A 72,089-nucleotide genomic window follows, 5' to 3' on the forward strand; every position below is an offset into this window, starting at 1 on the left:
GAAATCTTTCAATATGAACATGCATGGATAAAATAAGAAGAAAAAGGGGATAACACAAGTTTATATGGGATTTTATAATGGGAATTGAGGGCGATCAACGAGATTATTATTGTTTTGGAGCGTAGCATTTATGAATTTTTAGACGTTGGCGGGAGACAATTTAATGGCCAACGACTATATCATTGTTGGAAGGAGATTTGAATGCCAACTGTTACATGAATTGGAGGATGGGTGATGTGGAAAAAGCAATGGATGATAGGTGGTGAGGATGGAGCAGGAGAAAACAAGCGAAAGGAGTGTTTAATGGTGGTTTTCAGGGGGGTAGGAGTGGTAGGCGATAAAGGGAAGGGACCCCCGAAATAAATATGGAGCCGCCACGTTATCTTGGGTGGTTTTATCTTAAACCAAATTTTGGACTTCCTATCCCCCCTTGTTAAGTCCTGAAAGGTCGCCCAGGGGGGGGTATGAACATCATCCCCCAGTGTTGATCTGGGTGGGGACGATCTTAGCCCTTCAAAAGTGAAAGCGCTTTATGGAAGGCAACAAAACAATCAAATCACCTTTATTCCAAACTTTAAAATAAAAATTAATATAATTTGACAAATTGATGACATTTGAACTAGTGCTCCCTTTTGGGCTTTTATTATTTTATTTATTTATTTTTCTTTTCCCCTTTAATTTTTATTTCTTTTTCTTTCTATTTTTCTATTTCTTCTTTTCCCTTTTTTTTTTTTTTTTTTTTTTTTTTTTTTTCTATTTTTCTTTTTAAAGACTAAACAATCTAAAAATTAAAAATAATATACAATATCCTAGTGGGATAAATGGTTAGATAACCATACCTTCATTACTATATTTATAGGAACCTAACAATTCCCAAACCCTTGATTTAGCTTCCTGGATTAGTTTCTCCCACTGTGCCATATGGTTCACATTCGTTAACCCATCAAATTCTAGCTTGTCGACCTGGTCCACCAAACATCTAAAAAATAAAGCTCATCGGCATAAAACCACAAATATCCTATTCAGAATTATGATGATCCAAATAATACCAATATTAAGTAGAAAATCACCTCCAACTGTGGCAAAAGACAATACATATTCCATCCCTTGTCACATTTATACCCCCCCCCCCACAAGTGTCTAACACGTCTGCCCTAGATAACAAATGGATCATGAATTGCGCCTAGAGACTTTCATCCTTGGCCACACTCTTTTCAATGCAACCACAACAGTGACCGCTCATCTCCGACCTTCCAAGCTCCCGATGGTGTTCTTATCATGACCAACATGGATCTATTTCACTTTCCTATCCATTACCAAGCTTCAGTCAATTGCAAACTGTCAATGTGACTTCCTAGGATGGTAGACCATTCACACACATCACATTCCAGCTCGACATTTTGGTTTCCCCATGGCTTCTCTACCACTTTCAGCCCTTAGTAAAAGCCTTCCTCAACCACCAACTAGATGAGCATTTCCAAATAAACCATTTCCATTCATCACTTTAAAAATAACCCATGTTAGAGTTATAGCCAACACAAAGGCCTCCTATGCTGAAACTTTGCTTAGAGACCTCCCCTACGAGTAGTTGTCCTCAACCTTGCCAACCAAAGCGTAGATACATTTGATCATGTATGATTGATAAATAATTGTGAATTCCTCCACTGTATTTTTCTGAAAGCTTGGGACCTTCCACACAAGCTTTGATCTCGTGGGGGCCTTTCTCTTCTGTACCAGATTCACATTGAACCCTTCTGATGCCTTCAACTCCAACCATGTACATCTTAGCCTAGATCTAATCTTCGGTTAAATTATGCATCAATATCTCAAATCCCCAGGCTAATTAAACCTTTGGTAACAGAGGCATCTCCCTGAAGCCGACTTTGGCTATAATAGCACATGAACAAAATTTATCAGAGAGATAATTAAAAATTTTCGAAGAGGAATAATAACCAACCAACAACAATCACATATAAAAATATGCACACAATATTTTCTCCAAGAAAAACCCAACCCAATGAAATTTCATTAGCCTTGGCCAAAACCCTAGCCAACCCAACCAAGTGAGCCTTCACCACTCATCTCCCTAGCCTTAATTACAATGAATTCCTCCCAACCTTTTAAAGGATACATTAAATGAAATACCATGGGCAGAACAACCATGGGTACACAATACCTCATGCCCAAAAACCATTACTGTTAGACTTGGTCAATTTTGAATCTATTCTGAAGTCAAGTTTACCTAACATTAATCTCAGGTGTTGGTGCAACTGTGATCTTCAAATGTAATTCGTAGACATAACTGATCAAGATGCTAGTGGTTGGTTGGGATATCAGAGATACCACATCCGTTATAGAACATTTCTCCAACCACTTTATAATAATCTTCATATATGGAAATCCCACATGCACAAGTAGTTCAACTAACAAGCTCGTGATTTTTGTTGTTGATGCACACCTTTGCCTTGTCCAAGCGTCACCATGACCTTGGTCCTCGTGGCTATAGAATGGGTACATCTCACTTTTATGCTTGGATGCAAAAATATCTTTGGACCTTGCAAAAATATTTTGAGTTTGATCAAAATGGTAAACCCCTTGTAATGTAAAAGAATCTTCAGCCTAGTGATTAAGGTTTCCTTGTTGATACTTGGTCAAGGTAACTATGGTCACCAAAAACTAACTTGTATGTACAAGAAATTCTTTTGACACTAATTAGTTCACCAATTATTATATTATTGCAAACAATATGTGTGTGTGTGTGTGTGTAATATCCTTAATTTTCCATGTCTAACCGCTTTATATATTTCATTGCTTATGATTACAAGTATACATATATACAAAGTTCTTTATTTATTTCGTTTTGATTAAAATTAAGAGTTGTTATAGAGGTATTTTGGTTTACGTGTGTGTGGCTCAATAGATATATAGCAATGAAAGATATAAAGTAGTTAGAGATGGAAAATGAGGGATACTTAGGCAAATATGGGTATTTTAGGAAGAAAAGGTATACCAAATAAGTGACTTGTCATATATTATGAGAAAATTGATCAATTGATTGCATTAAGTTTGTGTTGCATGATAATCTTCCTTCTACATAAGCAAAACTCATCCTTGTATGTTTGTGCTTATGTTAGGAGCTTAGATATAGGATTTGGAGGAGGATCTTCGGACAGGAGCGGGTCTTCCAACTGTGAAATTGGTTTGCAAACTACATCATCATGTGATGGTTCAAGGTATGGTTATGTTGCTATGTCTCTTTGTCATTATCTGTTGGCTATAACATTGCAACTAGGGCTTTAGTTTTGTTGTTTCACACACTATCTGATAGAACTTGAAGTGAGATATGTAGAGAAACAACTTCTTAGCCTTTGTGTGATTTTTGGGCTAATCGTGGACACTGTGTATTATATTGTAAATAGATCACCCTTAACAACATTGGATAGAAAGAATCCACATGATATATGGACTGGTAAGAAACCCTCTCTTAAACATCTTAGGGTATTTGTAGAAAATATGTTGGTAGGTTAACCCGATAATGCAATATAAATCAAAGCAGAATACTATAACCTACTTCTACTATCAATTTGCGGAAGCTTAAATATTGAGCTTAACAATATAACCAGAAGAAGAAGAATCAATGCACAATACACATGGAAATACTTTGGGGAAAGCCTCAGCTAAAAACCCCACTATCTGTATTATCATACAAGGTGGAAATACATAGGAATTATACAAAGCCTTGGTTCTCACAGCTAGCCAGCTCTCAGTACAATCCTCACAGATGCTCAGAGGCAATCTTGGCTTCTCTTTAGCCTTCCTCTTTGCCCTCCAAGCTCTTATTTCCTTGCGTTATTCCTAGTGGATTATTCCCCTGCTACCAAGTGGATGATCTCCTACCTAGTGGATGATAATCCTTTCAAAACTGCACAATCCTCAAGGCTTATATCCTTGACTGCATGCATGAGTTTTCTCTTTGAGAAAACACATGAAATTGATAGTACATTGTCCTTGACTTTAATCTCAACTGAGTCTTTCTTAGAATAGACATGCATGAGTTTCATATGAGCGAATCTTCAGTTAACTGGAGTACACTAGTTGAGTGCATGCATGCATCAACTGACTGTTAACTCTCTATTAGTTACTCAAACAGTTTGGAACTAATTTAACTGGACTTAACTCAGTAAACTGAGTTAACTAATTATAACTCAAATATAACTCAATCTTATCTCCTTAATTTAAGGGATAACTCTTGCATGACTTCAAAAAGACTTCTAACTTGAATTTCTCCAACTAATTAATTCAAAATGAATTAATTAATTATTTCCAAGTAGCTGTTAAGACTAAATTCGATTTTAATTTACAATTTAATTCAAGGGAAAATTAAATTGGAATATTCTTGTTGCCATATTTCAACAGTATTTGACTATGATGCTTATGTAGACATTCCAAAAGAGATTAGTAGTATCTTGGATAAGAAAGCTAAAAAGTATATCTTTGTTGGACATAAATATGGTCGTCTGAAAGGTTATAATATTTTGAACCATGAAATAAGAAGCTTTAGTATAGTTGAGATGTGGTATTTAGAGAAGTCAAATATGAAGTTTTTCCAAGGGAGAAAGAAACAGAAAAAACAAAGTTTGAATTCAAGGATGATGAATTAGACTCTACATACGAACATGAATAAGAAGAAGAAGAACTAAAAACTTTGGCATTGAGGAGATCAGTTTGGGAAAGAAGGCAACTAAAAAGGTATACTACACTTGATTTCTATTTAAATTTTTCTTTGTTTATTACTAATGATGATCCTAGAACTATTAGGGGGGCAGTGGATTCAAAGGATGGAAAACTCTGAAAAAAGGACATGGATGAAGAAACATAAGCCTTGGACAATAAAGAGGCTTGGGATCTAATGGAGTTGCTAGCTAGAAAAAATCCCATTGGCAACAAATGGGTGTTTAACAATAATATGAATGCAAAAGGCTAAGTGGAAAAATACAAATCTCGATAATTAGCAAAGGGTTATTCCCAGATAGAGGGAACTTCCTTTGCTGATATCTTTTCTCTTGCTTCCAAGTTAACTTCTATTATATTTCTTTTATATGTTTATGTTTCTTTTGATCTTGAAGTAGAATAGGTGGACATGAAGACAACATTCCTACATGGGGATCTAGAAGAAGGAATCTACATGAAGCAACAAGAAGAATTTGTGGTGAAAGGAAATAAAGAGCTAGTATGCAGGCTGAAAAAGTCCCTACATGGGTTAAAGGAATCACCAAGTACGTGGTATCAAAAACTTGATACTTATATATTAGGACTTGGATTCTTGGGAGCAATTCAGATCACTACGAAGATTTCAAATTAGTTGGTGACCGTGTTATTTATTTTTTCTTGTATGTGGATGATGTGTTGTTGATTAGCAATGATAGGGAGATCATATAGGAAGTGAAAAATTAGTTGTCCTTGAAATTTTACATGAAGGATCTCAGTGCTGTAAATTTGATCTTGGGCATGGAAATTAAATTAATATTGGGCAAATAGTAAATTCTATTTAAGTAAGAGGAAGTATGTAAAGACAACATTGCAGAGGCTTAATATGTAGGGATGTAAATCGGTCATGTTTCTATTCCTGTAGGTGTACATTTTTCTGTAGATTAGTGTCCCAAGGCACAAAAAAAGGAAGAGGACATGTCCTGTGTTCCATATGCCAATGTGGTTGGAAGCTTGATGTACGCAATGGTTTATACCTAAACTGAAAAGTGCACATGCATTCAAAGTATTGAGAAGGTATATGTCAAAGCTAGGGAAGAATCATTGGATGACATTAAACATGGTTTTCAAGTATTTTCATGGCACTACTAGCAGTGGATTGTGCTACCAAGGAAGACCAATATTGGATAGAGTATTGGACATACATGCTTTGATGGTGTAAATTAAGATGGAGATCAAGATCGTAAAAGATAACCAAGTGCATATGTGTTTAACATATTTGGAAGAGTAATCAGTTGGATGAAAAAAACACTATTTTTAGTGGCACTCTCAACTACAGAAGTTGAATACATGGCAGCCACTCATGCAAGCAAGGACGTAGTATGGTTCAAGATATTGTGTTCAAGTATTGGATTGGTACAAAAAGTTGTAAGGAGAGATTGTGACACTTAGAGTGAAATCTTTCTAGTAGAGAACCCAACATATCATTTGAAGACAAAACATATTGATGTTCAATATCACTTCATGAGAGATGTGATTGAAGACAAGAAGGTGCTACTGGAAAAAGTGGACACTTTGAAGAATGTTTAGATTCATTAACAAAATCTATGAGCACTAAGAAGTTCTCCTAGTGTAGAGAAACAATGGACATTATGGTCTTATATTGTTGATCATGAACTCTTGTGACCACATGTGTAAAGAAAACAACAAGTGGGAATATTCGGTGAATGGCTACTCTCATGCATTGTACAATGTGTGATGTGCAAGGAGGGCGGAGGGGGTGGGGGGACAACAAAGCCCCCAAAATATATTTTTCGGGTTTTTTTTTCGCATATGTTTTTCGTGGTTTTCAACACACAATTTTGTTAAAATTGGAGCATGGTGGTTTTTCCCATGGTTTTGTAGTTTTGGTTAATGAACTATGATTTTATTAGAATCCAAGTTAAATGGATTATAATTCATGGATGTTGCAAGATATATATGTTGTATTGTAACAATGTACAAAATTCTAATATATATTGAAAATATTGTTGATTTTCCTTATTTAGGGTTTCCAAGATAAAATCTTTGTGTTAATATGTGTAATTTCCATTGCATTTTTTTGTTTTATTAAGAATTTGCCTGCAATAATCAATTGTATAAGGTTAAAACCTACGTAGTTGGGAATTGTGACATGAATATAGGTGATCCTAATACCAATTTGTTAATTGTTATTTCACATAAATTTAACTAACGCACTTGGGTCATCTTGTAGTTATTGAGTGATCTTATATATATTCCAATCTTGCTTCCAATTTATCCTTGCTTCGTCCACCCAATCAGATTATGGAATGGAAATAGTACAAAGTAAGCCCTATGTGTCTGGGTCTTTTTTTTGTAGATAGTTTCAAAGTCATACCAAGCATCTTTGTAGCGCATGTTTGTTACTCTTCTAATGATAATCATTGTCCCAATAAGTACTTCAAACTATTATGTTTTGTTTTTATGTTAAAGTGTCTTCCTATTAGTAGGGGTATCATTTCTTAATTGCATGCAATATGCCCAAGATTTCTTTTTCATAAATGAGTTTGAGAATTTCTTTCCTTTAAGTTGATGATTTTCAAGGCAAAGTAGCCTTCCTTCTTACATCAAAACTATGTCAATTACATTCCTTGAGGCATCATACTCCACAATAAAGTTTTTTGCGAGGTTAGGGATCGTCAGGAATAGAGTTGTACATAGTGTCCTTAATTTTTTCAAATGTTTTGGTTGCTTCTTGAGTTGAAGAAAATACCTCTATTTTAATAACAATATTAGAGTTGTTGCTATTTGACCATAATTGTTGACAAACTTGGGGTAAGAATCCCAAGAATCTTAAGAATCCTTGTGGTAATCACCTGTCAATTCTAAGAATCCTCTAATATTCTTTAAGGTTTTGAGAATTTCTATTTCAATCATAGCTTTAATTGTGTTAAGGTCCACTTTGACATTTTCATGAGATAAAAAATTACCTAAACATTCCACTTTCCGAACCCCAAAGGCACACTTAGGAGGCCTTGCATATATTTGTTGCTCTTCCAATAGTTTTAAGACCGTGTTAAAGCATGTTGTACATGCTCTTCCCAAGATCTGTTATACATTAATATATCATAAAAAAATACTAACACAATTTTTGAGGAAGGGTTTGAAAATAAGATTCATTAATCTTTGAAATGTTGAGGGTGCATTAGTGAGGCCAAGTGACATCACCAAAAAATTACAATGACCTTTATCTATTCTAAAGGTTTCTTTAGGGATGTCTTCCTTCCTCGTTCTAATTTGCTAATATCTAGAATGAAGATCCAACTTGATAAAGAAAAATTATCCTTGCAATTAATATAATAGTTCATTAATGATAGTATTGTGAAACTTATCTTTAATGGTCACTTTGTTGAACTCTCTATAATATGGAAACACATGCCATGAAGCTTCCTCTTTTTGAACCATCATTGTTGTTGAAGAGAAAGCATGTCGGCTATGCTAAATTATGCTAGCCTCTAATATTTCTTGAACCATATGCTCAATCTCACTCCTTTTGAGCTTATGGATACCTATAAGGTGTGATGTTAGGTGCTACACTTCCCAACTACAAATGAATAACATAAGCATGATCTCTAGCAAGTGAAATACCTTTAGGCATCTCTCCAAATACCTTGGAATAATTGTTGATAAGTTTTTCATGATCCTTTCGAGCAAGGATCTAGATGTTTGAACATCTACTGAGCACAATTGTGCAATCACACCATGTTTCCATTTTTTAGCAATTTTGTTATGCAACTAGAGCTTATCATTTCATAGGGTTTTTCTTTGGATACCTATAAGTTTAATTTCCTTGCCTTATGAGGAAAACACATGGAAAGTTCTTGAAAATTAAGGGCCATTGTCCCTAATTATTATAACCATTGGTCCCCTAATACAATATCAATACCACCCATTTGGATTGCAATCATGGGACTATTCAATAAATACTCCCCCATTGTGAGCTTAATAATATAGAACTTCCCTAAACAATTTATGATAACTCTATTTGGAATTATTACTTGAAACTCTATTGTTGGATATATAAAGCAATTGAGAAGTTTGGCTAATTTGAAATTAATGAAGTTATGGGTACTACAAGGATAAAACAATATTGTTAACTTTTTCATTTTGATATCTTCTTCTATCTTGAGAGTTTGACAAGTGTTGATGCCAACCTATGCATGACGATATATGGTTGGAGTAGTCTCTTATGGTTTTAAATCTTGCAATGGTTCTAGTTCTTGATCTTCTTCCTCTTCACAATCCATGTATAATAATTTCTTCCAACTGCATTTTATGCCCCTTATTGTACTTATTGTACCTATTGAAGCATAATCTATTTTCTCTTCTTTCATCTATTTGCTAAGGTGGCATAGTTTGAATGAGGTTACGAGAGAGAACATGGTGCTCTCTATAGTTGTCACTAGTTACCCTTATAGTAGCTATATTTTTACTTTCAAATTTTCTTTCCACACTAAAAGCATGCTCAAGGGATTCAGGTTCAAAGGAACATGCCTCATATTGAATGTGCTCCTTCAAAGTGCCCATAAATAGATCTAACAAATTTCCCTCTAGAATTTTCTTTACTTTGAGACTCAACTTTTGAAATTGATCAACACACTTATAATTGGACCTCTTTTCTTAATATTTATCAAATAACCAAAGAATGTGTTGCTCTTAATATCCTCACGGTGTGTTATCAATTCATTCGTAGAATAGACTAATATACAATATAGTCTTTTTTTCATTCACAAAGCCAATGATGCTGCCAAGAAGTGGACAACACCACCAAGAAGGTTCTGGTTGGGCATGTCTGAGGGAAGAATTACTCTGTAGATAAGCTAAAACTTTAGACTGAGGAAATTTGGGGCTCCCTCCTCAAAGAGCTCCCCATCATCCATGTTCTGGCAAGGGGCTAGTTCACCCTTTGTTTCCACCAGGAGGAATACACATACTGGATTCTCTCCAGATTTTTTCATATAGAGTTAGCGCCAGTTTTGTTGAAGCGTTGGGATCCGTTGTTTGATCCTGAGCGCGAACAACTTGGGTTTGGTCCTATATGGGTTCGGCTACTGGGCCTACCTCTGCAATACTGGACCCCCTCAATCTTCAAGAGAATTGGGGATGCCTTGGAAACCTACTTGGATCATGACCAATCCTTCGAATCATTTGGGATCATGACCATGGCCTGAATTCAGGTACATCTGGATACTAGAGCTAGGCCAAAGGAGAATATTACCCTGCTCTAGCGACATTACGCACGCAGGAAAAACCTGGACTATGAGGGGGTGCCTTTCCGAGGTCGTTACTGTCATAAGGTTGGACACCTATACAAGGACTGCCCCTTGTTCTCGAAATAAGTATCGGCTGCAATGGGTCCGTCGCATAGGCATTCAGAAGAGCCGATGGTGGATGTGAAACCCCCGGATCCAGATCTTACAAAGGAAGATGCTGGGAACACTGTCCAAACCTCTAGTGCCTCCCAGATGCCGCCTCCATCTCCTCCCAAGACCAAATCTAGATCTGTGGCGGAAGCAACTCCGTCTTCGGGTACTATCTCTACTCCCTTCTCCTCTGTCTTTCAATTTGATCATTTATCTGTCTCTATGGTATCACTTCCTCCTTCCACTTGCTTTAATTTAGTGCCCATTACTTGCTCCTTGATTCAACCTCTGCCTATTTACTCCACTACCCCACCACCGATATCAGGCATGGTCGATCCCCTTTCATCTGAACAATCTCCTAAGGGCATTCATGCCTATAACCTTCGGCCCCACAGGGCATCCACACCTGATTCACTAGGACTGGGTATCATCCACATCCCCTCCGATCATAAGCCTGCTAGAGGGCGTCCCTCCAAACTCGCCAAAGCTATCAAAATTTCTGAGGTTGACATTTCCCAGGGCCATCAAAACAAAATTTATTGGGTGCTTAGAGAAGTAGACTTCCCCTCCATGGTTTCCCGATGAAATGGCTCTCCTTCAACTGCAGGGGCCTGACCAGCCCTCAAAAGAAACTAGCTATCAAGAGACTCATAACCTGCGATCCCTGTGACATTATATTCCTACAAGAAACTTTGGGGTCCTCTGACCAGACTATTAAAATACTCTTGAGTATTCTGCCTAGATGGCATTTTCAAGCCATGGATGTAGCTGGTAGATCTGGGGGTCTTGCCCTCAGGATAAATCCCAGGACCATTAGAGTGATCGCTTCTTGGGAAGGCCTTGGCTTCCTGGGCATGGATCTCTTCACTACAGCTCTGAGAAAACAGATCCGTACCATTAATATTTATTCTCCTTATCAAAATAGACTGGATTTCTAGAATCATCTTCTAGATGGGCCACTGACAAACTCCACCACTATTTTGGGAGGTGACCTTAACTTCTCCATTGGCCATGAAGAATCATGGGGTCATCACTCTCAACTTGATCCTCTTTCGGATCAGCTGAGTTCCATATTTGATCAGAAAGGCCTCATTGACGTCCCTATGAATAAGAAGTTGCCAACTTGGCATAACAAAAGAACTGGAGAGGCTGCATTAGGGAGAAGACTGGATCGCTTCCTGATCCATGAAGAGCTGCTGATGACTTTAAACAACTATAGACAATGGGTGGGCTCGGGTGGCATATCGGATCACTCACCTATTTACCTGGAATTGGCTGATGCCTCAGCCAAGCCTTGGGGCCCTTATAAGTTCAACTCGTCCTGACTAATGGACCCTGACTATCTCAAGATGGTCATAGACTTCTGGAATTCACACCCCCTCCCAGCCGAGAGATGGAAGGTTGTCGGTTTTGCGATAACCTATACCATCTCAAGCATCTTTCGATTGACTAGGCCAAGCAAAAGAAAGACAAGGAGGATCGGGTCATCTCTGAATTAGAATCCTTGATAGCCAATCTCACAGACGAATAGGGCAGGGTTTATAACACCATTGAATCCAAATTGCAGCTAGTGGAGATAGAAGCTCAGAGAGCTAAGATACTTCTGGCTCGGGAGGAGACTTGGAGACTCAGGAGTAGGGCCATTTGGCTACAAGCGGGGGATGGCAACACAAAATTTTTCCATAAATTTGCAAATGGAAGGAAGGCCAACAACATGATTTGGTAGCTCCCATCGGAGGATGGTAGGTTGGCCAACACTCGTGCTCAGATCTCTAACTTGAGCATACTGCATTTCAAAAAGCTGTTCAAATCCCCTTCTGGTGCTACGCTACCTGATATCATCTGTCTTGCTAGGAATTTCCCTAGGTTCATAGATCCAGATAGCATGGAGGACCTCACTAAACTTGTGACTTTTGGGGAGTTGGAAAGCACCCTCAAATGGTTCAAAAGAGATAAAAGTTCGGGTCCAGATGGCTGGCTGGTGGAGTTTTACCTTACTTTTTTTTACACTCTTGGACATGACCTTCTAGCTGTGGTAGAAGAATGCTGAGTCCAGGGCAGATTACATGATCCCATCAACTCCACATTCATTGCCCTTATTCCCAAATCGGACTCCCCCTTATCATTTAACGATTTCAGGCCTATATCCCTCTGCAATTGCCTCTACAAGATCATATCCAACCACATTAAACCTATCCTATTGGAGCATATCTCCCCGGAATAGTTTGCCTTCCTACAAAACCGACAAATCCATGAGGCCATTGGAACTACACAAGAGGCTCTTCACTCCATCAAGATGAAAAACCTAAAAGGAATGATGCTCAAAATCGACCTCTCCAAGGCATTTGATAAGGTTAGCTGGCTATATATCAAAATGTTACTTACCCACCTGGGTTTCCCTCCGACCTTCATCCGATGGATCATGTGCTGCATTAATTCAGTCTCCTTTGCCATCCTTATCAACGGTTCTGCCTCCCACTCCTTCCAGGCTGAGAGGGGACTCAGACAAGGATGCCCTCTTTCCCCCCTCCTTTTCCTCTTGGTTATGGAAGGTCTCAACGGAAGGATTGTTGTGGAGAAGGATGATGGGAGCCTCAAAGGACTAAAAATTACAGATCAATGCTCTCTGACCCACCTTATCTTTGTAGACGACATCCTTATATTCTTGGATGGTGGGATTCAGGACATCATCACCTTCTCTGGGATTCTTAGTCTCTTTAGCTCTGCCACTGGGATGGAATGCAATCAGACTAAATCTACCTTATCTTATTCTAGATGTTCTCAACAAAAAATCAAGCTCACTCTGCAAAATTTCCCCTTCCAAATTCAAGCCCTTAAGGATGGGTTGAAGTATCTGGGATTCATGATAAACCAGATGGATACAAAATAGCGGACTGGGTCTGGTTGATCACTAAGATCGAAAGAAGACTCAAATTCTAGAGCCATTGGCTACTTTCCAGAGCTGGTCGGTTGGTGCTTATTAAATCGGCCCTAGAAGCAACTTCAATTTATTGGATGTCCCTGGCCAGGATCCCGCAAGGAATCATTCATAGGATTCAAAGAATCTGTTGCAACTTCTTATGGAAAGGAAACAAAGAGGGGAGGCTATATGCTTGGGTAAAATGGAGCAGCATCGCCCTGCCCAAAAAGTGGGGCGGGTGGGGATTAAAAAATTTATCTGCCTTCGCCTAGGCTCTTGCAGCTAAACTGGGTTGGATGCTCATGAAACATAGGAGCTTGTGGACTGATGTGATCTTCTTCAAATACATCTGGCTGACTCCACTGTCGGACTGGATTCGACTACCTATCTGGAATCGAAAGAACATTTCAGTCATATGGAGGGCTATTCTGAATACCCTCCACACAATCAGAGAGGGACTCACTTGGCAGATAGGTAATGGTGAGGAGGCCCGCATCGGTGTTGATCCTTGGATTGGATGTGGGAATGCACATCTCCTTCCACAGGCCTTGATAGAATTTCTAAATCATAGAGAAATCTTCTTCATTACATAGATTGGTGACCCAAAAAACATCACTATTTTCAAGCAAGCTTGGTTATCAAGGGCGATTATAGACATCACGGATAGATGGCTCGAGGACTAGGGGACATACTTGCGAGCATTATCTGAATCTCATGTCAGATTAAGGGATGAGCTTGATGAGCTGATTTGGGGGCTAGCATAGAATGGGAAATATTCCCCAAAGGCGAGGTACATAATTATACATGCAAGGCACAAACCACACGTTCTAGAAAACTGGTGGAGGGACCTATGGAAACTTTAGAGCCCTCCCCGCACCAGACTGCTAATGTGGAACATTATTGCAGACAAAATTCTGACAAGCAATAACCTCAGAAAGTGGGCTTTCTCTGGACCAACTTGGTGCGTTCTCTGTAAGAATGAGGAGGAATCCTCCAATCACCTCTTTCTTCCCTATCTATCAACTCAGAATGTTTGGACTCATGTCCTACATATCCTAAAGTTAACGTATACATGGTCTGGGGAAAACATATTCATAGCCTGGAACAATGGTTCGTCCCTGAAAACAAGGAACTTGCTACTGATTGTGTCCTGGCACATTTGGATATGCAGGAACAACAATATTTTCCATGGGAAATACATCAACTGGGACCTGATCATCCAAAAAATCTGCACGAGCTACCTTGAGATCCCGGAGGAGCCATCAAACATCAGGACTCGGAACATTACACTGGAAATCATTGATTGAAGGATCCCCTGGGCGTACTTCGATGATGTTGCATAAGATCTGGGGTGTGGTGGTGGCATCATCCTACGCAAATCGGATTCTCACTACTTCCATGTCAGTTTGGGGCAGGGAAACGGCACGAACAGCTATGCGGAGCTTATCACCTCGTGCCATTTACTATACTTCACCATTACCAAAAACTGTCGACAACTACAAATTTTTGGGGACTCAAAGATGGTCATAAATTGGTTCAATTGCACATACACATGCCATGCTTACTCTCTCAGAACAATATTGGATGATGTATTATATTTAAAATCACTTTTTGACATGGTTTCTTGCTCTCATATATACAGGGAACACAATGCAGCCGCGGACAGGTTGTTGAAAGAGGCAATGAATCATCCTCAAGGAGAATGGTTAATCAGAGAACACACTCAAGCATAGGTCTACCAGTACTACCACAAACTGTATATAGACCAAGTTTTGCAAAGGGCAGATGAGCCCTAGTTATAGTCATTTTGTTAATATTTTGCACAACTATCTGAATATGTAATTATATAAGTATTTGAACATCTATCAGACTACCCAAAAGGGGTTTTTGTAAATTTTGTTATAGGTTTCTACAACTCTATACTGTTGACTATGATCATCTTACTGCATATGCCATGGGCATTTACAACATGTAATTTTCTTGATAATGGAAATTACAATTTTTCTTTCCGGGAAAAAAAATAGCTATTGCTTATTTGCTTTTTTTAGATTATAATATTTTATTATTTAAAATATTCTTTTTAAATATATACACATACATGTATATATTAATTACATGTAAATATTAAATTCATCATATTTAATTTTATCAAATTAAATACGAAATTGATATATTATATAATTTTTTTAAGAATAAACTCAAAATACATATTTACAAATGTTAAACACAAATATAAATGGAGATAAGATATGAAAGAATAATCGTTCATTCTATTTATTATTCACAATGATATACATGTATATATTGTACATGACCAATTGGATTCATCTTCCAAGGTCTCTTAAACTTCAGTGATTGTTCAACTTCCACACCATAACACTTAGCAAATTAGGTGTCCAACATTCCCCCTTAATCGGAAGGGGTATATACAAGTCCAAGAAGAGAGTTGTAATACAAAATGTGCAAAAATGCATGGCAACAATAGGCTAAATGTGCTCTCTGAAATATGGCATAATGTGGGAGAACTTGAGGTCTCAACCAACGGTGGTTTAAGGATGAGCACCAACATTGGAACACTTAGTGTAGTTCCCATAACTCTTCCAAATCTGGCAAGAAACTGAAGTCTTCTTCTAGAGGAAGCGTTCCCAATTTTTTTGAAAAGGGAGACCATTTGGGTCTCATCTTGGAACACTTAGTGTTGTTCCTGGAACTATTCCAAATCTAACAAGAAGCTGAAATCTTCTGCTAGAGGAAGTGTCCCTAATTCTTTGAAGAGGGAGACCTTCAACCTAGAAAAAAGGAGGTCTAAAACCTGTGATGATTTAAGGAAGACCACCAACCAAAGGCATGCTTAGGGGCTTCTATGTCTCTGGCTACAACTCTGAATCTGGGTACGGTTGTCTCTGTCTATAGGCTCAGCCAACAGGTTCAGGTTGTGGATTAGGCTCATTTGATTTATATTTGAAACTTGTAGATGACCATCAATCCCTCCTTGCTAGATACAAGGTGAGAAGATGAAGATATCTCATCTGCAATACTTTTTAATATTCGAGAACAAATCTTGTTGTATGAGCGAAATATATTCTTGGCTATTGGAGCCTATTTCCAATACGTGATCCATCCAAGGTGAATATGTGTTCTTGCAGGAAGCTTTTTTTTGAAACATTTCTTTGAAGAATGAGTGTGTTGACCACAATGCTTGCATGAGTGAATATCAAAATAGTGATCTTTCACATGTCAAACTCGATCACAATGTTGACATTTCACAATCTATTGTGGATGTGGAAGAGGAGCAGAAACAAGTGAGGAGTTGTCCTGAAGAAATCCAACACTCTGAAATTGATGGGCTTTGAGTAGTCTGGAGTATGAAAGGATGCCTCCTTATCATATCAAGACTTGTTTTGTGCTTGTTGCTGACAAGCTCTTCCCAAGGTCCGATGATTGGCTTAGGAAGTGTAGGTTGAATTTCCACACCTGCATGCAAATATGCTCTTTCAATGTCTTGATTAGTTTCTAGAAGTTGATGAGATTTTGTCTCAAACTCAAAAAGAGCATTGTTCTGAACAAAAACAAGTTTAGAATATTGTCTTTTTTGTTGTAATTCATCTTGATGTGGTTGTGATTCAAGCTACAAAAATTCAGTGTTTTCTTGTGCATTTTGCAAACATATTCTAATGATAGAAAGGGAATCTTTGCTTTTTTTTTTACTGTGTCATCAACCATAAATAGAATTACAGTGTTCAATAACTCTAATAAATTGCTAATTTTATCTATTAAAAACTTCAAAAAGTATGTTGCAACTCCACCTTACTTTTGAGACAGTACTAGTTAATCCACTCTTCTTTGAGCATAAGTATTTAAGCACAAACTAAGGGCGGAAATGGGTGTAGGCAGGCCTATTTACACCATCATTGTAACCCTTTGAGTAAATACTTTAGAATTATCAAAATTTAGTAACAATGAGAATAAGAAACAAGCAGATCATGGTTGCCAAGCACTATTCATGCTAAGAGGTAAAAATATTCTTTTCACCAGTGTCGCTCACTCACAATGGTATATTAAATTATTAATGCTTAGATTTTCATTATTTTAGTCTATATTCATGCCCATTGTTGCAATCAATAAAGTTAAAAATAATACCTTATTAACACATCAACCTTTGTCCCTCACATAATAGGTCGAAGTTTCATACTCTCAAATGAGATTGAGCCACTAAAAATTGTGCAGGAAGGAGTTTGTTCTTTCAGATCTCCAAAGATGTGTTTGATGGAAGTATAAAATAAAGTATAGTGCTCAGATTTTGTTGATTTTCCAAAGATCTGTGATCAATATCATGGAGCGCATTAACCCCCTCTGTTGCTAGTTTGATGAACATTATTTCCATGAACAAAATAATTTCCGCGAATAAAATTTTCTAGAGTGCCTATGGGAAAAACTTGTTGAGCGCTTATGGAGACAAAATTTTTGAGTAATAATCAACTATTTCGTTGAACGCCAATGGAAAGAAAATCGTTGAGTGATGATGGAAACAAAATTGTCGATGACGAATTTCTAGCCGAACACCTAAGGCCTAGTTCTTGTTTGAATGTTGATGGTGAGGTGTCGATAGGAATAATTCATATGGTACCCGGATACATGAGCTACCTTGTGTTCACTGTGGATTTTTTTTATAATTCAGTGATAATGGGAAAGGACTAGATGGTGATGTCAAGAACCATCCATTCGTCAAGAGCAAGGGAATATCTAGGGATTCCAAGGCTTCTTCTACTATGGGCCAAGAAATTTGACAACCAATTGTTTGTATTCAAGCACGCATAATGTGTGTTATTTGTGATTCAATGCCTTCAATGATAACCATGCTTCAATGCATAAATAATAAAATATGAATGGACACACAAACTTCAAGAGTCAAACCAAGACACAAGCCTTAATAAATTAACATGCAGAGATCATAAATGAACCCACGAACCAAAGATTCAATGGCTTTCACGAGAACGTTCAACCAATTCACAACCAGTGTACACACTTGTATTCTTGGACCAATGTACACACAAATGATGAAGGGCCAACACAAACTTCAACACATTGCATATAGTATGATACCATATGCTCTAGTCATTGCACATAAACTATGCATGGAGAAACCGAGCTTCAATGTTTTGTATTCCACGGAATTTAAGCTCAATGTATCAAGTTTCGCAGAAGTGCAGAGCAGGAATAACTACGAGGGGAGTTATGAAATTGACAGAGAAGCATGCACAAAGTAGAAAAATGGTTGAGAATAGGGCTAATAGGGAACACAGATGGTCAGGCTAGCGCATTTTAGGATATGGCTGACACTGAGCGTTAATAAAATTAATGCCAAGATAATGTAGCATTAGGCAGCGTAACTTACCCTCGTGAGATCAAATTTATTCGTTGCTCAAACAAATTGTCAATGTCTGCTCTATAGAAATTCCTTATAGATTAAAACTGCTTATGTAATTTGCTAAAACAAAATACTTGAATCTACTCTACTCATGAGCGAAAACAATTGAACCTTTGTGAAATCACAACATAAACATGAGACAAGATTCAATCACATATGCTCAGAGATATATCTAAGGGGTAAGCAACTGCTCAAAATCCCTTCCTATGTGTATTTCATTACTCAGAAAATAGAGAAGAATATAATGCTTGCTCAGACTCGAGCAACCTCTGTACTAGTATAATCTATCTCACAACTTCCTATACAAGCTCTGGTCAATACTTAACCAAATCCAAGCATGCCCAAGTCCCTATTTCCTTGCGTTGTTCCTCAAGGAATTAGCCCCCTATTAATTAGGGAAATTCCCAATTAGAATTGCACAATCCCTGTAGGCCCCTTCTCTGACTGCATGCACCACCTGTACAACTTGGATAATTATACAATTGATAGTACATTGCCCTTGAACTCCAATCTCAACTGGGTAACTCGAATTTCATGCATGCATGAGTTAATTAAGATTGATTGATTAGATAATTGGTTGAACATTGAAGTTGCACCCCATTGCTAGACCTCCTACTAGTTCCTCCAACAGTTGGAACTAGTTTAATTGACCTTAACTCAATTTAACTGAGTTAAATTGTTACAACTGAAATTAACTTAACCTAGGCTCCTAAATTTTAGGAATAATTATACACAACTCAAGTTAGTCTCTCAACTCGAATTAACTAAGCTAACTGAGTGATTCATTCAAGATGTCTTGTGATGTGAATTTCGATTTTCCCCTAATTTAATTCAAGGGAAAATTAAATTAGGAATTTCTTGTTGCATTTTCAATACTCCCTCTCAGCAAGAAAGGGATTATCTATTACCCTGATCCTACCCCTATGGAACTCAATTTTTCATCTTGACAATGCCTTTTTCAAAATATCTGCATCATTTTCCTCTGTGGAATGTACTCCAACAACACGATTCTCCTCTACACACAATCTCATAGATGGTGATATCAGCTGTCGATATTCTTGGACCAATAATGAAAAATGGGATTCTCATAGAATTTGATACAACTCTAGTTGTCATAGTAAATCATTGTAGAATCCATCATCTATCCAAATAACCCAACAAGGATCTTTCTCATCCAGATAGCCTCACATGCTGCTTAGATAGAAGCCATGTACTTTGTCTTTGCTGAGTTGAGTGCAACAAATCACTACTTCTTGCTATACCAATAAACCGCTACTGATCCAACACTGAAAATCCTTCCTGATGTGCTCTTCTTGTCTGATGGACTACCCGCCCAATATACATGTGAAGCCTTGCATATTCACTCCCTCTATCCACCTGTACCAAAGACCAAGCTGAGTGGTGCCTTTGAGGTATCTCAACACATGCTTTGTTGCCTTCCAATATAGTTTGGTTGGTGTTGCAGTGGCTGCAACACCCTCCAAAATTTTGGCCTACATCTAAATTTCAGAGCCTTCCCTGGTTTTTCCACTGATGGTTGTAAACAATCGAGCTCATTTCATGAGCTCTTATAGAGTCTTTATACCCTTTTGCTTGTCTAACCAACAATCGTCTTTTGGCATGTTGATTTCTTTTTCATGCTTGTGATCTTGTTCTGGCGATTTTGAAGGTTGGTCTTTGTGTGCATGAGTTGTTTTCACTCTGTGAACATCAGTAGTACACCTTCTGCTGCCTCGCTCTGCATTATTTCCAAAATATGCGTAGTCATGAAGGGAAGGCCCCTGTTGCCTATCCCACACTGTCCCTCAAAATAACGCAGTTGTAACTAGCAACTCCCCGCAACCCAATCATGCCTTGCTTTAGAAAAAGTGTGCAGAATTGCTTGTCAGTTCCCTCTGCTGCCCTGCTCTATCTCCCTCCAAGAAACTATGCAGATTCCCAACTAGACCCCGAGTGGCTTTCTCAATCCTCATCCTGAAAATTGTGCATAACTATCCAAGCAGTTCCCCCCAACACCCTACCTTGTCTTCCTCCCACGAACTACATAGTTCTTCCCAGCTGGGTTCCAACTTACAACTGTCACTGTTGTCCTTGATTGTGAAATTCTACCTCCTAGTGACCTCTGCGTAATTTTTCCCGACAGTACTCTGGATCCCCTCATCCCGGCTTGAGTTGTGCTCTGTGCAGTTTCAATGTCTTGTCCTCCCTCCCGGTCACCTAGACTAGGAGATTTTTGGATTTGATGTTGTCCCGTCCTAAGTGAATTGTAAGAACAGGTACATTGATGGAACATGGTGTGACAACAAATGGGATGAAGAAGGAGTGCATGTTAGGAGACTTGCTTGTAACTGAATGAACATATAAATCAAATCGAACAACAAGCGAAAGGGATACATGCATTGAACCATCAAGTAAAGACCAAGACCATTGAATACCCCACAACACTTTGCCATGTAGAAGTGAAGAAACAACACACCGAGAGCACATCCATCACTCAACAACATAGCAACTTGACATGGACACCACAGTCAACCAATACATGTGAGCATTGTCATGTCGAGTTGTGTCACGAGTTGTCTGGGCCACATCACTAATATGGGCCATACTTGTTGTAATAAAATGTAATGTAAAGTGAAAGTCCAACGGACGTACATATGAAGTTGAAGAGTCACGTTAGTTGAACATTCATAGGAAGTTGAACGGTCATGGGGAAAGTCCAAGAGTCACAAAGGTCAAGCATCACCCTTGATTATATATACCCCCTCATTATATGAGCAAAGGACTTTTCACCTTGGCTCCTCCCACATAGCCTTGAGAGTCCATAGTCTTATCTTTGAGGAGCAAGGAGTGGCTTTAATGTCCCACTACTGGGGCTAGTGATGTATGGTGTACATATGTGTCTTAGAAATTTTGCTTAATTCAGAAGGTTGTCTCAGGCCAACATGTTTTCACGCATGTTTTGTATCTGTTTATAAGACTATTCTTTAAACGTTTGTACTGCATGTTTGCTTAACCTATACTAAGATAGTTGACCTATTTCAGTTATTTTAGTACTTACATTGTTGAAGATGTTTTGTATTGTTTATCACTGTTGTCTCGTCTGTGTGGATTACTTTGCAGGACATTACACAAACCATTCTTGTTTTCCTTGGTTGTAATGACCGTCACCCCCGTGTGGACTACTCCACTGGACAGTGTACGTGTTTTTCCTTGCACTTTGGTTTTAACAACTATTGCATCTGCTGTGGACTAATCTGTTAGGTGCTAGATAGACCTTTGTTTGTTTGTGTGTGTTTCTCCCTGGCTAGTACTACGACCTCTCACCTAGAGGTTCACTTTTTCTCTCTCTCCTTACAACAAGAGAACCCAGACACAAAGTTACATTACACACTCACTAGGTATACTAACCTCGCTTTCTTGAAGTTACAAGCATAACACTCTCGTGTTCTAAACAACAAGAGCGAAGGCAAATCTCTAAGATAATGGCAACCGGGCCATCATACCAGATGGGACTCCTACACCAAACAGTGTGAGGTATAGTTGGGACTTCATACCAGGGAGATCTCCTGAATGTTGGCAGGTCCGACATTGTCAACAGTTGGCTTAACCATATCTTGACTAAGCTGGTTAATTACATAACACATGTTTGGTTGTGTGTTCACCAAATACATAAGTGAATCCGCAAGCTGCCTGTAGATGGTAGCCTCCACCACTTCACTTGAAGTAGCATCTTCCTTCCTCCAATTCCCTGTTAGAGGAGTCTCCATGGATTTGTTGCTCCCCATGTGGAACTTCTTTAGTATCTCCTTGGCATACTTGCCCTAAGAGACAAACAATTACCCATCTCCTTGCCATACTTCCATATCGAGGAAATAATGCATAAGCACTAGGTCCTTCATCTCAAATTCTCTTGTAAAATCCTCTTTGCAAGACTTGATCAGATTCTCATCAACGGTTAAAATTAAATCATCGACATATAATACTATAATCAATAATTTACCTCCAACAACAATATTGTAAAGGTTTGCATCTGCTTCACTTTTGGTGAATCTCAACCCAGTGAGATAATTATCGATGTTGGTGTACCAAGCAGGAGGTTCTTGTTTCAATCCATACAACACTTGCTTGAGTCTGCACACATGCGACTCTTTGTCGAAGGTCTCAAATCCTTTTGGCTGCTCAATCTACACCTCCTCCTTAATCACTCCATTGAGGATTTTTGTCTTCACATCCATCTGATGTATCTTCCATCCCATTTGTGTTGCAAGAGCTAGAATTGATTTGAATGAAAAGTACCTTGTAACTGGAGAAAAGGTCTCCTCATAGTCGATTCCCTCCACCTGAGAGAACCCCTTAGCCACAAATATGGCCTTGTGTTCCTCGATGCTTCCATGTGTTGCTTGTTTCACCTTGTAGATCCACCTGGAACCCACCACTGACTTGTTCTCTGGTCCTGGGACCACTTCCTAGACACTGTTTCTGATAATGGAGTCATACTCCTCTACCCTGGCATCAACCCTTACTGGTTTATGCACTTGTTCCTCGAATGAGGATGGATCAGTGTTTACAAGCTCACTCATCAGAGCCATGTAGCCAGTGTACCAATCTGATGACCTTTTCTTCATGCATTGTGATGTGGGTGCTCCCACATTCTCTCTAGCATCATGAAATAATCTGTCAACTTCTCTGGTGCACTTCCTTCCATCTTTAGATGTATTTGCTTGAGTGGAAGTCTCCACTCTCTCTACCTTTACTTGTGTCTACTCCACAAATTCATGAGGTTACTCCTTTGGAGCCAAAAGCTCCTGCTCTAAATGCAACTGAAGCTCCCTCTCAAGTAAACACCTCATTGCCTTCTCCTCATCAAACTTCACATCTCTTCTCACAACTATCTTCCTGAGAGATGGCAAGTACACACGATAATTGTGAGGTATATCAATGTAACCCACAAATATGCCCAACTCAGCTGTAGGCTCTAGATTTTCCGTGCATCCTTGGAAGCTGAAGTGTGACACTTTGGCTTCTTCCCTGAAAAAGCTTCCTCTAGTGTACTCATGCCAAGAATCCTATGAGGACTCATGTTCTGCAAATAAACAATTGTGTTGCATGCTTCATCCCACAAGTGCAACAGTAGGCTTTGATCATGCAACATGGCTCGTGCAGCTCCCACAATACTTATGTTCTTCCTCTCAGCCACCCCATTTTGTTATGGGTTATGAGGTGTTGTCAACTCTCGTCGAATGCCTTCTTTTGCACAAAAGTTCTTAAATTCATTCGACACATATTCTCCACCGTTGTTGCTCCTGAGAGCCTTCACTTTCTTGCTAGTCTCTTTCTCAACAAGTGCTTTAAATTCAACAAATTTGGAGAATGTTTGGTCTTTCTTCTGCATGAAGAAGATCCAACACTTTCGTGAGAAATCATCTACAAATATCACATAATACCTGTGCTTGGCTGTGGAGGTTGTCGAGAAAGGTCCACACACATCCAAGTGAACTCTTTCAAGGACTGCTTGCGCTTTACTGTCCCACTCATTGAAGGTGGCTTTCATGTACTTCCCCAATGTACACCCTTTTCATGTATCTCTCTTCTCTAATGCACCCTTGGGAAGTCTTGTAGAAATCTGTTACATGATCTTCAAGGCTCCATGGTGAAAATGGCCCAATATTTTATGCCATAATTCACCGATGTCTCAGCTCTGCACCTTCTCTACTTTTGTACTCAATGCTACAAAATCTTCTACATCCAATTTGTAGAGGCTCTTCACCCAAACCCTAGTTTGCTTCACTTGTCTTATGGCAATGTGTCTAAGGAAATCCTTTCCTTTGCTAAATATCACATCGTAGCCATGGTCTTTGATTAAGGTGGATATTGGTGGCCACACACCTATCCCACCTAGATCTCTAGTCAATTTCTTTTGTTTCCTTGTTTATTTTGACATTTACTATTTTTAGCAGTTTTGTCGGGTCCTGAACTTTCGGAGCAATTTTGACCCCCTAAACGACATTTTTGTTGAGGTCCGCTACAAGGTTGTAGCCTATGGCTACAAGCTTGCAACAAAACTTGTAGTTCTCGGAGAGACCTTTCCAACAAGGTATCATACGCACCAAACAAAGATAATATGACCAAGTTATGACCCCGGGAAGTTGGTTGCCCAACTAACCCCAACGAGGCCCATAAACTCTTGGCGTTACATCTCTTGGGGTTAGGCTTTTGGTTGTTTAGGGTTTTCTCATGTTTTTCAATAATAAATGGGCCCTTGAGCCTCATTGTAACACAGTTCAGAGACATGTAGCCACCACATCTCTTCTCAGAGATAAGCTACCATTGCCTAAGCTAGTCTTATTTCCATTATGTTTGTAAGCATATTTCAGTATTTGATATTAATGAATGAAGTGTTATTTCTACTACATCTTTGTATTCATGGTTATATCTTTATTTTGTTGGGTTCCTATTTAAATTTGGATTGGTCTTCCAACATAACAACTGAAACGAGATTCTTCTTTAGACCTAGAACATGCATCACATCTTTTAATTTGAGAGGGGAGCCAAAATCACTCTGAAAAATAACTGTACCAATACCGGTAGCACTATACCTTCCATCATCTCCCATTTCGATGTGCATATGGAGGTCCTTCTCCTCCAAGTCATTGAAGAATTCTTGGTTTCCCATCATATGGAATGAGGCTCCACTATCCAGATACCACACACTACCCATCACAGTGCTCACCATACAAGTGATGAGGGTGAAATCAAGTTCGAATTGTGAAGCAAGAGCTTCACCTGTCGCTCCTCCTGAGGGCTTCTTACTCGCCTTCTTGTGTGGACACTTCATGGCATAGTGTCCCAGTTCATGACAGTGAAAGCACTTGATCTTCAACAAGTATTTCTTCTTGCCACCCTAACTAGAATCCCCTTTGGATTGGGATTTCTTCCCTTTCCCTTTCTTTGCCTTTCCAACCAAGGCACAATTCTCCTCATCACCATGATTGAATGAGGTACCACCTCTGGTGTTCCACCTTATTTCTTCTTGCACCATTCCTTGACTTTTTCTATTAAGTTTGAAGCCCATTTAATTATATTATATTATTGATTAACTAAATCTTAGTTTTTACTTCATATAATTAAAGAGTATAAAATAATATATATATATTATTAATGTTAAAGTTGTATAAATTAAATTAATATTATTAATATTAAAGGAAATAATAAGAAAGATTAAAAAGTTAACCTAATAAGGGTTTAACTTAGAGGAAAAGGGCAATATCTTAAAAAATATATTATTTTAAGGTTATTAAGGTTATTAGGGGTATATTCGATTAACTTTTTATTTGTTAATATTTAATGAGAGCAAACTAAATATTATTACAGTTAAATATTAATTAAATTAAGGTTGTTTATTAAGGGCCTACTCTTCTTAACAATTAAACAATTATTATTATTTTAAGGTTATTAAAGGACTAAACAATTAAACAATTAAGTGAACCTTTTTGATTTATTTTACTCTAATAAACTATTAAATTTAATAATAAAATTAACCAAACTAATTTTTGAATGAACCACACTTGTTGGTTCAAAACGGATGGACAAATATATCTTGGTGTGATTTTGCCAAAAAATCTTCTCAACATTGATATAGATCACAAAAACCTCAACTCAATAATTAAAATTATTATCAAATTAAATATATTCATTACATACAAATATTAAATTCACCATATATCACTTATCACCTTGAAATTAAAATTATTATCAAATTAAATACTAAATAGATATATTATGTATATCCTTTACCAACTTGGAATTAAAATTAGTATCAAATTAAATACTTTAAAATTAGTATCAAATTAAATACTAAATTGATATATTATGTATATATTTAAAAAAAAACTGAAAAAATATATATATTTACAAACATTTCAAAAGAGGAGAGGTAGATGGAGAGCACACCAACTAGAATCGAACTGACGATCAACACTAAACCAATAACATAACCAAACCAGCTGACCTAACCAAACGATTTGAGAATTATAATGAAGGTTCAACTCACAAACTAGACTAACAAAGGCCCATAAATTAAGTATCGAGGTATGCGCTGTTTCACGCCTGTCATAAAAGAAAACAACATAGAGAGCTGTGTTCAGAAGCGGAACAGTATAAATATTGAAGGGATATAGATATTAAAGGGATATAGACTGTATATTGAAGGGATAAAAATCAGCCAGTCGAGCCGGTGTGATTGTCAGAGACCAAGTTTATTAAGAGCTTCTGTCTATAATTTTGCTGCCTCTTTATCATGGATAGCTTTAATTGTAAGAACGCATGCAGTAGGTTGGATACGGTGCTCACAGGACTCATAAAGGAATTTCAGCTATTGAGTTTGTCGAATTTACGAAAGCCCAAAAATGAACAGAATCCTAGCTACGAGAAGTTCCTGAAAACGCTGATGAAAGGCGTGGAATTGCTGAAAAAGTGGGAGGGTACCAGCTGTTTTAAATTTTTTCATAGCCTCAGATATGGATTTCAAATCCGTCAGCTGGAGGGGGAAATCTCCGACTTCCTCCGGTACCAGATGCCTGTCAACATCTTTCTTGAAGTGAAGAATCTCATAGCAGAGCTGACGAACCTTCGCCAACAGTACGAGTTGGGGTCAATGGATGAGAGCAAGATGAATGAAACAATCTTCAAACACGTGTCTAAGCTTACGAATGATCCACAACAAAATGCGATGATACTTCAACAAATGGGTGCAGATAATATGTTTGATGGTGCTCTTGTCGAGGTTCCTTGTAATTATGTTGGGTTGGGAATGTCTGATTTTGCAGTTGGGTTGGAAAAAAATATTTGGAATTTGAAGCGAACTCTGCTCCAGAGTGAGGTGACCGTTGTTGGCTTGCATGGTATGGGAGGTCTCGGCAAAACTACTCTGGCATTGGCCCTCAGCAACGATAAAGACATCAAAGGTCGTTGGGGGATTTCCATTTATCCTTCTTCTTTCAAATTGATTTAATTGTTATTGTTATTTGTTTCATATTTATTTTATTATTATTATTGATGATACATTTATGCACTTATTTGTTTTTCAATAAAATCTAATATGTTACCAGGGCAGCCTCGTCTAAACAAAGTTCTAAGACGCGCTTCCAGGTTGGGAAGCTCAAAGTTGTATATCTTACATTTCAATATTTGTATGTTGATAATTTGTGTTAGGCTCCATTCCTCTCTGTACCGAGACACAGGCAACAAGTCCATTTTTGGTACTATAAGCTTCGTCACTTCTTGGTAGTCTTTTGGGAGTACTTATAAGATCTTGCAGATTCCTTGGAAAAAAAAATCAGATCTGGTAGAGGTTCGGAGATCTTAGTGCATCAGTCTATTCGACGTAGATTGCTGATAAGCTAATTTCGTCAATCTCCTATGTTGTGACTTGCAGGTCTGATACCAATTGATGAGATTGTGCTCGACATCAAACATTAAATGATAGAAATGATCTGCAAAATAAAAGAAATAACACAGATTTAAGAAAAGAGGGGAGACAGAGTCTTTTGCAGCAGAAGGGGATCTGCAATTTTGTATTAGTCGCAATTGGGTCTGGAACTCTGTTAAGTTCATGAAATGGAGAAGTGGTGGCGTCTAAGACACTGTTGCTTGGACTTTTATTGGTTTTTAAGGTTGAATTTAATTAGAGTTTTTTTTGTTTTAAATAGGTTATATTCTACATAAATACTATGGGTAAGTACCATGGTTTCTCATAAACTTGGAGCTATAAAACTGCCAGTAGTTTGACTGAGTCAAGTTTACCACTACTACCTTAAGAATCCTCCAATCAATCTGTGGAGTCCATATAAAATGGTTAACATCTACTGTGGAGTCCATATAAAATGGTTACCATCTACTGGAATAGCTGGTTACCATCTTACTGGAATAGCTGGAGTTGTTCTGCCTTTAAATAGACTATATTCTACATGAATACCATGGGTTCTCATAAACTTGGCGCTCTAAAACTGCTAGTAACTTGACCAAGTGAAGTTTACCTCTACTACCTTAACAATCCCCCAATCAATCTGTCAAGTCCATATAAAATGTTTACCATCTACTGGAATACCTCTTAACTAGCAGCTATGTTTGCCAGTTATCTAGGACATCTTTTGACGGACATGGTTTATCAAACATCTCACATTTACACATTCTCCTCTGACATTCTGGCCTCAAGCTACGATATTAGTACGACTGCCACCTTGGTACCTATCCAAGTGGTCCATTCTACAATTTGGTAACTCCATATGCCACAGCACTACATGTATGCCTGATCAAAGTCTTGAGGTCTTGCAACAACCCACCCCAAGCTAACATACATCTGCCACCCTCTTACCTATCCAAATAGCTCATTCCACAACTTGAGTCATCATGTGTTCCTGTGCATCATATATGCATAAATAGCTCATTCCACAACTTGAGTCATCATGTGTTCCTGTGCATCATATATGCATAAACAACAAGTCTTACAATTTTCTCAGGAATACATTTGCTTTGCCTAGAGAAAGATTTCATAACTTGGAACAAACCACCACTGTTATTATCAGGCCACTGAGACTCTAACTACTTCATTCAACTTCAAACCATTGACTCCATTTCAGTTTTCTCCTCCATACCGTCTCTCTCTGGCTATTTTTCATCCATCCAACTCTAAAAAGTGTTCTTACTTTCTTGTTGTTGATCTCCATGCTACCCATTTAACTTTCTTTGAATTCTTCGCATATACCTGCAAAATAGACGACCCTTGTTTTCCCCTGTTAATTAATTTCTTTTTTCCTTATCAATTAATTTCTTCACAATATCTAGCATTAGCATTTTCTTTGTAAGCAAGAGAGCCTCACAGAGCATCTCTTTTTTAGTAGCAAATCCGTCTTCCGTCCCGAGCCTGCCTTCACGGTTCTTCTGCATGCAACTCTGATACCATCTGATACCAGTGGTGAGGATCACAAAACTTGATACGAGTGGTGATGATCACAAAACTCGAAAACCACTGATAACTTGATGAAATGAAATTTCCCTCAACTACCCTAACAAACTTGAATGGAAAACGTTTTTTAAATTTCAAAATATAATTGAAAGTAAATTATAAATTTTACACATCAAACAGACATAAAAGTTAGTATGGGTAATCCATACTCTTAATATATGCCTGCATAGATGCTGAATCGTGATGGCCGCCCAGGGCACTGACATAAGCATGAGAAGCGTAATATGTGTCATCATCTCTTCATGCATTAGGCATGGTGACTAAATCGTGATGGCGGCCTAGGGCACTGACATGAGCGTTAAAAACTCAATATGTGTTATCATGGATATCTTAATTAAGCACTCCAGCGACCATAGAAGTGGGTTGAACAATGTTACTCTAATTTCACCCCTTGCATCCAAAAGCTCTACCATGTACTCCGTCCTTTCAATCATTAATTTTACTCCCTTCATTTAAATCTGTAGCATGTCCTCCTTCCTTCCAATCTCTTCTCACAATCTTATCTTCTGTTCATGTTTCCTTTCGTATTGTTGGGATGGTGGTGCTGTTGGACTGTGATGGAGAAAGAGATGTAGGGTGTCTGTGCATAATAGAGTGCAATCTTATCTCATCTTCGGTTCATGCTTCCTTTCATATTGTTGGGAAACGGTGGTGCTGTTGGAATGTGGTGGAGAAGATGTAGGGTGTTTGTGCATAATAGAGTGCAAGCACAATCTTATCTTCTATTCATGTTTCCTTTCATATTGTTGAGACGGTGGTGCTGTTGGATGTTGGTGGAGAAGAAGATGTAGGGTGCTTGTGCATAATAGAGTGCAATCTTTACTGTTTTCTGTTTTTGATAAGCCTGTAAATGTGTAGTCTGCCACCCATCGTACGGAACACTGATCATAGTGGCATAGGTGTCCTAAAATGATGTCTGGACTCTGAATAGGTGTCCTAAAATGATGTCTGGACTCTGAATAGTTGATGGGGTGACATTGCACTCTATTGTATCGATGAGAGCCTTTATTACAAAGATGATAATGCAAAACTTGTTTACTGATATTTGGTGACTGTCATCATTAACTTTGCCAAGATGATAGGGATAGGGTGAGCTGTGGTAGATAGCTGAAAAAAAATCCACCATGGTTTGATTGTCAAAAATCGCAGCACCCATGTGGTCCTTTATTTGACAATTGTGGTTGAACATCAGTTCGTGAGAGGCAGCCAAAGCCTGTTGAGATAAAGGATTAAGTTTGGATTAAATTAGGGGTTGTAGACCACGATGAGTTTGGGTTCATTGCATTGTGGACGATCTAGTAGTTGCTGGTTGATGGAAAAAGTTTTGTTTTCTTGGAGGTGCAAAGGGCATGACATTCCTTGAAGGAGTGGCAGCGATTTGTATGGAAATGACAATATTGGCCAGTTAATGGGCATTCAGCATAGGAGAGGCGTGGATGCTTGAATGGCCTGTTTGATTGCGGAGGACGATCCTAAAAGGAACCTTTTGGTATGATTTTTGCTCCGCACCCAAGGTGCGATGAAAGGCTTGATTCAAAGAAGTGTTTTTAGAGGTTGCTATTTCTATGTTTAGAGGGGGTAATAAACCATAGTTAAATTCACGAACTCGTACCTATTTTGGATCAGGAATATGAAGAAGGTGCAGCTTTGAGAAGATTTTCGTAAATTGGTGAATTGGCTGGCCATGATACTATTGGAGGAGAAGATGGTGTTAAGTAATTGGCAATTGGAGGGTAGATGGTGTGTAAGTAATTGCTCTTGATGACATGGAGGGTAGATGGTGTGTAAGTAATTGCTCTTGATGACATGGAAGGTAGAAGCCAGCCCTGATTTCTTGGCAGAGTTTTTCCCATGTTGAGACTTGGTCTGGCTAGATGCTTGCATCCAGTTCCACTATGATAGAGGAATTGGGAGGATATGTTTGTTGCGACCAAGTGAGCGATAAGTCTGTCATGCTCATTCTAGCCGGTTATAATTTGTGTTCCTTGTTCATATCTTTGTTTGACGAAATAAACATTTGTAGACTTTGGATTCAATTGTCTAGCGCTTCCCCATTTATTTGGCCATCTTAAATTGGAAAAGGGATTTTGTTATACAGCTGAAAGGAGTGGAATGGTGGAGATATCTGTAGAAGCTTTGCCACAAGTTCCATAGCATTTCCACACCACTAAAAGCATTAACTCTGACTATATAGAATTTGTATGAGGGGATTTTCTTTTGGAAGTATGATTGTGAGATTGCTCTCTCTGTGGGGCCATTACAACAAAATTTAGCACTAGCAAAGGTAAAGTCCCAAGTATAAAGAGGCTAGTTTTATGCATTTCAGAAAAGCTATTTACTGCCACCTCAATAGCTTTTCTTCTCTTTAATTGCCACTCATCAATCAAATTATAAGAGTGCCGTTTTATAGCTGAAATGTGTTCTAAATATGCAACTTAACTGACATAAGAAAAGAAAACAAAAGCAAAAGTAAAACAACAAATAAAGCAAAAGGGAGGGCCTTCTTAAATTTCTTTACTCTTAGATGAATGAATTCATTACTAGGCCTTTATAAGGGATTGACAACAAGAACAAGAAGCATCGACAATGATATGAACATGAAGAACATAAATAATCCATACATCAAAGTTGATCAATACCTCGAACTTCCATCGATAGCTCCATCAAGCTTCAGTTTTAACCTTGATACTTTGTCACTTTTCAAACTCCATAATCTCCAATTGCCAATATCCAAACAACATGCAGAGAGAGTTACGCTTTTTAGAGTGAGTCTATTCTCTCGTAGTAAAATACTGGAGTAGCTAGATCTCTTCTCAGTCCATAGTTGACCAAATCAAGGCATGCGAAATCTAGCTCTATTTATTGGGATATTGAACATCATCAATAGATTTGGTTGTTGTGGGATTCACACATCTGGACTGATTGCATGCATCATCTAGAATTCTTCTTATTTTTGTAAGAGGTTGCTATGGAACATTCTCCTAGGAGGATTGTTACATGCATTTTCGAGAGTGTGCTTAGTAAGATTTCCTTAGTGGACCTTGGAGCACATTCTCATGTCTGGATAATTGTTTTATTGTACTATACATGCGTGCATTCCTGGAGGAGGCATTCCATGTGGATGTTTGTCATTTGACTTGGTATGGCACCTATTTTTAGTGCTATGCCTCCCTCTTATGAACATTATTTTGTTTTTTCACTACTATTTTTGGATGAGGGTGAGTTGTCTTGGAGAGGCTAGTGTTCACATGCCTTGATTTGGTCAACTATGAATTGAGGAGAGATTTAACTGCTCCAATATTTTACTACTTATTTAAGTTGTTATGGAGTTAGAAGGATAATAATATTTCATTGTATGAGAAAAGAAACTGGAGGACCTCTCTCTTCATTGTAATGGTTGTTGAGACGCTGTGGATTGAGGAGCTCTTCCCTTGAGCTTAATTTGTACATAATATGCTTTGGAGCATGGATGGAAGATGGGAGGTATATCATTTTTTTGTGAGGGTTTCTTTGTGGATTTATTTTCCATTGGTATTAGGAAACCCTTGTACCATGTTAGGAATGCTTTGTAATGAACATTATGTCATTTGGATAGAGTAATGTGAAGATTTATCTCTCTTATTTCTATTATTTTGGCGGATTAACATAATCTTACTTTCATGACCAATTCTTAAGTATGGCGTTGTTAGCCTACCAGGGTAATTTTCTGCCATAAAATGTAGCAAGGTAAGGCTGATCCTTGGCAGGCATGGTGACCCCTATTGCCTTGTATTTTCATGTACTCACCCCCTTTGATCTATGCTACTTTGACTCCATTTGTTTGAGGGGTGATTGAACACTTGGTGTTGGGGTTTTCTATTATTTTTCCCTTTCCCCACCGCTCATTAATCCATTATCCTACTACAACTCATTTTGCTCAAGCTAACCTTTCACTAAATCACCTTGTGTCTCCACTTTATAGCCTTGGTAATCCAGCCTTTTAGGGAATCCATGTATGAGTGAAGAGAAAAACCAACCAAAAGTGAGAGGAAGAGCTATCGTGGTGACAGTCTTCTTGAGTTGCACGAGACTAACCCCGTGATGCTTAGGACTTTACATTATTTAGGGGTGCCAAGTAAAGGGGTTGTCATTCCACTATGTGGAAATGCAGTGAGATGGCCCTTGGGTGGCTTTAACTGGAGTCTCATTTGTTACTAGCATGAGTGAGGATGCTTGTGTCTCTTCTTTGTAGCCTTGGGAATCCAAACTTTTAGGGAAGCCCCGCATGAGTAACAGAAAAACCAACCAAAAGTAAGAGGAAGAGCTATTGTGGTGACAGTGGATAGTCTTCTTGAGTTGCACAAGATTAACCACTTGATGCTTGGGACTTTACATCATTTATGGATGTGTAAATACTAAAATTTGTCATTGGGGCCATCATTCCACCATTTGGAACTGTGGTAAGATGGCCCTTGGATGGCTGTATCTGCAGTCTCATTTGCTTCTGGTACGAGTAAGGATGGTTTGTCCAAAAAATATATCTTGCAAAGTCCAGGATTCACAATTTGGCTCCTTTGCAATGGATTTTGTAGGAAAAGTTACATGGCTAAAATATTTGTAGCTTTGTGGATGATGTGAATCCACTGTGCACTAGGCTTTGTGAATATATATATAGAGAGAGAGGGAGAGAGAGGTCTAGTGCTCTACTTGACTTGAATGTTCTGCACTGGTTTAGTGTCTCTAGCTCATTGAGTGATGGTGTAGTGGAGACTTGGAGACCGTGGCACGCTCTCTAAAAAGGGTTTTATAGCTGAGGGAGGATTGGAATTTGGAGACTCCGGTGCACAAGTGTGCTTGACATAGTTTGTTTATAGGCTGCGGCTCACAGCTTTGATACCATTTGATAAGATCATACTCAACATCAAACAATAAAAAATAGAATGACTTGCAGAATAAAAGAGAAATAAACAAAAATTAAGAGAATATAACAGAGAGAGATTGTTATAGATGAAAAAGATCTGCATTTAAACACCACTTGAATAGAGTCCAAAATGATCAATGCTAATGTTAAGCAATGTTTTAAAACTCCGACTCCGACTCGGAAATGGCCAAGGGTAGAATCCGACTTCGACTCCGACTCAGTATCTACTCGACCGGCTTGATTTCAATGACTCAGTCGCTCTAAAAAATATATTAAATCTTTATTTTTTATAAAAAACATAATTTTAAAGGTTTTCATTCAAGTTTCCAAAACCAAAGCTTTAGAATATAGAGAGAAGACAACATATGATCAAAGTAGGCTCATGAATATATCCATTATATCAAAATGGCACCCAATGCAGTGTCCATTACAAAGTTCATACTTAGCCAACAATGCCAGGATTCTTTTCTGCCTCAGCCCAAGGAAAATCATTAGACTACAACAACAATAATGCCAATTATCTGCCCCTAATGAAGTCTCAAAACCCTTGATTTAATTTTGGTCAAGCTCTAGAACAGTTAGAGGTAAATATGTATTTATTAGTGCATTTGCCAGAACGTTTGCCTTTTTAAAAACATTGTATGGCTCAATGCATTGTTTCAGTTTTCTAATTCATGCCACTAGGATAACCATACTTCGGCCTTGTAATTTTCAAAACTTTCTCACACTGATAGATTACTTTAGGGCTATAAATATGCAATAAACAACAACCCAACCATTGATATGTAGGAGGCGGAACAACTTTTGACAAATGTGCTTTAGGATTTTTGTTAAAGAGCCGAGCTGGCCGAGTTGTTACAGAGTTGGCCGAGTCATTACCGAGTCGGCCGAGTTGTTACTGAGTCGACCGAGTCAATGATTGGATTGGTGACAACTCGGCCAGCCGTTCCGTTTCGGCCACCGAGCTGACCTGGCTGGGCATTGGCTCGGTTCGACTCGGCCGTTTTTTAAAACAATGATGTTAAGAGATTGTTCAAATCTGAATAGCATGATTTGATTTTGATATATTCATTTTGTTAGGTGGACAAGGATCGAGACTGACACTTATTAGGGGAAGAGATGCCAAAATAAGAAGTCCAACTATGTTAAGAGTTGGTGTGGCCTAGGTTGGGCGTGATCCCTGGATGATTTTTATGGCTTAGATGCCCCATGGTCATGATTTCTTAGACCACAGGCTAGTCTTGCAAGTCATGGACACGGTAGCAAACTAGAAAAAAAAACCGAAAAAGAAAAAAAAAGAAAAAAAAAAGGAAAAAAGAAGAAGAAAAAGAAGAAAATAGGTTAGAGATTGATCATCTCTGACCATGTGTTGGGGTGTGATCATTATTTGATAGATTAATCATTAAACACCAACTACTTATTTTTTTGATTGGCCAACCTTCTCCTTGAGCTGCCTCTCCATATCATCCTCAGACCAGTTATATTGTAAGCTTTTTATGACAACAATGGAAGCCAACATAGTTTTGGCTTTAGGAAGGACATCTTTTTATTTTTACAAAAATGGCAGAGCTGTTTCCCATGTTTTTTCCATTTAAATTTGTTTAAGCTACAAAATGTCCTTTTTACAAAATAACCCATTTGTTCCTGTTCTCTCCATTTTAGATTGTTTAAGCTACACATTGTGTTGTAGTTTGGGCATCATTTAATGCTCCTAAATGGTGCTTGGCAGAATTGGGTTCGTGCAATAAGAATTTTAAGACTTGTTGCTGCCCTCTCCATTTTATATTGTTTAAGCTACACATTGTGTTGTAGTTCGGGCACCATTGAATACTCCTAAATGGGGCCTGGCAGCATTGGGTTTGTGCAGTAAGAAGTTTAAGATTAAGAAAACTGAATTATAGTGGGAGCCAGCTTGGTTTCGGTTGCTGTCTCTATATCTCGTGGCTAGCATGGAACTTGGGACATGTAGAAATTATGTTGTGGCTTTTCGATGTCAAGTTCTTTTTTTCTTTTCCTTTTAGATTTTTATTTAATTTTTATGTTTTCTAATAGTAAAACCACCTTCTGAAAATTATGGAATTTCTATCTTAACACTTGTCTCTTTATGTATGCAGATGTTTTCCAAAACAATATCATTTTCCTCACTGTGTCAGAGTCCCCAAACCTGAAGGTAATTTTAGAGACCATGTGGGAGAAGATTGTCCGGAGGAAGAGACCTGAATTTCAGAATGTGGAGGAAGCACATAGAGAGCTGCAGCAGCAACTGCTAAGGCAAGCCAAGCCAACTCTGGTGATATTGGATGATGTCTGGTCTAGGGCAAATTTGGAAAAATTGTTATTTGAAGGTGTAGGATATAAGACACTTGTGACAACCCGAGATCGTTCTACCATCCCGAAAATGACTTCTACTCAGCTTTATGAATTGCCATTGCTGGATGATGGTGATGCTCTGTCCCTCTTCTGCTTTTGGGCTTTTGGACAGAAATCAATTCCAAGCACTGCTAATGAACATCTAGTCAAGCAGGTATTCCTCTTACAGTACTGGAATTCTATTTATCTGCAATATATTACTGTGTTGAGTCTGGCACTGATTACAATAAACACCATCACTTGAAATGTCCCCAACTACAAACCATACAAACCATTGTTATAGTGGTGTATATCCTTATGGTGGTATTTCTTTCCGCATTAATACTTTGTGATGAGATTCCTTTCCCACATCAAATACATATGCTAGGATTTCCTCCATAATCACATAATCAATTTTCCAGTAAAGGAGATGCCAGACATGTACTCAGTATTCCTTTAATAGAATATATTTTTTCAACCGAAAGCATTACATTCATCTTCATAAGCCATAAAACAAACGCAGTGACTGCACTTTAAAGCATGTTAGGCAAGCTATTCAACAACAAAATATGTGTTTGATTGTTTTTTCTACCTACAGAAGTTGCACTTACGGTTATAGATGTATGCATAACAGGTGCAAGCACAGTGTAAAGGGCTGCCACTGGCTCTGAAGGTGATAGGAAGCTCTTTGCATGGTGAGCCTCGGCCGGTGTGGGAGAGTGCCAAGAAGAAGCTATTAAATGGTGAATCAATATCAGATTATCACAAGGAAGGGCTTCTTAAATGCTTAGAGACCAGTATTGATGTCCTGGATGAAGAAGCACGAGAGTGCTTCTTAGACCTGGGGTCATTTCCAGAGGATAGAAAAATATCTGTGGATGCATTATTGGACATTTGGGTTTATGTGCGAAAGATGGAGTGGCATGATGCTTTTGTCATCTTGCTAGAACTTGCAAGTAGAAATCTGTTGAATTTAACAAGCAATCTCAGGTAAGTTCCTTCTCTTCTCTTTGTGCTTGAGCTCTTTGATCTTGGTTACCTGTGTCTTATACAGTGTGTTGTTTTTGATACTTGGACCTGTAGGAGTCAAGCAATTAATTATGGAAGTGCCTCTGAGCTGTACTTTTCCCAGCATGATGTCATGCGAGCCTTGGCCCTAGATATGGCATCCCGAGATAGGATAGTTTGCAGGAAGAGGTTGTTTATGCCCAGAAAGGAGGAGAGTGTACCAGGGAAATGGGAGCTGTTCAAGGATCAAGCGTTTGATGCTCAGATAGTTTCCATTCACACAGGTGGGTGATGTTTGCAATTTGCTTGGAGTGTGCACACTCAGTTTCTTCAAAATATCAAAATCAAAAGTATTGTATTGGGAAATGCTGGCTTTTTCTTTGTTTCTTCGAAATATGGGAATAAAAAATAATGTATTGGGAATTGCTGTCCTTTTCCTCTGTCCTTTGTTTCACGCTAACTAATAAATTTAATCAAAACAGGGTATAGGTTATGGACCACAACCGGGCCTAGAACCAGAAAGCCTTGCCAAGGAAATCATGAGCCTCTTTATCACCAAATGGTTCTTTTAGAATTTCCATTTCTTTTAACCATTCATTTTGTTTCATGCTAAGCATTGAGTTTAATCAAGATGGTACAGGTCAAGGAACAGCCCTAGAAACCAAAGAGCTTGTCCAAGGAAATCTTATGGGGATCTTTTTCCCAAATGGTTATTTTGAATGTTTGTATTTTTCCTCTTGTGCTTGGTATTTCATTATAAACAATAGGTTTAATCAACAGGGTACATGTCATGGATCATGCCTAAAAACCAGAGAGGCTTGCTAGATTGATCAACAGGGTATAGGTTTAAGAGAGATTTTTCGGCATATATCACATGATATTTCATTTGTCGACGCGTTTCAAACCAACCAGTGTGGTTCATCGTCAGGACAAGTTGAAGAAACAGATCCAGCTTTGCATGTTAAATAGTCTGAGCAGAGCCTCCAATGACTAACTTGACCAACGGCTAAATTTGACTTAGGACCAGGGTCATAAAAATAAGTTATTTAATAACTTAAAATGTAAGTTAGTTATATTAAGAGACCTTAACTTTATATATATATATATATAAAGTAATTTTAATTGGTTGTTAAATTAATAGTTAGTTAAAAAGTTGTTAACTATTTAATAAATGTAAAAAATATAAATATTAGAATGAGAAAATAATATTAAGTTAATTGAATCTCTAAATAAATAAATAAATAAAAATAAAAATAAAACTAAAAATAAATAAATAAATAAATAAATTTAAATTATCTAGATTTAAATTAATTGTATATATGAATATACCTAAAGGATTAAACTACTTTATAAAAATTAAATTTATATATATATAAAAAAATAAATTTAATTTAATTAAGATAATAGTTAGTTATAAAAAGTACTAAAAGTATAAAAATATTAAAATAAACCGGGGTGGAAAGAATAAAAATATTTTAAATAATAAGATAAAATAAATGTATATGTTAAATTAACTTATTTTTATACAAGAATTAAAATTATGAAATAATTAGAGGAGTCAAAAAACGAGGAGTGGGGAAAGGAAGAAAGCGACTAAGAAGAGAGTGCTAGGACCCAACACCTACTGATTTTCCATGCCTAGAATCCAGAGAGCCTTGTCAAAAGATCTTTTGGAGCTCTTTATCACCAAATAGTCATTTCGGAAGCAATTTCTCTGAAGCTGCACTAATCCAATCACGAAATTCTTTTGAAATTTCTGCTAGGTGTTTTACCTTTAACATCAGAACTTGCTATTTCCAAATTCATATATGCAGTAGTTAATAATGTACCCAAGATGCTATTTTCCTCTATTTTTCTTATATAGACAAAATGTTTTCTAATTTTGCTCCTCTGGGGCGCTAAACAATCAACTTATAAAATTATTCGTTTTAGTTAAACATTTTTGCCATATTCACCATCTAAGAAAAAATGTTTTCTAATTTTGCTCCTCTGGGGCGCTAAACAATCAACTTGAGATAAAATTATTCGTTTTAGTTAAACATTTTTGCCATATTCACCATCCTCATTCGCATATTTGGTTATCACTATGTGATCTGCATGAACTAATTACCTACCAATTTCTAGGTGGAGGTGGTTGATATGAAAGATCTTAGAAAAGGTGTGAAGTGTCTCACAATGTATATTGTTGTAATTGGACTTGGCATTTGTGTTACCGATGCAGGGACAATGGAAGAGAATCAGTGGTGTAAGATGAATTTTTGTGAGGCAGAGGCTTTGGTTCTACTCTTTTCCGCAACCAATTACTCTCTTCCATCGTTTTTGAGTAAAATGAGAAAATTGAAAGTCCTCATGGTATTTAATTACGGGTCGAAGAGAGCCACAGTGAAGGGTCTTCCATTGTTATCATCACTCGCTCAGCTCAAGACTATTCGTTTGGAGAGGTTGATTGTGCCCCCACTTCAAGAGCACAGCAAAGTCTTACAGAACTTAGAAAAGGTATCTTTGAGCTTATGTGAAGGGCTTGGAAATATGTCCCGGTTCAATGGAAACCAGTCGAATCTAAAGCTTCCCATAATGCTAGATTTTAACATGGATCATTGCTGTGATTTGGAGGAGTTGCCCGTTGGTATTTGTGACATGTCTTCAGTTCAAAAGTGGTCTATCACTAACTGTCACCTTCTTCGAAAGTTACCTGATGATCTTGGGAGGCTCAGTTCTTTAAGAATGTTAAGAATATCTGCATGTCTAGGTCTGAAAGTGCTTCCAGCATCTATTGGAAAACTTGGGAAGCTGGAATATATGGACATTTCTTTATGTGAGTGCTTGAAAGAACTTCCTGAGGAAATAGGGCAGCTGAAGAAACTCGAGGAGCTTGACATGAGAGAGTGTTCTCGGTTGAGGAAGCTGCCTAAATCAGTTGGAGAGCTGAAATCTCTAAAGCATGTTATATGTGATGAAAAGATTGGGCAGCAATGGAATCGTCTTAAAAGCTTTTCTGCTACTATGGATTTTAGAGTTGAAATTGTAGAAGCTCACTTTAGCTTGGATTGGTTGGATGGTTAAGATCTCTCTTAAACAGGATGCCAAGTGCAAGTAGACTGGTAAGAAATCAAAATATAAGCTTAAGGTTTCCCTCTAATAACACTTGATCCTCATATGGGTGACTCTTCAATGTTAGCAGTGCATATTTTTTCCATGGAAGTGTATTTTTTTTGGACAACATTTTCAGTTTATGACTTGCGCTCATCATGGCAAGTTTCGTTTTGTGCAGGATCAGGATGAGTGCAGACATGTTATCCATGTTCTACGGGCATTATTGCATCTTCAGAAATTAGTTATCCGTAGTTTCAAAGCAGTGTGTCTAGTCCGGGTGGTATATCTAAATAAATAGTGGTAAAGAATAAAAGTGTGTATCTAGGGTGTCTAGTTGTCATCGTAATTAAGGACTTTTTAAATATTGTATTGTAACAGTAAATGACTTTAAGCAATGTGTTTTAAGACTTCAAATATTGTCTTTTAAGATTAAAAGTCTGCTTAATATTATAAGTTCACTTCAATTGTGGACAGAAGTGAACAAGGACAAGTTTGTAATGGATTTGTGATGTACGTAAAAAATTTCAAAATTTGCTTTGTAGGTTTGATGCGTTATGATAATGTTCTTGTTCTATTAGATTTATATATATGTATTTTAGATGGGACTCCGGTTGTTGCTACAATAGCAGCTTCAAATTGCCACTTGACCACAACCATCAACGCGAAAGTTTGTATAATGTATGTCAACTATCCTTTTTATACTTGTTTTTGTGAATGGAGCATTTTGAGATTTGTGAACGTTATGATTTTGATGATTGTGGTTTGAAAGGCCTTTACTGACGTGTTTGCTGAACGTTACAGGTTTTATTGGACAATGTTTGATGCAGTTACCTAGAAACTTATAAATTCAAGTCACCAATGTTAATGTGAAGGTTGCGTAACTGGGTTTTTCGCCTTCTGTGCTTTAGCTAACTTCCGTTACGCTGCTAGGCTGTGAATGAATTTGATACAATAACTCGCGCTTAACTCTCTGCAAGTGCACGCTATTTTATCATGCTGTGTGTTTTTTGTAGATCCCCACATGCTGTGGAATTGTAAGTTCCTTGACGCCGGAGAGGAAAGTAGACATCTGTTTACATGCCATCTTAAGAGTTTGAATGCAGTGAGTTTTTGGATTTTGAGTAACTGGCGTAGATGCGTTCTTATTTTTCATATCCAAATTTTTTTATTTTTCAAATATATTTTCATATATGTGGATCAGAACATATTTTCGTTCTATGCAGGCCCTGTTCTTTGAGATTTGTTCTAAATACTGGATCCATTCCTGCACAGAGGTTTTGATTGCACAGCAGTTTTGAAAATTTGGTTTTATAAAACCAACTAAATGGAAGCCTCGCTTTGAAGCACTGGAGAAGATGAAAGCAGAGCTCGCGCTACTTGACTTGGTTTCGTAAATTATAGACTGCCACATCAAGCTCAATTTCTGACATTCCTCACGGGCCAGATTTTTATCTAAACCCGGATCCATTCCTGCATGATGGAGGGTTTGATTGCGCAGCTGTTTTGGAACTTTGGTTGAATAAAACCAAAAGAAAGGCTCTCTTGGAATTAGTGCGGAAGATGAAAGCAGGTTTGGGGCTACTACTTGGCTTAGCTTCTGTATTTCTAATCGCCACATCAAATCCAATTCCTGATGTCTGTATAGAATCAAAATGCGATAACCACCTAATTTCTTTCCATGCAGGTTGTAAGCCAGTGCAACTGGCAATACCTGCAAAATATGCAGGTCAATTCAAGATATCTGACGCCGCAGTAGGGGAGGACGACGAACAGCAAGATTACTACATAACGAGCCCATTGAAAGCAATCGAGCCCAACATTTGGCACAGAAGTATCAATAAATGTTAGCGAGGAAAGAAAGCTCCAAGAGCCATCCCAAGACCTTCTGATGCACCCCTCTAACAAGCCTTGCGAAGATGTCTCCTGTAGCAAGCCTTCCGAAAGCGATGAAACTACACATTTAGTACAGAACTGTCAATAAATATTTGCAAGGAAAGAAAGCTCCAGGATCCAGACGAGGAAAATGTAGCCAAGTATCTTCTCAAGCTCCAACTAGAGCTATTTTAATTGAATCCGCAGAATTTTGTTAAAATGGCCAACAAAGAGATTTCACTGAGCTGCGTTTCTGGAAAGTGTTATTGTATATTGCTGGCTGATGCAAATTGGTCAGTTATATCCCCATGGGATGGTTGGTTCGATCTTTCTTGAGGTGTAATGCCCAGGGAAGTAGCTAATGGTTATGGCAAAGTACCAGCTACCTCATTCTTGGCTCAAAGTGTTGTAGGGTGAGAGGAATTATGGACCAGATTATCGTGGCTGCTGCAAAATGCAATGAAATAGGGGCTAATTAAGTAGAGGCGAAACGAGGAAAGCAATGATCAATGCCCCTCTAATAACGCAACCTGATATCCTTTCGCCTATGGTGTTTGACACAAGAATAGGCAGGAAAATACTTTATACTTTGCATTTGATGGACTCTTGTGGAAAGTAAATCGGCATTGGTTCCTTTCAAATCCGCAGCAGTATCTCTATATGTTTAGCGTCTAAGGTGCCATCCCAAGTATGCATGATAGATCTCAGCAAAGTTGCAACTTATCCAGGATAAAGCCATTTAAACTTTTCCATTCTGTTGTATCTCAACTGCAATAGTTTTTCAAGCCTAGCTGACACTTCTAAGTGTTTTTCCATCCGATGCTAGAGTAACGAGATTTGTCCTTGTTACACAATGGCTGCAATAATTTTCAAGCCTTGCCCACACATATCTCCATTTCATGGTAGTACTCAAACAAGCTCGACACTAATGCGATTCTCCTGAAGTATGACCGGGAAAAACATAAACAGTTCAGAAGGTTCAGTGAAAGATGGGCGAGGATTTGCTTTCCTCCGTGTGGCACAAATTTGTGGGTGTGTACAAGAAAAGTCAGAGATGCATTCGTATTGGTGTTTTGTTTCCACAAATGGAAGAGAAATGAATCTAAAAGATTAAGTTATGATCGGTCCGAGGTATGGTGTCCGAGACATGGAGAGATGGAGGAAGAATTTGGAAAGATACAAAAGACGAAGAAAGAAGTAGGGTTTTGAGATTGTTTCTACAAATGGATTTAAAAGAAAAATGTATGACCAGTCAGAGCCACCGGGGCCGAGGTATAAAATCGGAGAAAGAATTTAAAAGGTCATAAAGATATGGAGAAAGAATTTGGAAATTAAAGATGGAGAAGGAATCAGTTTCTTGAAATTGTTTCCGCAAATGTATTTGAAGGAATAAATGATGAACAGTCCGAGAAAGAACATCGAGGGGGCACAGAGGCTGCGCGGTTAATTTCATTTACACTACTGGTGATGACTTTTTCGCCACAGTTGTCTCGTTATGGTGACTGTAATACTTCGAAGGCCTCGTGACATTAAGGGTGTGGTCGCGGTCACACTCACAGTTCAGAGAAAGAATTTCGAGAGAGCTGGAGACATTTGAACCGGGGGAAAATACTGCAACAAAATTGTGAGTGTTTATTTCAGAGGCAGACAGAATTTTTGAAGGCACGCAGACATAAAATGGGGAGAGGACTACAACAGAATTGAGACAGTTTTATTCGAGAGGCAGATAAAGAATTTAGAAAGGTCTGGAGACATTGAAAGGGGAGATACTCCTCTTGCTTTGTGTTTGAGTTGAAGACTCTGAAGCACTGTTGGAGACATTGCAGCGGCGAGACTGCCCTTTCTATTGCTAAGGCTCCGTACTTGCATATATGGTGAGTTCTTTGTGATGAACTATTGATGACGGAGAATAAAATTTTATTTCGCTTATTCTTTTGGTTAATATTTGCTATTGTTTAAATTAAATTATGTTGATTAATCATCAGAAACATTATGTTAAGTATTATACCTGTTAAAAAAAATTAGAAGGTAAAATTATGGGAAATAATAATGTATATTAAAATATTTTATAATTAAAAATAATTTAGTAAAATATTTGAAAATTCAATAAATAACGGTAATTAAAATATTTTATTATTAAATAGTAATTTAGTAATAAAAATATCTAATTATTACAAAATAAAATTTTCGAAAAGAATGATATGATTTTCTTTCTATAATTAAAATAATTAAAAAGTAATTTAGTAATAAAAATTATTAGATAATTTTTTATTACAAAATAAAGTTTTCGAAAGAATGGCATGATTTTCCAATAGATGCTCCACGGATCATTAGGAAAAGCCTTGAGATTAACTTGAACTCAGCTATAAGTTACTCTATACTCTTAAATAGTTTAAGAAGATATCACCTCAAAATAGTCCTTTTTCGTCACGGTACAAAAAAGCAACTAATCTATAATTTATGAAATTCATAAGTCAAAATTACTAATAGGAGAGAGGATGCAAAACGGGTAAAGAATGATAGAAAAGGGGTTTTGGAGGGTTTAAATGATATTGTATAGGGAGTTTGGCAACTCCTCATTCTAAGATGGTTGCATGTCCTCTTGCCATTGATTAACTAGTCTTTATTTGCAAACCAACATGTAAGTTACTTTGGTTGAAATTGGGATGACTAAATTCTTTTGATGTATAAGACCTTAAGTTTCTTTCCCCTTGTGTCGAATGATCAAGTTCTGAAAATTTCTTCCACTTTGTGACAACTTTATGATTTTTTGTCGGACACTATATTAGTGAAAAATGGAAATGCAAACCTATCCATCGTATGCCAATCTTTTTGAGGGAGTTGGCATGAAGTTTTGCTAGAGTCATTGCCAAATTAAAAAATGGATATGCTGTAAGATCCTTTTCCCTCATATAGTCATTTTTTTCGTCATGGTACAAAAAAGCAACTAAACTATAATTTATGAAATTCATAAGTCAAAATTACTAATAGGAGAGAGGATGCAAAACGGGTAAAGAATGATAGAAAAGGGGTTTTGGAGGGTTTAAATGATATTGTATAGGGAGTTGGCAACTCCTCATTCCAAGGTAGTTGCATGTCCTCTTGCCATTGATTAACTAGTCTTTATTTGGAAACCAATGATTAACTAGTATTTATTTGCAAACCAACATGTAAGTTACTTTGGTTGAAATTGGGATGACTAAATTCTTTTGATGCATAAGACCCTAAGCTTCTTTCCCCTTGTGTCGAATGATCAATTTCTGAAAATTTCTTCCACTTTGTGACAACTTTATGATTTTTTGTTGGACGCTATATTAGTGAAAAATGGAAACGCAAACCTATCCATCGTATGCCAATCTTTTTGAGGGAGTTGGCATGAAGTTTTGCTAGAGTCATTGCCAGATTAAAAAATGGATATGCTGTAAGATCCTTTTCCCTCATATAGTCATTTTTTTCGTCATGGTACAAAAAAGCAACTAAACTATAATTTATGAAATTCATAAGTCAAAATTACTAATAGGAGAGAGGATGCAAAACGGGTAAAGAATGATAGAAAAGGGGTTTTGGAGGGTTTAAATGATATTGTATAGGGAGTGGGCAACTCCTCATTCCAAGTTAGTTGCATGTCCTCTTGCCATTGATTAACTAGTCTTTATTTGGAAACCAATGATTAACTAGTATTTATTTGCAAACCAACATGTAAGTTACTTTGGTTGAAATTGGGATGACTAAATTCTTTTGATGCATAAGACCCTAAGCTTCTTTCCCCTTGTGTCGAATGATCAATTTCTGAAAATTTCTTCAACTTTGTGACAACTTTATGATTTTTTGTTGGACACTATATTAGTGAAAAATGGAAACGCAAACCGATCCATCGTGTGCCAATCTTTTTGATGGAGTTGGCATGAAGTTTTGCTAGAGTCATTGCCAAATTAAAAAATGGATATGCTGTAAGATCCTTTTCCCTCATATAGTCATTTTTTTTGGAAGATGGTGGGCGGAGCACCACGCGCGTTCATGGCAGCTAAGGTTTAGGTCTAATCTGCAACAATAGGCTTGCAGAGTTTGCAGTAAAGCTTGCCAACTCTTACAACAACAAGACAAACTACAACAGACAAAGGAGGGGAGCGAATCATGAGAAAACCTCAGGGGGAGGGCGCAGAGCCTCCCCCAAATGACAAGAAACAGATTCCAACGCAGGAGGAAGCCTGCAAACAAATAGTCCACGAGGAAACAAAAGAAGGACAAGACTCTCAAGGAGATAAAGAAACAATTAAGGAGGTTCCCAAAGCGACTTCCACCACATGCAAGCCAGTTGCAACGACGAGACCAAAGATCGAGCTACCCAGTTGTAGGATTAACACACAAATCCAATATATGAAGGATCATGCTCTGATAGAAAAGTTTATTAGCTTTTGGCTCATAGAAAAAGCGTTGCAGGGATGTATTGCAGCCAAATGGAAGCCGAAAGGTCATATAATCCTGCAGCTTGGCCCTAAGGGATTCTTCACAGCGGTTTTCAACTGTCTGGAGGATAGAAATAGAATCATTGATGGAGGGCCGTATTTTTCAATGCTGTTGGCCTGTATCTCAGAGATTGGGTTGAGAGATTCAACCCGGATAAAGAAGATCTCAGTTGGGCATCGATCTGGATCCGCCTCTACTCCCTCCCTTTGGAGTACTGGGATGAGGCTTCGTTACAAAATATTGGCAACGGTCTTGGTGAGTTCATCAAGGTTGCAGAGGAGACCAAGCTCGGAAGATACACCTCATATGCGCGTATATATGTGTTTATATGCACCTCAACAATGCCCTGCCGGATGCGGTAAGTCTTTTTTCACGACGATTTTGAATGGATCCAATCTATCGACTATGAATGTTCCATTCCACTGTAGGAAATGTCACGCTCTTGGACACCTATTTCGCGATTGCCCATCCAACCTGAAAACCTCAACACCTCCTGCTTCTGGAAAATTAGACGCTGATGGATTTACCAAGGTCTCCCATCGCCGAAAGAATCTCAGAAAATCGGGATCTAATCCCAAGACCTTTGCTGATAATCCCCCTAGACCGAGTACCAGGAATAGCTTCGAGTCCCTAGCTCAGCCAGATCTGGACAATCTTGATTCCCCTACTCTCTCTAAGGAGTAGCCCAAGTCAAAAGCTCACTCAACCTCTACCAGCGCAGAGATCCCTCAGAAATCAAAGCAAACCGTCGACCCTAGCTTTCCCTCTAGCAGACCACTTTGAAGGATACAAAGGGAAGTACAGAAGAAAGAAATGAAACCCAGAATATGGAAGAGGAACCAGAAAGCATAGATATAGGAGACCTGGATATTCTAGGCTTAGAGCAAGCCTATAAAACAAAAAGTTATGACAAGATTCTAGAAACAGTTGGACAACCTGGAAATAATTTTGTCAAGAGCTCAGAGACAACGAACCCTTGGAATACAACGTGGAAGTCAATGGGATGGAAAGATCCTCAACAAAGATAATAAGAAGAGAGGAAGAAAAACAGATCTCCAACGAACCATTCGCATTGGGGAAATGCTAGTGGAATCGGGAAGATACTCCATGTTGTAGCTTTGATACCACTTGTTATAGCTCTGATACCACTTGTTATAGATCTAACCCGGAAATGTTATAGATCTGATATGAAAATATAAGATAATGCAAATAAACCCAGAAATAGCTATGATACCACTTGTTGTAGCTTTGATACCACTTGTTATAGCTCTGATACCACTTGCTATAGATCTAACCCAAAATATTATAGATCTGATATAAAAATATAAGACAATGCACATAAACCCAGAACTTGTTGTAGCTCTGATACCGTAAGGGTTTTGAGATCAATAAAGAATCATTTCATATTATTTTTGGGTTTATTTGCATTATCTTATATTTTCATATCAGATCTATAATATTTCCGGGTTAGATCTATAACAAGTCCGTAAGGGTTTTGAGATCAATAAAGAATCATTTCATATTATTTCTGGGTTTATTTGCATTATCTTATATTTTCATATCAGATCTATAATATTTCCGGGTTAGATCTATAACAAGTGGTATCGGAGCTATAACAAGTGGTATCAGAGCTACAACAAGTTCTGGGTTTATGTGCATTGTCTTATATTTTTATATCAGATCTATAATATTTTGGGTTAGATCTATAACACTCCAAGCTCACGAAGTACTATACCACCCTCTCTAATATCTCATCATGAAGCTCATTTCATGGAACATTAGAGGGCTTAACAACCCTGGGAAGTACAGATCGATAAAAAGTATGATACAACAAGAAAAACCAAGCATTTTCTTCATACAAGAAACCAAGTGTAACTCAGCAACTCTGGAAAAAACCATGGCCAAAGCTTGGCCAGATTGTACTGCAATAGCAGTGGATGCATTAGGTGCATCAGGAGGCCTTGCAATCATCTGGAATGCACAGACAATTACGCTCTCCAACATGCACGCAAACAAGCACTTCATTCAGGCTTCGTTTCATATAACAGGTACAAATATCCATGGGCATTTAACAAATGTTTACTTTCCTCAGGAAGCTATTCAGAAGATAGACATTCTGAATACTCTATCAGTAATCAACACTGAAAGGACCCACCCACTCTGGATCACGGGGGGAGACTTGAACATGATCACCAAATTGGAGGAAAAAAGGGGAGGAAGAAGTAGACTAGATAAGGAAAACTGTCATCTAAAGGACTTCATCCATAACAATTGGCTTATTGATCTACCCTTCAATAATGGAGTTTTTACATGGAACAATAAAAGAGCGGACCCTCATCAAATCGCCTCACGATTAGATTGATTCCTTCTCTCTGATAATGTAATCCATTTAGGTGGAGACCTCTCAGCTTCAATTTTGCCCCTCAGAGGTTCTGATCATTGGCCAATTGCACTCCAATGGACTAGACCAGGCAACACTGCACGTCGGCCCTTTCGCTTTGAAGCCTTCTGGTTGTCACATCCAGATTTCAACAACTTTGTCAACACGATCTGGAAAAGCTTCAAACCCTTGGAGGGATAAAAAATGTTTCAATTTCAACAGAAGCTAAAAAATCTCAAAGTCCACATCAAACAATGGAACCAATTTACTTTTGGGAATATTCACCAGGCACAAGCCACTCTAAATAAATCAATGACAGAATTGCAACAGAAAATCATCATCGAAGGGCGAACAGAGCAGCTCTTGGAGTAGGAAACACACCTGCAATCTCAAATCTTGGAAAGAGACAAGCAAGAAGAAGTTCTTTGGAAGCAAAAATCACGGGTCAGAGGGCTGAAGGAAGGTGAAAATAATACAAAGTTTTTTCACTGCTCTACGATTCAAAGGAGAATGATCAACACCATTACCCATATACAGAATAGCCAATGAGAAAAAGTAGAGGACCACGCAGCTATAGAACAAGAACTTTTGACATATTTCAAGCAGGGTCATCATGAGACTCAAACAGATAGGACAGAGGCCATTGATAAAACAATCCAATCCATTCCTAAGATCATTACTGAAGAACATAATCAGTTGCTCCTCAAGACGATTACCTTACAGGGGGTGGAAAAGGTAGTCCAACAGTTAAAAGAAGGAAAGGCACCAGGTCCAGACGGGTTTACCTCTAACTTTTTTCTCAATTTTTGGTAAATGATCAAATTGGAGGTTGGGCAAGTAGTGGAAGAATCCAGAGCCAACTGATGGATGCTTCCATCCATGAATGCCACTTTTATAACCCTTATTCCTAAAGAAGCGCAGTTTAGAACCCCTGATAAATTCAGGCCTATAGCGCTGTGCAACGTCATTTACAAAATAGTCTCCAAAGTCATAGCTTCAAGGCTTAAACCGTTGCTCCCATTACTTATCTCCCTAGAGCAATCAGGGTATGTGGAGGGCAGGCAAATCACGGACTGCATTATCCTAACGCATGAGATCATCCACTCTTTGAAGCAGCATAAAAAAGCAGGTATGTTACTTAAGATAGATCTATCTAAAGCCTTTGATAGTCTAAGCTGGAGTTACATTCAAAAAATGCTAACTGCCTTTGGTTTTTCCCCACCTTGGGTTAAATGGGTTATGAGTCTCATTTCTTCCACCTTCTTCTCCATCCTTATCAATGGAATTCCTTCCTCCCCCTTTCATCCTTCAAGAGGTATTCGTCAAGGAGATCCCTTATCTCCCTTTCAGTTTGTCATCATGGCGGAAGGTGTGGGTAGATGCATCAAATATGCACTTCACGCACAGCAACTACGAGGCCTCTCCTTCCCCAACTCCCCTCCCTTCACCCATCAACAATTTGTGGATGATAACATGCTTTATGGGCATCCTTCAGTGCAAGAAGCTCGTAAGTTAAAGTCTCTGTTAAATAATTTTTCAACTTCTTTTGGAGCTTCTATAAACCTAGCCAAATCCCAAATTTTCTTCTTTCATATCCTTGCAGTTACCCAAGTCTCCATTGCTCGAATCATGGGTTTCCAAATAGTTGCTCTTCCTTCCAACTACCTAGGGGCTCCCCTGACTGATGTGGCCTTGAAACACTCTTCTGGGAATCTGCTCCTTGGAAAATTAGAAGCACGTCTCTCTTCTTGGACCCATAGATCCCTCAACTTGCCTAGTCGCCTAGTCTTAATCAAATCAGTGCTTCAATCTATGCCGCTGTATCTCTTCTCAACCCTAGCAGCGCCCAAATGGGTTCTCAAAGATATAAAAAAGCTCCAACGATCCTTTCTATGGGGTAACTCAGGACAAAAACGCAAATGGGCTCTAGTTAAATGGGAAAAAGTATGTCTTCCCAAGCACTTTGGCGGGACTGGGCTTCGTGACCCTCATCATAGCAATGCTGTTATGGGAGCACGCATCTGGGGGAACTGGCTCACAACACTGTACTCTCCCTGGGCCACTTTATGGACAACCAAATATGCTAATAACAAACCTGTTGAGGAACTTATCCGACTCATTGATATCGCTTGGGTTCACTAGTCTGGAATGCAGCAAAGCAACATAAAAATCTAATTCAGCAGCATAGCTTTTGGGAGGTCAGGGACGACACTATTGCTAGATTTTGGGAAGATTCCTGGCAACAACAACATAGACTAAAAGATTTGCTTAATCCCCACCAAATTCCCAATTGGGAAGCTCATAGGTTCGATAAGATCAATCAATATTGGAAACCTACCTTATCGCATGGCTTCAGGCAATGGGTTAATCTTGATCACATCATTCGGAATGGCCTAGAGCCCGATTAGCAGATCCTGGGAATGGAACTCTCCAATCGGAAAATAAGATATTCAGAAAAGAAGGATGTACTCAGATGGGGATATAAGGATAGGGGAATGTTCACTACGCATGAAGCCTACAACATAATCATAAAAGAATTTGCATTCAAAGATCCACTTTGGACAGCTATTTGGGCTCCCAACTTATGGTCGAAGGTGTCCACTTTCCTCTGGCTGCTTTGTCAGAACAAAATCCTCACATGGGATAATCTGCGGAAGAGAAACTTTCATGGACCTTCCATTTGCCCCAATTGCAATCAGGAAGAAGAAACCACCTTGCATCTCATGAACACATGCCCTCTGGCTCATCAGCTCTAGGAAAAAGTCAGTTTTTGATGCCAAAGGGAAAGTCGAATCAGGGAAGACATCCCCACCACTGTTTGCAATTGGGTAAGTAATCCTTATAAGAGCAAGGTTCTTAACTCCTTATGGAAGCTTATCCCTGACCTTCTCATGTGGACTATATTGAAGGAGAGGAACAAACGCATCTTCAAGAATCAATCAACACCTATGGAAATCATCTGGAATAATGTATGTCAAAACCTTAAGGAAACTCTTGTGCTCCAAACTTGTAATGACGACGACCTTCCCTCACTGCCACAAGAAAAGACTATTTGGGACAACTGGAATCTACAATGGAATCAAGAATTGAAGATCTCTGCTAAAACTGTAGCAAAAAGTACAATAACAGACAAATGGATCCCTCCTCCTCAAAATATGTTCCAACTAAATTTCGACGAAGCCTCAAAAGGCAATCCAGGTAAAGCCGGGTTTGGGGGAATTTTTAGAGATCATAAAGGAGTCACCCTTCTAACATTTCTAGGCTTGAAAGGATGAGACTCTAATAACTCAACAAAGCTTGAAGGGTTATGGCAAGGGCTACTTTTAGCTCACTCACATGGCTTCTTCCCTCTCATCATTGAAGGCGACTCTCAAATATTAATAAATATGATGAACAAAATGATGCAAGGGACTCCCTCAAGCAAAATTGGCAATAGTTGGAGACTAGCTGAAAGACTGGAACTTGTTGAAGATTGGCTTAGAGCCCACAGAGCAGTTAATTTCAAACATATTCTTCGGGAAGGCAATAAGGTGGCAGACCTTCTTGCCAACATAGGGGTGGAGAGTAATATTACTCTGAACGCAAATGCGTTATCTTCTATTGCCACTGATGCATAGATGGAGGAATTTAATGAAATAATTGAGAAAGAGAAAACTCAGGAAGCAGGAGGCCACCGGATGCAGGTGACATGTTATGGTATTAATGCATTCACTGAAGGATGGCGGTGAGGAGATAGGCCACTTGTCTGAGGGCGCCCCTCCCCATATCACCCTCAGGCGCCTTCAAGACTCTCTGTAGATTGCATTCAATACAGGTCCGGATTGGCAAAAAGGTATTCATTGTTGGGTTATGGAGTTACCTCGTTTCATTCCTGCACCGTCTCCCCTGCTTTGCTGCATCTGTCTACCTCAGGCCTATGAGCCCAGCCTTCGCACTGCAACTGGCCGTCGCTGCTGGATTGTTTGCTGTGCGGATTTTGGTAATGGGTTTCATCACTCTCATTCAACTCTCTGCATTCTAATCTTTGCCCAGAACTACCTTGTTTCGCCTCACATTCCCTCTGCTAGTGCTCCCTCTGTCATTGTCCCTCCTGTCACTGCTCCTGTTGCGTGCTCAGCCAGCGACATCAGCATGGTTAGGCACCGAATGAGAAGTCATAGGGGAGGTACCAGGGGAGGAAGTTCTCGTCCTCCGGTTGAGCGCGCCATCTCCTCTACTTCCCCTGAACTACATCATCCTCCAATTCTTAGGGAGGGTAGATATCCTAATACCAGATGTGGGCGAGGTCGGGCTCGTTCTTCTGGGGTTGCTCATGGCGACTTTGTTGTCCACTCTGATAATTTTCCTCCGCCCCTTCAACCCGCTCCCCACTCTGCCCAATTCAGGTTCTGTAGCTCCCTGAACAGGCCTGTCATTACTGCTACTATCTCCATCTTCTTCTCTGAAGAAAACACTCAAACAGTCTCTCAGGTTGACAATTCCAACTTGCCGTAGGAGGTTGCTCCCAGATGCAGTAATTGTAGGGATACTGGTAAGAATGGCATGGATGATAGCCTCTTCACCTCGCATGGTCTGAACTTCGGTGGCATTCAACATGGTGAAGGGGGCAGCTCTGCAGCCACGCACCCCTCTGGTGGTTCGAGTCATGAAGGGTCTGCCATGCAGGTTGCACCTGGCGATGGGGGAGAGACCCACGATGGCGGTGGAGAGCCAGGGACGTGGCGGATGAGTGGGCATGCCCAATCATCGAGGAACCCATCCTGGATGATTTCATCTAATATGACGTGGCTTCCAGGTAGCAGGATGTGGCAGACAGAGAATTGGCAGACGCTGCCTGGTGTTAGGACGAGACCGGTTGTGGCTGCCCAGGTGTTTTTTAACTGGTCATTTTGTTTTTTGATAATTTTGCTTAGCTTCTGATATCCTATCATGGTATCATCTTACTGTCTTTTGTGGTGTCTGCACTCAAGATTTGCAAACATTTTTAGAGTTTATGCTCTCGCTGGACTGGTTTCCCCAATGTTGGGGCAGTCCAAATTTTGTTGATATTTTACGATAAACTTGGTCGAGGCTTTGTCCTCTTTGTATTTTTCTGTACATATTAATAGAATAATTTTACTTAGAAAAAAAAGATCCTTTTCTCTCAAGTAGCCAAGCATTTTGGTCCATTTGTCATGAAAGTCCATTAAGCACACTATAGTGTACTGCCAATGAGTGTCATCATAATATGCCAAAGCTAGTGTCTGATTTTGTTTGATGATCGCTGCATTCCTAGGATCAATGATCATTTTGAAATAATCTTCTTGAATTATTGAGGGTATATAATATTCGTTTTTAATAGGCATTAGAGCTAAACTCTACATTTGCATAAAATTGAGGCCTCCTTCCATGGAATTTGATTATACACAAGAAAAGAAAAAGCTCTCAGCTAGATGTCTTTGACATAAGGATTGGGATTTCATTTTATATTTTCTGATAGTATAAAATTGAATGATACAACTCACATAGAAGGTCCTGATCATGCTGAGAAACAATAGAAATCTCCAAAAGCTAATCCTTAGGATCTTGTAATCTCTCCCAGCTGCAATATGTTGAATCCTAAACTTGACTCGTCTTTCTTGTAAAAGTACTTCATGTATCCTAGATGGTGGCATGCACACAAGTCCTTGTAATGCAAATTCATAGGCTTGTTGCAGTTGTTGTTGACTTTCTGTAACTTTTCTTTACAATACTTAATCCGATATTCCATTTGTTTTCTTGAATAAAATACTTCTGGAACTATCTATTTTTCAATGTTTGGATGGCCTATTGATGGTTCTCTTTATAAATAATCCCAAGATCAAAAAGTTTGTCTAGAATTGCATTAATGAACTTGTAACAAAGGTGATAATGTTATTAGTTTTAGGGGTATGGAAATTCCCCGTTTTTGAGTTTTGCTTATGTCCTAAATTTGTCGAAGCTTCCTCAGGCTCATCTTAAGAGATTCTTTCCTCGAATTCTCCTTTTATGCTCTAAATTTTGATTCCCATTGGAATTGTTGTCATCATTACCATTGATCTTGTCATCAAACTCAAGACTCCTCTTGGGATGGTTAGCCTTCGTAATTGTGTTTTGAGCTTTTTACTTCTTGCCTTAATACATATACTTTGAGAGGGAGATGGCTATTTTAGCAATAGTCATATGCCTCCATGGATATGCCTCAACGTTTGTGAAGTCTTTATTCGATCTTAATGCGATTGAAGCATGCTTTAACTTGCTGCATTAGGTTAGGTTGATTCCAACTCAGGAGTCTGTGTTGTCGAGCCAACATAAACAAAGGGTAAAATCCTTACCCATCGTTTTTTGTAATATATTGCTCAACATAATGACTCCCCATTCCCAACTAATCAGAATATGGATTAGGGGCAAAATTAGCTCAAAAAACAAAGTGCTCGGAATCATTCGAAACATGAATGACCGCGTCTGTCTCGGCAAAACGATCACAACGCAACTCGTTTTGTTCAAAACGGAGTTCGTATGAGGAAGATAGAGCTCGCTCATTGCTTTGCCAAACATAGGAATTTTTGAAAAAAATGTACAATGACTGCATAGTGAGCAATATGTACCACTGAGATGGTAAGTGACTGGGTAGGGTCAAAGGTCGGTCAATGTTCAATCAGAGGTCGGTGGGGTCGAACTCGCGACCTCGCCCTAACAAACTCTGTGTCTTATCGTTACACCCGCACCATGAGTCTTAACTGTATACGATTTCAAGTTATATTTAAATTGTATTATGGTTGCGGTTAGGGGTTAGGGGGGAGCCAATCCCCTCCTATGTGAACACACCAAACATCCAGTGGTAACAGCGAGTGACTTATCCATCTGGTGGCTACGAAGACCATAACCATGACATTCAATGCCACATGTGACCTCCTCCGCTTAAGCCACTAGCTAACGGTTTTACATAACTGCGTGGATTTGCGCTAATCATGGTTAGTGATTAATTAATCACGCTTATATTTAATTAAATTGGAGTTTAATTCAATGACATGTTTAGTGGACCCTCCAAATTTGGTGGAAACTCCAATTTTAGTGGAGTTAATTGGAGTTCTTCTAGTTTTAGTGGAGGTTTACTAGGAGAAACTGTTTTGACCATAACTTGGGCAAAATTCGACCAAATTGAGATCAGGAAAAGGTGTTCCTAGCAAATTTGGATGTTCTGAGCACACTGAAGCAGGTTTCAAGAGCAGTAAAACATTGTAAACAACACTTTTAGCCATTTTGATCTAATACAAAGGCCTAAACCATGGACGCTGGACCAAGGAGATGTAGCCTAGGAAGGGTGAACTCCTTTATCAAAACACTATGTTAAATGATCATTTTGATGGTTTGTTGTATATTTTGTTTGCTGCTATTCAACACTTGATTTTCATATTATTTTGCTCATGAACTTAACATAAAACTTGACAAATTTACCTATTTTGATTCACAAACGCCATAAGGAAACTTATGCATATGAAGCAATGGACAAGCATTTATTTTTAAATCTAAAGTTGAAATTAGCACAATAAAAGTAACATTCAATATCAGATCACCAACATCTTTCTTGCAACTCAGACATTAACTGTTCAACTTAGACATCACTAGAATTTTGATAAGTCCTTCGTGAAAGAGACTAGTCAGTGCACATTGCCTTTTTAACGCCATGCCTACTATTTTATACAAGCTCTTATACAGGGAAAATGAAAAATTAAGGGGTTTCTCTCCTTTTAGATGCAACATCAACTAAATGTGATAAAAATTGTAATAGCCCCGGTGAAAATTTCATATAATAAAAGTTAAAAACAAATCACGAATGAATGAGGCTTATTCCAAGATAAATGTTGGGCATGACATCTTGGGGGTGTTCATTTGATTGTTTATGGCTAAGAAAATTGACCAAAGCAATGACTAAAGCATTAAACAAGCAAAACGACATTTTTGGCACAATTATTTACGAAAATAATGGAAATTAGGAGAAAAATGAGGTGAAATGTCACAAGTTGCGTGTGAGGAGGAAATGAAGAAAATAGAGACATCATTCATAAAAAGGATTTTGAGGATCAATTGGTAACCTTTTTTCAGTTTAGCTTTGGATCTCTTTCGTTATTCTCTCTTTCATATTCTTGGACACTAAGAGTTTTCTTGGAGCACTTTGACATTGGAGCAATAAAGACAAAGAAGGCAAGAGGAAGAAAAGATCAAGTAGGGAAAGGCAGGATCAAGCAACTACAACAAACTTCATTGCAGGTATTGACTTGCATGTGTATTTTCCTTGCTAGATTTGGCATGCATGGGATTGCATGTGCTTCTTTTCTACCATGACATGGGTTTTTCCAGGTGTGACAATATTTTCAGTCTAACCTTGCCATTTTCTGATAGCTTTGATGAGATGGGTTCTTTCATTCGATTTATGTGGAATTGTTGGATTGGATTCGAAGCTGAGTGGGGTGGATCTTCGAATTGACAAACACATGGTGTAGTGGTCCCTAAACCAGACTAAGGATGCATGAAGCCATAGGCCTAGTAACCCCTGAACCAGACTGTGGGTTGCGGTAAAGCCAGGTTGTTTGTATTGGTGGGCCTAGGAATCTTTGTCGGTGAATGGCGGGATATATGGTAAAGCCAAGAGGTGGATTTTCTCTCCGTTGGGCCTAGTGCTTCCAGGATGGAATGCACAATAAAGCTTGGAGAGTATGTCTCGGTGTAGGGCCTAGTGATCCCTGGATTGGACTGCAGATGCACGGTAAAACTTGAGAGACTAGGAGGCACTCAAATTCCTCGCGATGTAGGCAGAGAACTCCGGTGACATCCACATTGATTGGTGTTTTTGATGTGTTCTAAGAATCCCACATTAATGCTTGGAATGTGGAACAAGGGTGATTGGTTGAAGAGAGATTGACTTAGCTAATCTATGGTCCGGTGACATCCACATTGATTGGTGTTTTTGATGTGTTCTAAGAATCCCACATTCATGCTTGGAATATGGCATGTCGGTGATTGGCTGAAAATAGACTTGACTTAGCTAATCTATGGTTGGGTGGAATGTGGTAGTCTTATCATCGGTTGGTTCATTACATTGATTAATGAGAAATTCATTCCATTGTTTTTCATGTGTAAACGTACTGGTATATATATGGATTTTGATGATTGATATGTTTATTGTATTTCTATTCCTATTATGCTGGTTATATGTACAATTTATGGCAGCAACTATGTTTGGCTCTTAATATGTTTTTATTTGTATTTGAATGGATATTGTATCTATGACTTAAGTGATAAGACAACAAAATACATGAGGAAACAATGGTTCATGGCGATTCTCAGAGAAGTCTGAGATCCCTACACATAATTCTGTTGTTTACACATGTAGGTGACATGTTGACAATATGTTTGATGAAATGTCTGTTATGGCTAGTAGGGGTCTAGTTAAGGTCTTGATTAACTATTTACTTTTGCCTTATTGTTTCCTTGTACTTGATTTTGAGCTTTCATTACATTCTAGGCAGTGGCCTAGGCTCTAGCTTGAAAAGTTAGCTTAAATCTCGACGTCGCTGGCACAAAACTGGTAATTTTGGTCAACAGTCGCTGGCAGATAGGCCTATGAGAGAGAATTTAGGATTCTGATCGCTTTCTTGCCATAACATGAGAGCGACTATCCCTCAGAGGTCCATAATAACAATGGAACACAGGGACAAGCTGTCTGAATGGTTGACTTGTCACCTGAGGGTTCTGTTGATGATGTTGTATGACTGTATGTGGTGTTCCGTCGATTCCACTTCCTTAAGGTTACCTAGGAGGTCGAATCTGATCATAATAGCCTCTCATCTAATGTTCTCCCCACTTGGCATGGTTACTTGGGTGGATGTGGGAGGAGGGTGTTAAAGAGTGGTATTAGAGTATGGTTCAACTCTCGGATTGGATGGGTTGAATGTGTTAGTCATGCATGCATGTCAGTTGCATGTGTCTCTTACACTTGTATACTTGTTGCATTGCTTGATGTTGGATTTGGGTTGTAGTATGCTTATCAGGGAGAATTTGATGTTGATATTTCAGAACGTATTTGACACGAGAATGTGACTGATGATATATGATTATTTGTCGCTTACATGTTGATTTTATGTCATCTACTTACATCCTTGTATGTTAGGTTACATTTTGAGTATTTTCATTACATGTATCAATCTTGCAGGTTGATTGCAAGCACTGATCAATTATGTTCAACTACATGCATTTATGCTTATGTGTAGTTGGTCAGACATTGCTTATGTATATTGTTGGTTGTATGTAGCAATGTGTATAATGGAGTAATGGTTGTTGTTATGCATGAGGTCATAGTATGCATTGTTGATATGGCCTTGCATTGATCACTGCATCCTAGCTAGAATGATGATTATGTGTTGATATAGTTGTTTGCGAATATTTATTTGCTATTATGTATGTTCTGCATGTATCACACTGATTTGGTGATCTTGCAAAGAAGGTATCCTCCTCGAGCTATACTAAGGTACTGTTGATGGCGTTGGACCGGCCAACATGTCAAGGGGATCTCCCCAGTAAGAAGTCTCAATTATATCTCATACCGTTTGGTGTAGGAGTCCCAAAAATGGGTCGTAAGGTAATGCCTTGACCGCGATGTCGCATAGAGGCAAGTAAGATAATTCTGTTAGTAGCAAGGGTGTGACTGATGCAGAGAGTCAAGGAATGTGTACTAGAGGTTTCAACACTTTGAAGGGAGAGGAAGGTGAAGGTGAGTTCCAGGTTGAAAGGGATCAGTCCCAACTCAGTTAGGAGCACACCATAAAAAGGAGATGCACAAATTTTGGCGGAGGAATCCACTCGGATGCGATAGTGACAACAACAAGGTAAGATAACACGGACATCACTCATGGATTAGTGCGAGACGAGTGTGACGATTGCTATAGCAATGTTCATGAGAAAGGTATGTCTGATGTCCGACAGAGCATTCGACACAAACGGTGACAACATTAGCAACATATGCAACACATTAACAACAAGATTCATATAATTGCATACAAATCAGTTCATATACAAGTACGTAAGTTAAACAACATATATCATTAAAGCAACCAGAGAAGTTTAACTACGATAACAACATATGCATGAAAATGTGTTGGTTCTTATTATTAAAGAAGTACAAGTCACACTCATACAATACACCATGTAAACTTGTTACCCCAACAACGGAACGTTACAGCCACATTCGCCTGCTCCTCCAAAGAGATGTACTAGCTTCATGTAGTGGAGAAGCCAAGGCGCGTTACAATACTGCCCAAGCCTTCTTCAAGATAGTCTTAGTAGAAGCTTGGATGACCAAAAGCCTTTACAATGAGTTATGAGGGACTATTTATAGCAAAGGGTGGGGTGACTCTTGACATTCCCCTTTGTGACTGTTCAACTACCCTCATGACTCTTCACCTACTCTATCACTGTTACATTCAACCATTGACACTTGACTTACACTTGACATGACTCAACATTACAATGCACATGTACTCATGTGAGACAACATGGCTTGAGCAAACCTTGCAAGACATCACTGACACTTGGTCCACTGTGATGAGACCAACTCTTTGACATGCTTGTGATGGTGAAGGTGGTGAGTTGATGCCAAGATTGGTCGTTTGTGATGGTGTGCATGCATCTCATGGTGACATCTTGCTGAAGCGAACTGTTTCCTCCGTTGCAACCAATGCATTGGTTCGACCTCTTCATCCAACTCGTCTGCGAACATGTGCATGGTCCTTTTGGGTGCGGCTGAACCGAAAACACACTTATGCATAGTGTCCGTGCTGATCTTCAATTGTGTGCTAGTGGTCATGTGCATCAACTTGGCGAAGTATCTGTTCGGCTCCAATTGGACTTGCTTCTTGTCTTCGCATTGGTGAGTGTGTTGAATGGGTTGGATTGATGCATGCGCACAATGACATACATGCTGCTGAATCCCTTGCATGCGATCGACAACATTGCTCACCATGTTTGCTCTGTGTCAGCTGCTAGGGTGGATCCTTAACTCGTACTGTCATAGTCTCATCCGTGAGTGCATGTTGCGCCCACTGTTGTTCCTATTATCACTACAACTCATTGGACTGTTTGTGTAGCTTCATGTTCTTTCTGAGTTGCTGCTTCAACACATGCAATTCTTTCTTTGTTCCATCTTCTGCCTTTGTGCGATCTTCATGTTGCGCCGTCACTTCATAGCTTGAGTCTCCAAAGTTGTACTCATTATTAGTGGATCTACTTGATCTTGCAACTTTGCTCCCCCTCTATGTTGTCAACAACCTTCACCTTACATTCGCTGCGTTTGTTGCGTTCATTGCATTCTGTATGATGCCTTCAGCTGCTATTCATGATGCTGCTGCTTGATGTCCTTGTCTATGAATAATTTGATGTCTTTGTGAGTAGGTAAGCCCATGGACACTTGATCGATTGCATCCCCAAGTGTGCTATGAATGGTGTCTTCGTCTCTGCTCTTTTGGAAACCATTGTACCTGTACTGTTGAGAGGGAGATGAACACCTGTGATACCTGGAGATATGGAAACACTCATAGCAAGCAATCTGTCAGTTGAAAACCAAAATGAACATGAGCACTGACTTGTAACATACTTGGGTGAATGATCATGAAGGTTGCGCAATTTCGGCTAGGATGTTGGGAGATCGACTGCCAAGACTGCACAAGGCGCAGTCCGGGCTGCTAGGAGACTGATTGACTATTGGAATTACGCAATGCACAGTTCAGTGTAGCTGCTGACTGCTAGCCCAGGGACAAATTTGCGCAATTTCTTGGGCCAAGCAGCGACTGTCCTCCAGAAATGCGCAAAACAGTCCTGGAGTCTAGCGTTGGGCAGGAATGCGCAAATATGGAGAAGAAGGTGATCCTTCCTTTCCCAGATTGCGCAATGCAGCCTCGGTGAAGGTAGAGCCCGAGCCAAGGTTGGCCCGACTCACTGTCGGGCAACTGAAAGCAAGTCAATGAATGCATGGTGACACTAAGTGATAGCAGAAGTGATTAACAGTGCATGTAAAACATAAATTAAAGATTCAACAAACAGATCAACATGCATGTGGGTGAGGCAGTTCGCTAGTTGGGCGAATGTCCATGCAAAATAGTTTCATGCATGCGTTAGCAGTGAGATAGCAACGAAAACTAAAACTGAGCTAGAATAAGCTAGTATACATGTAAATGACAGCAAGCATTCAAATAAATCAAGTACACAGTGCTGATACAAGCGAAAACCCAAAAAACGACATAAATGCAACACAAGGCATGGGAAATGAGCTTACCCCAAAACAATTGAGTTGAATTTGCCGACTGCTCCTAGATGAGATGTGGGATGTAAGAGTTGCAAGGTTGATGTGAGAAATGAGCTCTGCAGTGTCTGGTTGATGAGTTTTGATAACATCGAGGTTGTGATGCGCATGCCACAAATCTAGGGGAAGCGACACTTGGTGGGAGGTTTCTGAATTGCTCCTTGCATATAACCTCCAACTGCTAAACATAGATCCCTGAGACAAGGGACGCCTTTGCACGCTGCCATGGAAGAAGAAACCTATGCATGCAAGTCTGTTTTGCTCGGTCTCGAAGGGAACTGGTCAACTCAGCTGCACATGTTAGAGGGGATTGCGCAATTTCTGGAGGGAAGGCTGGTTGCAATTTTCAAGGGGAAGCTGCTTAACCTGCAGCTGGACCAAGTCCAGGTAAGCAGCTTGTGAGGGGAATGGATCTACTTTGATTGACAGGCTGCCTTTGTGCGAGGAAAACATTGAAGCTTGAGTACTTGGCGAAACAAGACAAAGTGTTGTGTAATATTGGTAGGGGAGGCTCCAAAACGGGCTAAGGAAAAATTTTGGAGGGTGGTTGTAGCCGCTACAACACTTGGCGACACACTGGTAGAACTCCAGCTCTCTGAATGGACCTTGTTCGTGAAAAGTAAGTCTAGCACCTCTGGAAGTATTGTTTAGCTCTTTAGCTTATCTTGGCTTCCCACTAGCTTGATGTAAGATGTAGCATCTTCCAGACGCTTCGTCAATTGACACATATTCTAAGCCAAGGCAACACAATTGTTTCGATTGGGGTTGAGGGGTATATAGGTGCACAAGCGGTATAATCGTCAGAGTCTTAGTTTCATCTCTGTTGTTACTCGACTACCAATAGGATTGGACAGTACCTCGGTGGAGTCACATAGGAACACAAGCATGGATCCGCTCCCAGTGAGTGTGGTCACTACCTCGGCGGAGTTACTTGCATCACCTCTCTACACAAGAAGCCTTTCTCTTCTTTCGCGCTATTCATTTTTCATTTTGATTTTTTTTTTGAGTTTTCATTTTTTTCATTTTAATTGTGCATAGCACTTATTCATTTCAGAGGCGGAAGAGGGATCCCAAATTATTGAGAGCAGAAGAGGTTGTTCCAGCAGAGAATTAGTTTATTATAACTTTGACATTCCTGTTAAGGTTTTCCCCCTCACCTTACTCTACTTGACTGAGATGACAAGGGTTAACCCAAAAATAATTGACTAGAGAAGGTGACACTAGTTAGCGCGCATGCGCTGTATTTACACCAAAGTTCACTTCGATGAGTACACATTTTCCTTCAACATATCATGGACTAAGAGTAACAAGTTCATCATACAGAGGCAAGATGGCAGATAACCAAGTAGCAATCGCTGTATCTTCTTGTACTTTAACCAGCTCATTTCATGAGTCACACATGGTTTCATGTGAACTAACATACGAATGAAACAAGCGAATGAACTAACAACAAAGCCAAGCAAAAGCAGAAGCAAAAATGAGAGCAAAGCAAGCAAACAAGTAAGCAAACAAAGCATGAAAGTAAACAAGCATGCAAGCAAACAACTGAAAGCAAACACTACTCCTACTCCTACACTAATAGTGCATGGGCCTAATCACGTGAAGTGATACTTCTAATGCGGCCACTGACACATTGGTAGACCCATGTGGGTGAAGGCTTGGTCCGCGAGTAACCTAGTGGTGCGGACTAGCATACAAGAAAGATATAACAATGAAAACAGCCACACTTAGTGTTTCAAAGTGCCCACAGGACATATGTGAGTGCATGCGCATGACGAACAGTCCGTGGACTTATCATGGTGCTGTGTGACACTACGTGCAACTTTGAAGCAAAAGCACACTGTTGACTGAGACATGCAAGCAAACGAAAAAACAAAGATAATTTGCGTCGCGAATGAAGAAACAAATATAACTTGCGTCGCGAATGAGTGCTTGCAATGTAAGACTCCTCCAATGCATGAGAAATGGGATCGTGCAGTTCGAGTTGAGGAAGTGTGATCTGTGTGTGAGATGGATCTTCAATGCATACAGATGAGTGATGAAGAGCCTTGGGTGATTGAACAATTTCATGATCGGAAGTGAGACTGATCCCAAGAGAGTGAGGGCTCGACATAAGCATCGGCTTGGGCTAAAGTGCCTTGACAGTCTTGGGTGTCTCAACTTCATTGTCAAGTAGATCATCATACACTGGTGGCTTCGAAAGATCGACTGCGATAGATTCATGATCGTGATAAAAAATGGAAGCAAATGGATCACGACTGCCACGATCAAAAAAATCAATGAATTCTTGTGCATCTTCATGATCAGATGAATCAAACAGAGGGGTAGATGAAAAGCGAACGAAATCATCCTCTGTGTTTCCGGAAAAGACAAATGAAGGATCAAGTGGATCTTCAATTAATAACTTATCCTCTCTGTTGTTGAATTATGGAATAGCATCCGATGAGTCCTGCGAGTGATCAACAATGGGTGCATCCGTGGATTAAGACAAACATGCAAAATCATGAATCGCAGGTTCACCAAAGAAGATAGGAAAGAACGGAGAGGGCTCGAACGGAAGGGAGTCATCCTTCGCCGAGTGTTGATGTTCAAACTCCCACTCATACTCTTCATGAATGACGACGCATGTTGGTTGTGCAACACCAACTCTGTCAGTGGGTTGTGCCTTGTTTGCAACAAGTGAAGAGTCTGGAATGGGCGAACACAAGACAACATCATCCGGAGGAACACCTGAGTGCGAAGACGGAGGTCGAAGAAAATAATGCATATGGGAATTCGAAGGACTAACAACCAACTCTGCGCGAAAATTGAGTGGAGTGATGTTGGGAGGGTGTGAAGGGTGAACAAATGTGCGAACATGATCCTCAGCATCACCGAGCGATGGTGGAATTGTTGAATGAGAGGGAGGTGGACAGTCCGTTGAGACGGTGCCTGCTCCCACAGGGGATTGCGCAGTTCCACCAACGAAGAAGGTTGAGTGAGGCTTGACATCAAGCTTCCTCTTGGGACGGACATATTTTTTAAGACAGTACTCGAATAGGTCCCAAAGATAAGCGAAATTCATCTAGCTCCTCAGAGCTTGAAACTGCAAGTCACGGAAGCATTGTCAAATATCAATAACGGATTCATGCAGAGCCCTCCGTCGCTGTAACAGTTTCCGGTAATGATGGTTTGGATCAAAATGATAGAATGTGTCTTCAATAATATCACAGAGGTGCTCACATGAGTGCATGGTGTCAGCAGGTAGGTTGAGCACCCAACGAAATGGAGATTCGCAAACTATGTATGCAAGCAACAACCCAGCGTGTTTGTTAATAAACTCATCTTCCTCATAAATCATGGAAAGAAAGTTATGTAAGTGCTCAGGCCAGGCCACTTTGCCTTCACCATCATACGTGTGAGTGGACAAGAGATTGAAAAGCTTTCCTGAGATGGAGACGTCTTCACAATTCGGAAAACACCTTGGGGGAAGAAAATGCAAGACTCCATGAAATATATGCAAAGGTCCAAAACTGGATGAGAGGACATTGCTTGTCATCAGGCTCTCAGTAGCAAGGGTGTGACTGATGCAGAGAGTCAAGGAATGTGTATGAGAGGTTCCAATACTTAGAAGGGAGAGGAAGGTGAAGGTGAGTCCCTGGTTGAAAGGGATTATCCCAACTCGGTTAGGAGCACACCACACAAAGGACATGCACAACTTCCAGCGGAGCAGAGTCCACTCGGATGCGGCAGTCACAACAACAAGGTAAGATAACACAAACAACACTCACAGATCAGTCTGAGACGAGTGTTATGGTTGATATAGCAATGTTCATGAGAAAGGTCTGCCTGATGTTGACAACATTAACAACATATGCAACACATTAACAACAAGATTCATATAATTGCATACAAATCAGTTCATATACAAGTACTTGAGTTAAACAACATATATCATTAAGACAATCGGAATAGTCCAACTACAATAACAACATATGCATGAAAATGTGTTGGCTCTTATTATTAAAGAAGTGTAAGTCACAATCATACAATACACCATGTAAACCTGCTAGCCCCAACAATGGAATGTTACAGCCACATCCGTCTGCTTCTCCAAAGAAATGTACTAGCTCTGTGCAGTGGAGAAGCCAAGGCGCGTTACAATACTGTCTAAGCCTTCTTCAAGATAGTTTAAGTAGAATCTTGGCTAACCAAAAGCCTTTACAATGAGTTATGAGGGACTATTTATAGCAAAAGGTGGGGTGACCCTTGACATTCCCCTTTGTGACAATTCAACTACCCTTATGACTCTTCACCTACTCTGTGACTGTTACATCCAACCATTGACACTTGACTTACACTTGACATGACTCAACATTACAATGCACATGTACTTATGTGAGACAACATGGCTTGAGCAAGCTTTGCAAGACATCACTGACACTCGCTTCGCTGTGATGAGACCAATTCTTTGACATGCTTGTGATGGCGAAGGTGGTGAGTTGATGCCAAGCTTGGTCTTCCGTGATGGTGTGCATGCACCTCATGGTGACATCTCGCTGAAGTGAACTCTTGCCTCCATTGCAACCAGTGCATTGGTTCGGCCCCTTCATCCAACTCGTCTGCTAACATGCGCATGGTCTTCTTGGGTGCGGCTAAATCGACAGCACACTGATGCATAGTTTCTGCGCTGATCTTCAAGTGTGTGTTGGTGGTCATGCATATCAACTTGCTAAAGTAACCGTTCAGCTCTAGTTGGACTTGCTTCTTGTCTTCGCCTTGGTGAGTTTGTTGAATGGGTTGGATTGCATGCGTGTGCACAATGACATGCATGCTGCTGAATTCCTTGCATGCGATCAACAACATTGTTCACCATGTTTTCTCTGTGTCAGCTGCTGGGATGGATTTTTAATTTGTACTGGCACAATTTCGTCCACGAGTGCATGTTGCGCTCACTGCTGTTCCTGTTCGTGCTGCAACTCATTGGACTGTCTATGCGGCTTCATTATCTTCTTGAGTTGCTACTTCAACACATGCAACTCCTTCTTTGTTCCATCTTCCGCCTTCATGCTATCTCTTCATGTCGCGCTGTCACTTCATACCCTGCGTCTCTAAAGTTGCTTTCATTATCAGTGGATCTGCTTGATCTTACAACTTTTCTCCGCCTTTATGTTGTCAACAACATTCCCCTTGCATTCGCTGCATTCGGTATGTTGCCTTCAACTGTTGTTCATGATGCTGCTCGCTGTGATGCTGCTGCTTGATGTCCTTGTTCATGATCAACTTGATGTCTTTGTGAGTAGGTAAGCCCATGGACACTTGATTGACTGCACCCCCAAGTGTGCTCTGAATGGTGTCTTCGTCTCTGTTTTCTTGGAAACCATTGTACCTGTATTGCTTAGAGGCAAATGAACACCTGTGATATCTGGAGATATGACAACACTCATAGCAAGCAATCGGTTTGTCGAAAACCAAAATGAACATGAGAACTGACTTGCAACATACCTGGGTGAATGATTATGAAGGTTGCGCAATTTCGGCCGGGAGTAGGGACACCGACTGCCAATACTGCACAAGGCATAGTTCGAGCTGCTGGGAGATTGACTGACTACTAGACCTGCGTAATGCATAGTCTATTCTGGCTGCTGACTGTTGGGATTGCACAATGCACAATTCTAGCTGGGAAGGACTGCTGGTCCAAGGATAAATTTGCACAATTTCTTGGGCCAAACAACCACTGTCCTCTAGAAATTTGTCCAGTGTTGGGCAGGAATGCACAAATCTGGAGAGGAAGGTGAGCCCTCTTTTCCTAGATTGCACAATGCAGCGTTGGTGAAGGTAGAGCTCAGGTCAAGGTTGACTCGACTCGTCGTCAGGCAACTGAAAGAAAGTAAGTCAATGAATGCATGGCGACACTAAGTGATAGCAGAAGTGATTATCAATGTATGCAAAACATGAATGAAAGATTCGGCAAACAAATCAACATGCATGTGGGTGAGGCAGTTCGTTGGTTGGGCGAATGTTCATGCAAAACAATTTCATGCATGCGACAACAGTGAGATAGCAAAAAAAACTGAACGGAGCTAGAACAAGCTAGTATACATGTAAACGACAGCGAGCGTTCAAATAAATCAGGCAAACAATTCTCATACAAGCGAAAACCAAAAAAGCAACGAAAATGCAACACAAAGCATGGGAAACAGGCTTACCCCAAAACATCTGAGCTGAATGTGCCGACTGCTCCTATATGTGATGTGGGATGTTAGCGCTGCAAGGTTGATGTGAGGAATGAGCTTTGCAGCGTTCAGTTGATGAATTTTGATAACATCGAGGTTGTGACGCTCATGCCACAAATCTAAGGGAAGCGACACTTGGTGGGAGTTTTTGAATTGCTCCTTGCATGTAACCTCCAATTGCTAAACATAGACCCCTGAGACAAGGAATGCCTTTGCATGCTGCCTTGGGAGAAGAAGCCTATGCATGCAAGTCTTTTTTGCTTGGTCCCGGAGGGAATTGGTCAACTCAACTGCACATGTAAGCGACTGCTCGATTGCTGGAGAAAAATGCGCATTTCTGGATGGGAGTTGGGCTGGCTGCCCAAGAGATTTGTACAATTTCTGGGCAGAGCAGCTGACTATTGCTCAGATTTACGCAAATTGTGTTGGGAGGGTTGGCTGGTAGGATTGCGCAATCTTCGAGCCCAGTAGGCTATAAGAGAGGATTGCGCAATTTCTAGAGGGAAGGCTGGTTGCCCTCCAGAAATGTGCAATTTTCAAGGGGAATTTGCTCAACCTGCAGCTGGACCAAGTTCGGGTAAGCAACTTGTGAGGGGAATGGATCGATTGTGATCAACAGACTACCTTTGTGCGAGGAAAACACTAAAGCTTGAGTACTTGACGAAGCAAGACAAAGTGCTGTGTAAGGTTGGTATAGGAGGCTCCAAAACAGACTAAGGAAAATTTTGGAGGGTTGTTGTAACTGCTACAACAAGTACGTTGATTTATTGTGATTTGGTTTATTTGACATATTATGTACTGCAAGAAGAGAAAGATCAAATGGCTAGGAAGGTGGTAGACTACGTAGAATCTTCCTATGTGTTAGATGAGCAATGTGGTGTGGGACATACTTCTGATTTGGTCGATACATTGAGAAGCTTGAAGGAAGAGATAAGGAGTTGTAAGGAAGATAATGATCAGATCGTACATGCATAAGAGAAGCAAGCAAAGGTCATTGATATACTTCTTCAAAGTTTGTTAGCACTGCAGCGACAAGGGCCGTTCCGGATCAATGATGCGCATGAGGATAAGACTAATGGAGCAGATGGAAGTAGATCTCGTGGTAGACATAGGTTGGATAAATCTAACATAGTGAGAGATGGTGGGTTGTTGGACACTCTGGAAAGGAGGGTGATGAGTACAAGAATTATTCTAGTTCTGGTTTTGATAGACATCACGATCGTTGTCACTATCATCTTTACATGAGGAATGATAGGGGATACTTACCATATGAATTCAAGAAAGAAAAACCACCTACTTTTGATGAAGATGTGAAGAAGTCGGAAGATGCAGAGGGATGGATACTTGGTATGAACAAATTCTTTGAGTTGCATGAGTACACAGATAACATGAAGACTATAATAACTATCTTCAACTTGAAAGGTAAAGCAGGGATCTGGTGGGAAGATGTTAAACGGGTTAGAGACATCAGGTTGACGGGAATTCAAGAGACTTTTCAAGAAGTACTTGTCAAAAAGGTACTACGATAGTAAGGCTAAATAATTCTATGAGTTAAAGATGGGATCAATGATAGACGAAGAGAGCACCACCAAGTTTTTGAAGCTATTGAGGTATGTATCATATCTTACTGATGAGAAGGCTAAAGTTTAGAGATCTGTTGGAGGTTTTCCATTAGCATTTAGAGCTCGAATTGAGTATGATGAGCCTCTATCAATTGAGGAATTTATTGGGAAACTGAAGCATTTCTATGAGTAATCAAAGCGTAAGAATGAATCTCAGCGTGGATGGAAGGGAAACAACAAAGGTAGAGATAAATGGCGGCCTAAGAGGGTTAGGCCTCAACATGTAGATGGGAAAACAAATGTGGCTCTGCAAAAGAGATTTAATGTAGCTAAACAGGGACATGGGTCACAACAACAACAACATAAAGGCGAGGGCACTGGTCGGTTGGAGTGTTGGACATGTGGCGAGGGACACCTTAGGAGAGATTTTCTGCAACATCAGGGTAGAAGGCCTAAGATATATAGTGCACAGGAGGTGCATACTTTTGAGCATGTTGGTCAGAGTATTTGTTAAAATTGGCAACTAGGGCCAAACTCCACGTGGGTCACATATTATTTATGACAACTGATATTTTTCTTGGATTCCTCTCTCTGAGAGGTGTAGGATTGATCTAAATATCATCCGATTATGATATTTACAAATGAAGTTATGGATTTATTTTGATTATGATCAAATTGTTAAGGTCGGCCAACACACTTTTGTATGCTTAGAAGGCCAACAATCACGTCTATTCATCCTCAATGTTGCATATAAATAAGGTGGCTTAGCCTCATTTGGACACAATCATCTTCACACTTCTCTTTCTCTCCTCATTGATTGGGTATGGATTTCCGGAGCTCTCTCTCTCCACGTCTGAGAGAGAAATTTTGAGAGGCTGAAATTTCAGGAGAACAAAATTTCAGGAGGCCGAAATTTTAGGAGAGCGAAATTTCAGAAGTCCGAAATTTTAGGAGAGCAAAATTTCAGGAGGTCGAAATTTCAGGAGACTGAATTTCTGGACAATTTGACCAAGCATTGACCAACATGCGTTGACCTCCTTTGACTTCATTTTTGTGAGGGCTATCTCTGTTTGGGCAGGCCGCATTTTTGGGCATAGAAATCGAGGCTAAACATTGACTGTTGACCCACGTTCATTGCAACTAGGGTTGACCACAGGTGGGTTGTTTGACCAAACTTTGACTGGGTTGAATTTCACTGTTTTGAGGGTTGTTTTATCTTGGAGGTCGAAGTTGACTGAAGGTAAAATCTGCCCTATTGACCAACGTTGACTTTCTGGTTAAGGCTCTTTTGCTGCTGTTATAAATTATCAGATTTGTAAATTGTACTATCTCTTTTTGCTGAACTATTGAAGACTAAAAGAAGATTTGATCAAGGGTTTCCCCACATTAGG

At 39.3% G+C, this 72,089-nt stretch overlaps 1 protein-coding gene and 1 long non-coding RNA gene across 2 annotated transcripts; both read left to right on the top strand.

Annotated features, from left to right (window-relative positions):
* Positions 1 to 26,551: 26,551 nt before the first annotated feature.
* Positions 26,552 to 41,392, top strand: LOC149245469 (putative disease resistance protein At5g47280). Its single transcript, XM_089457766.1, has 6 exons — positions 26,552 to 27,441; positions 36,516 to 36,925; positions 37,385 to 37,740; positions 37,834 to 38,042; positions 39,980 to 40,859; positions 41,030 to 41,392. Exons 1-5 carry the CDS (start codon positions 26,775 to 26,777, stop codon positions 40,819 to 40,821), a joined length of 2,484 nt encoding a protein of 827 aa, XP_089313892.1. The 5' UTR covers positions 26,552 to 26,774; the 3' UTR covers positions 40,822 to 40,859; positions 41,030 to 41,392.
* A 1-nt stretch (position 41,393) lies between these two features.
* Positions 41,394 to 44,652, top strand: LOC149245470 (uncharacterized). Its single transcript, XR_016266512.1, has 4 exons — positions 41,394 to 41,529; positions 41,653 to 41,953; positions 42,075 to 42,421; positions 42,536 to 44,652. It is a non-coding gene; the product is annotated as an uncharacterized LOC149245470 (long non-coding RNA).
* Positions 44,653 to 72,089: the final 27,437 nt, after the last annotated feature.

The sequence above is a fragment of the Pinus tabuliformis genome, chromosome 7, assembly GCF_031772625.1.
Source record: "Pinus tabuliformis cultivar Carrire ecotype Pingquan chromosome 7, CPIR1, whole genome shotgun sequence".
NCBI lineage: Eukaryota > Viridiplantae > Streptophyta > Pinopsida > Pinales > Pinaceae > Pinus > Pinus tabuliformis.

What these genes read in the sequence shown, in the direction of transcription:
- LOC149245469 (XM_089457766.1), top strand. Translation starts at nt 26,775, where the DNA reads ATGGATAGCTTTAATTGTAAGAACGCATGCAGTAGGTTGGATACGGTG. An exon ending in CAACGATAAAGACATCAAAG is followed by an intron (nt 27,442 to 36,515) that starts GTCGTTGGGGGA and finishes TTATGTATGCAG; the next exon opens with ATGTTTTCCAAAACAATATC. An exon ending in AATTTAACAAGCAATCTCAG is followed by an intron (nt 37,741 to 37,833) that starts GTAAGTTCCTTC and finishes TTGGACCTGTAG; the next exon opens with GAGTCAAGCAATTAATTATG.